The 72,089-nt window shown below is 41.8% G+C and overlaps 1 protein-coding gene across 1 annotated transcript; it reads left to right on the forward strand.

The window, feature by feature from the left end:
* The first annotated feature begins 19,270 nt into the window (after positions 1–19,270).
* TAGAP (T-cell activation RhoGTPase activating protein) lies at positions 19,271–30,326 on the forward strand. Its single transcript, XM_015406790.1, has 9 exons — positions 19,271–19,353; positions 19,463–19,516; positions 21,818–21,884; positions 22,086–22,255; positions 23,715–23,876; positions 23,985–24,094; positions 25,478–25,673; positions 26,945–27,050; positions 28,956–30,326. Exons 1-9 carry the CDS (start codon positions 19,327–19,329, stop codon positions 30,224–30,226), a joined length of 2,163 nt encoding a protein of 720 aa, XP_015262276.1. The 5' UTR covers positions 19,271–19,326; the 3' UTR covers positions 30,227–30,326.
* The last annotated feature ends 41,763 nt before the right edge of the window (positions 30,327–72,089 follow it).

A 72,089-nucleotide genomic window follows, 5' to 3' on the forward strand; every position in this document is an offset into this window, starting at 1 on the left:
AGTTTAACACTCAGATCCCCTCCCATTATTATTTGAGCTTCTGGGTTGTTTATAATAACTTCACACACACAATCTGAGAGGTCTAACCAAATTTGCATTTTTTTCTTTCTTGTCTTAGCTGGAGGAGTGAAGTCTGTCATGTAAAAATAGTCAGCATTTCCTAACTGCAAACCAAGGCACATATGAGACATATGTGGTAATCCCAAAACTGGGGTGAATGGGGAGCTTGGTGTGCATCCTATGAAGTAAAAGTAGTGGGATTTGATCAGGATTGACACACAAGTTTAAACCAACTAGCCATTGTGACCAGTATGGCCCTTTGGCACAAGTACTAGTAGATGGGGGGAAATTATTGATGTCCAGGCTGACTTTCTGCTCATGAAGGCAGATAATGTAGCCTGTGCTCTTCAAGTTTAAAAAAAATGACTAGTTTTCATTTTGCTAGAATGCTGCTGCAACTAGAGGAAAGTGACACAACACCAACGGTTTTGTGCCACAATTGAGACCAAGAGGAAGAAGCTAACATGTGTAAGTCCTACCCTGTGACTTTGGGAATTGACTCCTGACCTTCTCACATGAGTAGCTAAACTAAAGGGAAATTGTGATTTCTTAAGAATTAAGTTATGGCTTCACAGGACTATTGCTGTTGTGACTGTTGTGATTCATGATTACATCAATACTTACAGAGAAATTAGGATTTGACAAATTAATGGAAGGACCTGTCTTTTAAAATCTGAATTTCAGTCTAAACCTGAAGGATGGCAACCCATTAGGAATGCAGTGATGGGGGATGGGCAATTTGGGGGCAATGATCTCCCAAATTATGTCATGCCCCACCTCTGAATTGTTAAAGATGCCCTTTTCATTGCAGAGTTATCACTAATGTCCACACTGATCAGCTTTTTTTCTGGGGGGACGTGCCAGAACAGAGTTCTGGAACCTCATCGACAAAATTCTTTTTAAAATGTTTTAAAATTTATCAATTTTCAGTATTCAGATTGAAAAAATAATTTCCTTCTTGAGAGTTCTGGCACCACTTTTTCAAAAAACAAAACAAAACACCACCTGGTTCTCCATAAACTAGAATAAAAGTTTTACTCTTTTTCAGTAGTCTCCTCTGTTTCCAGTAGGGTATTTTCCTCCAGTGTACATGCAACTAGGAAGGGCAAGATCAGAAAATTGAACATCCCGACCTCATATCATTTATCAATAATTAATTGCAAACAACCTTACTGTATCTTGCTTGAATAATGGAGTATATGCCTCTGAGCATGTGCAGAATACCCAATGAATAACTTCTGTTAAGCTCCTGTCCTCAACGATACTCCCCAAAGCATTAATCTGGTGTATGACACAAATGTATCAAGGGCAAAAATGCATGCATTGCCCCTTTCAGAAGACATGGCAGTCACACATATTGGGAGGATCACAGGTGATGCGTTCATTCAGTACAGGTGGCCACAGCACCAAGAATATAACAACTGAGAAGGTCTTGGGTAACAAGTAATTAACCCCTGCCCCATAGCTGCAAGTCCCTTAAGAATATAGGATTTCCATCATTTTGAAAGTCACATATAATAAAACGATTCCTATCGCCATCTCTTACATTCACATCCAAAAGATTTCCAACATCTACTAACTCCTCGTGCAGCCTTTCTGTCCATGGAGCCAGCTGCATAACACCTTCTGAGAGCCCGACTGCACTTCAGCAGCAGCCAGTCCAAGTGTTTCAATGGGGTCAATGCCAAGCTTTGAATGCTTTCACAAGTCTGAAATAGGGAAACATTGAACAGATGCAAGCTTCAGCTCTGATGCCTAACCATTAAGAACAACAGCGAAGTAAGTGTCCAATATAGCAGTTTTGACCACAGTTTTGCTGGAAACCCTACCACATCATGTTGCATACTGCCTCTTTAAGAGGCGAACACAGAAGATCTCAGCACAAGCAGATTAGGAAAGACACCTGTCAATTTCACACAAGCTGCTGCGCGGCCGCATTTTGCCCCGCAGCTTCATGCGATTTTCCCCGCATCTACTCAATCCTCAAAAAACAGGATTGAGTAGACGCGGGGGAAATCGCACGAAGCTGCGGGGCAAAATGCGGTCGCACAGCAGCTTGTGTGAAATTGGCATGTACCATCGGGCCAAAGAGAAGAGTGAGCGCGGCACAGCGCTTGTGGGAGGAAAGACACCGTTTCACTTTCCTGCTAGTGAACTGCTGGAGTATGGGGCCTACATAAACTGTTCAGAATCAGGCCAGGGCAATCCTGGCCCAAGTGGACAAGAAATATCTCTTTTTTTTCAGACCATGTTATCTGCCCTGAAGTTTTACTGTTTATAAATAAACCATTAAGTTGAAGGAAACTGGGTTCTTGCTCCACTACAAAATAATATCCGCATGTGATGTTGTACGCAGAGTACTGTAATTAATTTATCTACACGTGTTTTGACTGAACTGGAAAAGAATGTATTAGATTATGGTTTGGGATTTGTTTTGACTTCTAAATATAGACCATTGCAAACTAGAATAGATTTATTTTGTCTTATTCATTTACTGAAGTTAAAGGTGCAATTTGGGGAGTCTGGAGATAGCAAGAAGGAATTGTTTCGCCCAAAATCCACTTATTTACCACAAGTATATGACCCTATGATCTCAGCATTTGAAAGAGTTGTGATTAGAGATGTGGAGACTTTAGAAGCAAAACATCAGTATAACAGATACAATTTGAAAAAAGAAGACTATAAATCCCTCATTAGTTTAAAAGAAGATGTAAATAAAACAGGCTGATAAAGGGGGAGCCACTGTTGTTATGAATCCGGCAGATTATATAAGTATGGTCCACAGACTCTTAGATAATTCTGAACATTACTTGAAAATAGATGCTGATCCCACCCAACACATTTTACAAATTATTAAAGTGACAGTACAGGAAGCCTTAGCACTGGGACATATTAGAGAGTCCACAGCAACATTTTTGATTAACAAAACACCAAGGGTGCCAGTGTTTTATGCGCTTCCCAAAGTGCACAAAGGGGGTATGCCACCCCCTGGAAGACCCATAATTTCTGGAAACTCATCTCTTTTGGAACCTATAGCCCAATTTTTTGATAGTTTTATTAAACCTTTTGTTCATAAGACTCCTTCTTATGTAAAAGATACTAAACATCTTATACAAACCTTAGAAGGCATAACAGTACCTGGTTCATCATTATTAGTTACTCTTGATGTTGGAGCCTGATATTCTAACATCCCCCATGATGAAATAAGGATAATTGTTGAGAACTTACTGGAATCAAGAGACGATCTTAGTGTACCCACTTTTTTTCTTATAGAGATTCTTGACATCATCTTAGAAAAAAGCTATTTTAGATTTTGGAGTGATTTCTATTTGCAAATCTGCAGGGTTGCTATGGGGAGGTCATGTGCTCCCAGTTTGGCTAATGTTTTATGATTTTTTTTAATCCAAATATATTTTGAATGAGTCAAACAAGTTTGTGAAGTACATTCATATTTACCACAGATTTATTGATGATTTGTTCATTATTTTTACTGAACCTGCTTTTTTTGAGGATTTTTTGAAGTGGCTTAATAGTCTACATCCTACTATTAAGTTTGAGGGTAAAACCAATGAGACTGAAATCAATTTTTTGGATACCATCATTTATAAGGACCATGTAAACAAATTGGCATTTAAACCTTATAAAAAGCCCACTGATAGAAATACGTATTTACATTTCAAATCACCTATCCACCACAGAAATAACTTACCAATTGGTCAGTTTCTGCACATTAAAAGAAATTCCACCAGTTCTTATGATTATAACAATGAAGCTAGGATTATGGAAGCTAATTTTCTTGAGCGAGGATACCCTGAAGATGTTGTGATTAAGGCTAAGAGAAGAGCAGCACATACTGATAAGAAAACTTTGCTTCAGGATAAAAGTATTCAAAAGGCTATGGATGTGTCCTTTGCTCTTGATTTTTCACCAATAGCTAAACAGATTAGTCACATACTGTATAAACATTGGCATTTAGTGTCAGGAAATGATGCTTGTTCAGGGAGTCCAACAATTGGATACAGAAGGGGTAGAAATATAAGAGACATTATTATTAGATCTGATTTTCAGACAGAAAATAAGATGACCCCAGTCGTATTAGGGCATCATAAGTGTTTTCAGAATTGTGCAGCCTGTAAGTATTCTTTGGACATTAAGGCATATGCACATCCACAGAAAGGATATATGATTCAACTTCCACATTATTCTAATTGTAGAACACGCCAGTGTGTGTACCTCTTGGAATGTGAGTGTAAAATGCAATATATAGGTATTTCTATGCGTATGATTAAAGTTAGAATTTTGGAACATCTTTCTCACATTTTGTCAGCTCCTCTTGTTGAGCATTTTGTTATGACCCACCAGAGAAGTTAAGATTAAAGGCGTATGTTTAACACAATGCATAAATCAAAAACAATACAGGAAATAAACGTTCCAGTTAGCTCCACTAATACTTATGACTAACCACGGAAAGCCTTCCGAGCCAGACACAGTCCATAGATACACTGTGGTCTTAAACCTTATGGTTTAAATAATGAACTTGACTTTTCCTCCTAATCGTACCCTCATACTTTGTGTTAAATACTCTCTGTGACTTTAAATGTACTCTGGCATCAGTAATGACATAGACACAATTAGCCTTAAGTATGCCAGATGAGGCAGCACATGCAAGAACCATTTGTCATTAGGAGTGTATGAGCCCATTTGGGAGAAAGAAGAATGTTTAAACAGTACGGGTAAGTCAGGTGCAAAATTGGAAACATTGATTCTTGAAGAGTTTATTAATATTGTACACTAGATGTTTGCTTGCTTTGTCATTAGTTCCATAAGAATTTGGCTCTGAAGAAGAAACATAGTCAAAACTCTCGCAGCCGACAAGAGAAGTCAGCCAGCCTGTTACAGCCTCCTTGCAGACCTGGAAGTTGACAACTGAGAAAAAATTGAGAAAAAAATCAAGAAGACCACAGTGTATCTATGGACTTATAGCCTATTCATTGGTCTAACTGGGAAGGCTTTCTGTGTATTTTTCTAAGCCTTAGTGTTAAATGTTATAAGCTACAGTGGAGCAGCAGTCTCTTGTTGTTCAGTCGCACAGTCGAGTCTGACTCTTCGCAACCCCATGGACCAGATCACGCCAGGCCTTCCAGTCTTCCGCCGTCCTCTGAAGTTCGGTCAACTTCATGTTCATAGCATCTATGACACTGTCTAACCAGCTCATCCTTTGCCGTCCCTGTCTTCTTTGACCTTCAATCTTTCCCAGCATCAGGGTCTTCTCCAGTGAGTGCGCCCTGGAGAAGACCCTGATGCTGGGAAAGATTGAAGGTCAAAGAAGACGGGGACGGCAAAGAATGAGATGGTTAGACAGTGTCATAGATGCAACAAACATGAAGTTGAGCAAACCCCCTCATCATGGCGAGGGGGCTTGCGTGGTTCGATGAGGCTGTGGGCTATGCCGTGGAGGGCCACCCAAACGGACAGGCCACAGCAGAGAACTCAGACCAAGCGTGATCCCCTGGAGAAGGAAATGGCAACCCAGTATTTGCCAAGAAACTCCAATGGATAGTATCAAAAAGCAGTCTCTTACAGCCTCCATACAGACCTGGAAGTTGGCAACTGGGAAACAGCCAAAGAGACCCAGTGTATTCAGGACTGTGCACAGCCTATTCTTTGGTCTGTCTTTGGAAGGCTCTCTTTGTATTATTAGTCTTTGTAGTTAAATAGTCATAAGTATTAGTGGAGCTAACTGGAACTTTTATTCATGTATTGTTTTTGATTTATGCATTGTGTTAAACATACGCCTTTATAAAAACCTTGAGTGGGAGCATTTCATGGGATATTTAGTGGTTGTTACACTTATCAGAACTACGGCTTGCCCAAGGTCATCCAGCCAGGTGCAAGTGGAGGAGTGGGGAATCAAACTGGGTTAACATAAGAACATAAGAGACGCCAATGTTGGATCAGGCCAAAGGCCCATCCAGTCCAACACTCTGTGTCACACAGTGGCCAGAAATACCAAGTGCCATCAGGAGGTCCACCAGTGGGACCAGGCTAGAGTCCGCACACTTAACCACTAGAGTTAGAGTGGGGTTCTCCCAGATTAGAGTCCGCACACTTAACCACTACACCAAACTGGCTACTTATTGTTTGTTGCAACAGACTAAGGAAGAACAAGGAAGTGCCACAATATTTATTCAGGAACATTTCCCCCCTGAAGTCCCTAAACAGTACAGCCATGCATGCATGATGCTGAATTTGCACCATCGCACTGGGGGCAACTGCCACACAGCCCTGGTAGATACATGCTTTCCTTAGCTCCATAGCTGGAGTTGCTGTGCCTTGTCAAATTCCAAATTGCTAAGCCATGCAAGTTGAGAGATATAAATTGAAACTGACAAGTCCTCTTTGAAATGATTCTCTGTCTTATTTAGAAGAAAAAAGACTTTCTTTCTTGAGGGCTTGGATAACCAACATTTGTGATGAGAAGCTTTAAGCAGACACCAAATAAGGCACAGTTTGTAACAGCAGGACCACATGTTTGCATTGTTTTCAGAAGGGAAAGTCTCAATCTAATTTATTCATCTTGTAAATGAAAGGAAAGTTGAAGCCAAAAGTACCCTGTAAAAGGAAGCATACAATTGGAAAATGTTTTTGAACTGGCAGCATTTGTGTTGTGGTTACCAAGTTAAGTCAAGATTTAATGTGCAGAGGAAGCATGTCAGCAAAACAGGATCTAAAGTCTGCTGATTTTCATTCATGTCATTATCTTTTGTCAGTTTTTGACAGTTCTGAAAGCACATGAGTGAGTTATACACATTGGTTGGCATGTGGTCATGTTTGTAAGTCACTTTGGCCTAAATAGAAAAGGCCGGATATAAATATTTAAATAAACAAATATGCATATGCCCACTAATAAACCAATTATTCAGTTCCTTAACTGGATAAACAAAGGGACAGTGAAGCAGGTGGACTTGGGTTCTCCTCAGTGTTAGTTTTGAAATCCCCAGAAAACAATGTAGGCCCCGGTCACACCGCAGGAAAAGCTGTGGCAGAAGTGCGGCTTTTTAGAGCCACAGCAAAAGAGAAGCACGGCAGCGGGATCAGACAGATCCCCCGAGCTGCCGCGCATATGCTCCCCAGCGTGATCAGATGCCAAGGGGGAAGCCACGGACAGGAGAGCGAGGCGAGTCAGCTGCGCATGTGTGTGCATGCGCAGTTTGGCAGGGGGGCTTGCATGCTGCAGGAGACGGGCGCGTCGGCGATCACATGGCCGCCCGTGCTACGGGTTTTCCAGTAGGTAGTAGTGTTTTGCAGGGTTTTTTTAACTCCACATCTTCAGCCGGAAGGGACAGGTTGGGGGCGGGGGCGCGACGCTTGCCAGATGTTGGCATCTGATCACGCCAGTTTAATCCGCCCTCAATCCATCCATTCCGCGGGCAAATCCTCCCGTGTGACCCGGGCCTAACTTTGCTATTTTACACCCTGGTCCACCTCCAGCACCTTTTCTAAAAAAAGCCCTGCTGCTTACAGAATGCTGTGATATCTAAGCACACAGCACTTCTGGAGTACATTACAAAATGCCTGTCAGAACTGGACCTGACAAATCCTTATCAGAGGATGAGGATACCATGGAGGGGGAAAAACATGACTGAACCCAAGGTGCCTTGGCCCTTTACTCTCCAGGAGGCATCAGGGGACTTGTGATGAGCTGTGGCTATCAGACCAGAACAGGGGGCTCAGGAACAGGAATCAACACCAGAAACTGGGATTGCTGAGGGACCCATGAAGGAGAGTGACCCATTGCCAGGGATCCCAGGACCCCAAAAGCAGAGAAGACAGAAAGCCCAGGCAGAAATACAGCTCAGATGTTGGTGTGAACAACCAGCTGCCCAAGGCCTCTCTGCTGGCCATGAAGCATCTGGAGACCTAGATCCACCATAAGACTTTGCAGGATGCTAGATGAAGTCCAGCTGTGAGTGCTTGCCACCACAGCTGCAGACACTCACTCCCATAAATAGCCTCATTCAGCCTAAAATGCAAAAAGAAGCACCCTTAAGTTCAGTGTTGGTGCTGAAGTGGGTGCCAATGACCTATCCAAACATATTTATTTGCTTTTCCTGCCTCCAACCTCAGCCTACCAAGTAAACACGGAAAAGCAGTGCAGTTTGATGATGCTTACTGACTCCATTATTACAGTTGTCAAATGATAAATAAGCATGTCTGTACCATATGGAAACAAGGAACAAAGACCCTACTGCCTATATACCCAGTTTGCTTCAAGGTATTTGAAAGCTGTTTCATCAGCTATTGAGTTATAATATTCAAGAGGTAATGCTGAATAAAAGATAACCACATCATTTGTTTTTTAGACTGAAAGCAATATGTTCTGTAAATACACAGAATGGAGTATATTCTAGCCAGGTAAAGTAGCCATGCTTCTCAAGTGTTGTGTGGTTTGAGAAAATTGCACACCTAGCACAGAACAAAGTTTGAGTCCAGTGGCACCTTTAATACCAACAAAGTTTTATTCTAGGTATAAGCTTTCATGCGCAAGCACACTACTTCAGCATAGGTCTTTGTGGATGGAACAACTTTGATTGATTAATGAGTGAAGAGAATGCGGAATATTAGGATTAAAGTAGAATGAGGGGAATCCAAAGCAAAAAGACGTCATTAAGAGAAATATACATTGGCATATATTTGTGAGATATCACTAAAAATAGTGATCCTTGTTAGCCACAAATTCAAATACTGAACCTGTGGATCGAATTCAAATTCAAATACTGAACCCAGCGGGTCAAAAGCAAAGTAACATCTAGTGCAAGTAGACGAATGGGTACCTACCCTTAGAAGGGTAGGGGGCACCCACCTCTGACGGAAGAGGCATGATGGCTGTGCGGATGGCGTGGCGGTGCAGAGGATGACGGATGGCGGCGTGGTGGTGGTGGCAGAGAGTGCTGGCGGAGCTGAGGGCGGTGCGGAGCAGAGCGATCCCTGGTGGCTGAAGGAAACACCTAGCGACATCGGGCGGCGACGGCAGTACCCTGGAGGCGCACGACGAATGACGCAGGCAAGGTGGTGCCTGACGGACGAAGCCGGCCGGGAGCGTGCAGGAAGCCGTGCGCCGGTGCGGAGCTGCCGTGGTGACCGGAGAGAGGAAGATCGGGAGCCTGGAAGGGACGCCGCGCCAGCAGCCGAGGATAAAGAACTGGATCGGTCTAGATGTCGAGCCTGCCGATGGAAGTAAGAAGGAAGCACATACACCATCAAGGGTGCCGGTAAGAAGCCCCACCCCCAACTCTAGATGTGGCCCTAGATAGGCAACGCAGTTCTTAGAACGACTAAATGTGAACCGCCCAGAGATCCCTTCGGGGGTTAGGGCGGTATATCAAATCTAAGGTTAAATAAAATAAAATAAAAAAGCTAACCTTTTTAATGTCAAAACAATGTCATTTGATTTTAAAATATTGGTAACAGTACAAAGTTGGATTGTCTGCATGAATCAGGAAAAGAGCAGTAGCAACAGCGCAATACATAGATTTATTTATTTATTTATTTTATTACTTTCAATTTATATCCTGCCTTGCCGGGTGAACTTTATTAAGGATTAGATACTTGTCAGCATGATTTTGATTCATGGTTATAGCTTTGTATCTCAGAACATTTTGTTTTGTATTTTCTCATTGAAAACATGCACATTACACACTGGGTTACAGACAATACATTTCTAATGAAACACACCATAACCCAATATAGATGTAGGTGCATTTATGGCTAACAAAATCAGTGGGTTTAAGCATGCTTAATTCTGTTTTAGATTATGGCTATATTCACCCTGGGTAAATAGCATTTTGGATGATGGAGTTAATCAGGAAACAACTTTTCCTCAGTAACAAACTCCTTTAGTCCATGGAGCAGAGGGAAATTGCCTAGGACCATGGTTCTTCTATTTAAAAATATATAGCATACCAAGTTTTCCTTAGTCATGGGCGCATTTGTATATTCTGTGCTAAGAAACACTGTTTCTGCAAGAAAAATAAATCATGCACCACTGATCACGTTACATTATTTTGAAAATTTTTGGCAAAAGATGAACCCTCTGAAATGTTCCCCCCATATAAACTTTCATGTCCATGCACACAAAATCAAAGTAAATTCATGCCGTAGCTTATATTATTGGTAAAATTCACATATCTCCACCCCTTATATGTGATTAACTCATTTTATACAGATGAAGGTGCATCTCTATTGTGAGATTTAATGTGACTGGGACTGAAGACCAATTAGTTCTGTCCATCTGATTAAAACATCCCAGCTAAAGTATTCTTTGTCACCACTTGAGACTCTGGAGATAGGACACTGAAAGGCACCAAACAGAAGAATTCCCCCAACTCACCCTCAGCCATTGGATATGCAAAGAGGGGCCCTTGAAGCTTCTTTGGTTTCAAGCTTCTTCTGTGGCTTCAGTATGTTCTCAAAATCTGTCCAAGCAGAAGAAGAAGTTTTCTGTAATAAAATACACAATTATTAGGATTCTAAGTAAAATCTATGGACACATCCAAATTCAACTCTTTCCTTTCTAAACTACTGAGAACACTGCATTTTACCATGCTCTACTTTTAGTTAGGAGCTGCGGTGGCTCAAGTGGTTAAGATGCTGTACTGCAAGCTGTGGAAGGTCGGTAGTTCAGCGGTTCGAGACCCGAGTGTGCCGCATGATGGAGTGAGCTCCCATCTCTAGTTCCAGCGTGGTTAGCACAGACTTGAAGAGTTTTCTATAGAAACAATTAGTTGCATGCCATCCCAGATGACTGCTAGATTACTGAGAAGATCACTTTGAAGGACAGATTAGAGGAATAAATTTCTGACTACTTTTATTATTAAAGCCATAAGTGTGATGTAAATGTGACATTTCTCAAATCAAGTATTTCAACAAAGGACCCAGCAACAAGATATCAGTACAAAATTAACATATAGGACCCCTTGAATATGCATTCCAGAGAACAAGTATATGGGCACTTCCGCTGGCATGAAATCTTGTTAGTCTGTTAAAGTACCACAAGGCTCCTACTTATTGCTTGTTGCAACAGACTGTAGTCTGTTGACCTCTGGGGTCAAAACGTGAGAGAGAGAGAGAACACAGTAAGCATTGTTAATACCAATAAAAGATGATACTATAAACCCCAGCAATGCTGCCCATGGAGTTGCATAATGGCACTCTTTAGTTTGGTCATTGTTTTTGTTGTATCCCAGGAGATGTTTATTCTGTCAGTCCTGCTGAAGCTGCAATACTGTCTATATATGCACATTGAAAGGCACGAAAGTAGAACCCAGCCTCTTTTTACTAGATTGTAAACCAGAGTTGGAAGGGACTGGAGCATCCTTTTGTCTGCTGGGCTGTGCTAAACCTTCACAGTGCTCTCATTAGCATGACTCTGAAAGAAACACCAATTTGTCACCCTTTGCTCACATGCAACCCCACTTTGCAAGGGTCACCAGAGTGCCTACTGTCAGTTAAAGCTCTATTGAAACAGACAAATGTTTGCCACGGTTGGGATTTTCCTGTTCGGGGGTTTTACAAAAGAACTAAAACAGATGCCTTTCGTGGAGGGGGAGGGGTGTCACATTGTCAGTTTCACTGCCTTTCCTTCCCCTTTGATTCCCAGGAGTCTCTTAGCTGTGCCTGCTTCGAAATAGGGCTTGATCTTGAGCAACAAAAATTTATGTTAGTTAAGGTCTCTTTATTTGTAACATTAACCAAGTGCTATGCCAGGAGCTGCGATCTGGGGGCACTGCTGAAAAAAAAATTGGACCCATGCAAGGAACTAAAACTATTCCACAATAAGCAAAGGCTAGAGCAGCTGCCATTGTTATGTATTTCTGTTTTAGTTTGATTGAACTTTTGTGTGTGTGTGTGTGAATGTTTTTAAAACTTGTTTGAGAAGGGAGCCCTCACTGGAGAAGACCCTGATGCTGGGAAAGACTGAAGGTCAAAGAAGACGGGGACGGCAAAGGATGAGATGGTTAGACAGTGTCATCGATGCAACGAACATGAAATTGAGCCAACTTCAGAGGACGGCGGAAGACAGGAAGGCCTGGCGTGATCAGGTCCATGGGGTCGCGAAGAGTCGGACTCGACTGTGCGACTGAACAACGGTAAATTTGAGGGACTCCCAGAGTATGCAGAAATCGTCTTGTTAGTGAATGCATTTCTAACCACTTGATTAACTGGCATGGAACCCTGGTTTCTAGTAAAGGAAACAAGTGGGCAGGGAGGGTCTGTGTGACAATGTGAATAAACAAAAAGGGAGCCCTCCCCCCTCCTTCCCTCACTCATAGGACAACATCATGCTGAGCTCTGAGGTGACTACAGGAGGGCTTTGTTTCTCTGACTAAGCTTTCATAGTTCACCTTTCCTCATGGTTCAAGGTTGATTGCAATAACAGTTCAAGACAGTTTCAGCTTAAAACCAGGCCCGTAGCCAACTGAATTCAAAAAAAGTGTTGATAATCACAAAGGTTGTAGACTGAGGTGATTTAGGAGACAAATGCTTCTTTTTTGGCATCCTTATAGTTGTGCTTCTTTTTTGGCATCCTTATAGTTATATCATGTTGCAAGGTTTGAGATTAACATTTAAAAATGAATCTAATCCTAACCAAATTTAGAGGTACGGTATGTGGAGCTTTAGCTTTATTTCCTCATTTTTGAGAACAGAGACATGTCACAGGTTTCTTATAGCCATGAACTGCATAGATACATGCTAACTAGATTAATCTTTAAGTGGCTCCTTTGTGAACGATCTTTGTTTCTTCCAGGCTGATATCAAGAAATGTCAGCTGCTGGCACCATGCGATGGTGAAGATGGGCTATGTCATCCGGTATGTGGATTCATGTCAGATTTGGAAGAGCTAAGTTCAAATCCCTACTCAGTCATGAAGCTGGGCTTTTGTGAGACTCAAATTAGATACTCGCACATATACTGCCAGAAGGGAGAGGGAACATATATGATAGACAAATAAATCCTCTTGAATAAATGGCTCTTAAAACAGCAGTATTTTCATGCAGGAACTGGACCAGGATCTTGTTAAATGTTAATGCTAACTAACTTTTGGCTAAGAAAACAAAGTTTGAGTCCATTGGCGCCTTTAAGACCAACAAAGGCCTATTAAAAGTGTAAGCTGTCATGTGCAAAGCACACTTCTTCAGAAATGAGAATGAGAGACAACGGAGCACACAGAGGTTGCATAGGCAAAGATGAATGAATGGAGTGGTTGGGGCTTCTGGATCATCAGTGAATACTTTTGTGCCAGTCCTTGTTTCCCTTCCAACCCAAAGATAATTCAAAAGTGTACAGATTCCCTCAGATTCTCCCTCTGCCCTTTTGCCTCCCCTTTAATGTCACTCCCCCGCCCGCATTGAGGTCGTTCCACCCACTCTGCACCTTCTGCCATCCTCAACCCTTCATCCGTGTATAAGCTCCATTTTCCCTTGGTTATTAATTATTATTTATTTTACAAGCAGCATGAGTCTAGCAATATGAGACTATTGCTAGTCTCGGATCGCTGAATAAAAAAATGAGGGGAGAAAGTTTAAAAGCAGCTGCATGAGGTTTAGTTCCCTGCTGGTATTGACTTGAAAGGGCTATTGGAGGGGAGGCAAATGGCAGCAAAAAAAAAGGATTTCAGTGCTGCATGCAAACAAAATAAAGGGGGAATCATCAGCATGGAATGAAATTGACATGAGATTTAGAGTAATAGGACAGGAAAACTAAAGTTTTGAATACATTTTTCCCTTTAATTCTTTAGTGAAGAAGTTTTTTTGGGGGGACCATTTTGTCAGTCTCTGGAAGCCTAACATTAAAATGGCGGCTGAGCCACATGGACCTTCTGCAAACTGTCAAATTTAAGAATTACTTGGGATTGATCCATTTGGAGGACAGAGTGCAATCAGCACAGGACAGGCTTTTTAAAACTAAGAATGTACAGAATCAAATTAGAGAATCACAAAGAGAAATCCATACAAATTTGCAAGGAAGGGTAGGAAATTAGCGTTACTATGCAGCTGTACTAGGGCATTGGCAAAAATATGCCCCCATTTTTTTTCAGTGTAGTGTCACCAGACTAAAATGTTCTCCAGAGCTTCTGCCAGAGGACTCCTACACCATGCAAATGGCAGCCCTGTGCAAAGTGTGGTGGAACTGCAGCAGACTTTGCACAGGCACACATGCACACACACGTTGCCAATGCTCACAGCTTCCAATGCTAGTGTCAGTGGATACATTCTGTACACGCAACATGTTCCCCCATATTATGAGACCGTGTGACTCTTACCCATTTTTCACAGTGGCCGATAACACAGCAGTATGGAAAAGGGGGCTTTGTAGCTGCTTGTCAGTTTTAAAAAAAGCCTTGTCAATTTCAACATCAGGTTTTCCTCCTTTGCCTAAATTCCTTTCTGTTCTCTTTCATTCAATGAAATAATGCTAAAATGCATGTCCAAAACCTGAACCAGGAGGATTAAAATGGAAGGTGCTTGCTGGATGCTACTGTGCAGCTGCAATAGGACAATTGTGTAAAAACTTTGGACACCACCCCCACACGTCACAAGTGATGTTCCACCCTGATTTAGAAAAGTGCATTTTTAAAATTGTAGCTGCAGAATAAATACACCAGAGGAAAAAGAAGGGTGCATAAGGTGAGCACAGAATCCGAAGTCAAGCGTAAAGGTTTACGGCTCTGAAAATCTGCAGTAAGAAGTGTGTGTATAATGGGTATAAACTGAAAAGTATGCAGACGGAGAGTGATTTCAGCTAAGCATACCTTTATTTAGTTCAGGACAAAGACGAAGGGACCAGCTCGCAGGCTGGTTATATAGGTTCAGAAAACCCGCCACCAAGTACACCTAAACACACCCCCTACTCCCGATAGGCTATTTACAGTAGCCGGGCGACCATTGGTCTCCCGGCTGAGAAGCTGGCCCTTTGATTGGGCCGGCTAGGATCCTACGGACCCATTGTCTTTGGACATGAAGCTATTTGAAGAGTTGTGCCTGGCCAGCCCGGGCAAGTCCGGGCATGTCAGGCTGAATACATTACATAAACGTTCGGGTCCATGCACACAAAATCAAAGTAAATTCATGCCGTAGCTTATATTATTGGTAAAATTCACATATCTCCACCCCTTATATGTGATTAACTCATTTTATACAGATGAAGGTGCATCTCTATTGTGAGATTTAATGTGACTGGGACTGAAGACCAATTAGTTCTGTCCATCTGATTAAAACATCCCAGCTAAAGTATTCTTTGTCACCACTTGAGACTGGAGAAAACAGTCTTCAAGGAGGAAAGCTTCCCAGTATTCCTGCAGTGGAGAAGAAGATAAAGGCACAATGAACTGTCACATCAGGAAAGAAAAAAAAAGCATAGCACATAAAATGCAGCATATAACAGAATTACTCAATTTATGACAGAAGATGTTAATATGAATTTACCATAAATTAAACCTACTTTAAGAGGTTCACAAACACATATACAGCTATTCAAGGTTTTAAATGGTTAGCATAGACTTTGAGAGTTTTCTATAGAAACAATTAGTTTCATGCCATCCCAGATGACTGCTAGATTATTGAGAAGATCACTTTGAAGGACAGATTAGGGGAATAAATTTCTGACTACTTTGATTATTAATGCCATAAGTGTGATGCAAATGTGACATTTCTCAAATCAATAAATTTGCTTTCCGAGATATTTTTCCTACATTTGAGTTTAGCGGAACTAGACAATGATTATAGACTAACTGCAAGATGTTCACTAGCAGTGATTTGGAAAATACCATCTTTATCGCTTATAAGGAAAAAATGCCATTTACAATTGCCCTAAATTAAACTCATAGCCCCCTCAGTTTTGAGATACGCTATCAGAGGAGAATTGGAATTGGCCAGAGCCCTGTTGTATGGCCATGGTTCCTGCCTCCTTCCCATGAGCTGTGTGAGGGAGGCACTGGCACTTCACATTCTGATTCCACCTCCTTGCAAAGCTTTGGGACACAGCAAGAGCCACCACCCCTCACTGAAATGCATCATTCTCCCCCACACACACACACGGGAAAACGTCTGCTGCATCCCAGAGTAAGGTTGCCAACCTCCAGGTGAGGCCTGGAAATCTCCCAGAATTAGAACTGATCTTCAGATGACAGAGATAATTTCTCCTGGAGAAAATGTTAGCTTCGCTGGGTGGACCCTAAGGCATCACGTCCCTACTGAGTCCCTCCCTGCCCCCAAACAACCTCTCCCCAAGATCCACTCCTAATCTCCAGAAATTTCCTAACCTGGAGTTGGCCAGTGTCTGCCCTACAACACCAGAAATTTCCTGGACGGGGGTGGAACACTGCCTTACAGTTGAGAGAGATGTAGCTTTCTGACCCTCCCCCCCCAGTAAATGTCTGCATTGCATCCAGAGGTCGATTCGGGGGGGATCGCGGGGGATCGCAGTTCTTCCGGGTGAGGTGCGGGGGCGGGGCACATGACGAAGCCCCGCCCCCTGCTTCTGGCCGCCCTGCTTCCAGCCCTCATTCAGCCAGGAGGAGGCAGGAGAAGAGGGAGGGTAAGTTGCTTCCTCCCCGCCTCTCCCCACCCCTGCCTGCCTGGGGCCAGGGAGGGCCTTGGCGGGGCTTCCTCACACTCCCGCCGGCCTTTCAGGTCCACCGCCGGGCTCCTGATGTCAGGGGGTGTGGCATATGCTAGTGAGTTATGCTAATGAGTTCCCCTGGCTCTTTTTTTACGAAACGACCCCTGATTGCATCCCAGAGGCTTATGTTAACAAGGCCTTGTGATATAGCAGAGACATTTCCCATCTGGGGTCAGAACATTCCCTCTCAGCCCAGAAAAGAGTTGAAAGGCTGCCTTCTGACCTGCCTCACATAGGAAATGTTTCCATTGTATCCCAGGGGCATATGGAAGCCCCTGTGATGCAAGGAGAAATTTCTCCTGGAAAGCTTCAGAATGCTGCTCCTCAGCTCACAGAACAGCTAGTATTCTGACCCTCCCTCAGTAACATGGGCCATAATGGGGCCAAGCACCATCATGGGGTGGAGCCAGGTGATGTCACAAGGCAACCCACTTAGCTCCAGTCAAGATCGTTTATGGGCCACAGTCTGAATTCTGCATCCCTGCCTGGTTTGGAACCACTGTCAGCTGAGAATGAAGCACATAGATATGATTATTTATATAGCAGTCTGAAGCATTTTTAATTGAAAGTGGGTCCCAACCCAGTGGCACCTACTCTCCTCTGAGTGTGTGCATAAGACTGCAACCTTGACTTCTCTTGACCAGACAGCATCTACTTCCATGAGGTATGACAACCATCTGGGCAGTTCCTACAGCCTTACAGACACCACGCTTATCCAGTCAGCTGCCATAAACCCCCTAATGCCACTGCTTCTCAAGGCAGCTTAGTCACCCCCTCCCCCCACCATCCACCTGGGTCTGCCTGTCTGCCTGCCACTGTCTCATGTGGCAGCTGCTATCTAGCCTTATGGGCTTATAGGAATGAATAGGAGCCAAGGCTTTGTTTAATGCTGCCTTTTCATGAATGATCGTATCATCTGTCTGCAAAGGCACATGGCAGTGTGAATGAAACTTTTCTATTGGGGACGTCTGCTGTTCAGAAGAAAGTTTCAAGTATAGAAAACTCATCCAAGTTTACAATTTGACAATACAGCCTTGTAGGAAAAGGACCTCTCTGGAAACTGCACATAACAACTGTGGGGGTTTTGCGATTATTTTTTTAGTCTTGTACACTGCATATGGAAGTGTAAGCAAAGATAATGATGTCTCTGAGACATAAATCAATAAATATACATTGATTTTTTTGTCTACAAACCCCTCGGTGCAGTTTGTCTCCCCATCTACTCCCCCCATCCTCCACAGAGATCCATCCAACTGTTTTTTTTTAAATACACTGATATATGTTCACTGATCTTGATTTAAAAAAAAAAAGATGTGATTACTAAGGGGTCAGATTTTACGTCTTTGGATCAATTCAGCACAGTAAGATACTCTCATAGTAGAGCTTTGATATTTAAAACCAGATTGCCCTTTAGAAGAAGGCCTTGAGCCAACCCACACAACAACATCTTTTTCACACATCCCACCTGATTACTCTCGTAACATGGAACCATTACGTGTGGGACGTCTCAACTGTTCCGTCATCTTTCCATCTATGACAGCACTGGGCCTTTTCCTTTAAGAAGAAGAAAAAAGCATTCTCTGTGGCTGCCCTAAAAGGAAAGAGGAAGCCAAAGTATTACAGCATCTGTCAGAGGACTTCTGCATTCAAACCATGACACTCCTTCCTGTCTACTACGCTGTGAATTTCCACCTGCCCCCTCCCACCACCACTCCTCATTTAGAATGCGGCACATGTGGTGCTGAACTGTTCTGTCTCCCCATCTCTGTCTCTAGCACATTAGTCACAGCGGAGCATCATGCTGGTTCTCTTTTTCTCTGCAGTTTGCTGGAGGTGAAAGAACGCTGGCTGGATACCGTTCTCCGGTAAGCCTGCACTTTGAAACTCTGTACCAGAAAGATGTTCAGGACAAGTTGCCCCTTGCCAAACTAAACTGCTCTATACAACTAAACAAGGATGCTGTTTAGTGTTGTCTAGTTACCACTGGTAGACGGTTACCGTCTCATAAACTGCTATATATGCCTTGTATGTAATGCTTACTTTTCTTTGTTGTTTTCAAGTACATGAAGTAGTTGTCTGTTTGATATTATGCATTCCCATGCCTTAAAGTTTACTATGTGTTCTACTTAGTGGTTGAACTATATAGCCATTATTTAATTTGCATAATGATGTTTGTACAGTATGCTGTGGAGAGAACATTTGTATAAGGGATAGTTTTCTCATTCAGATTTTGACTTCTGGTGACAGAAGATTGTTTTCTAGAGAGCTGAAGGTGGTTTGAAAGGGACATTGCCCTCCTTAGTGTATCTTCACTTTTGCCTCTGTTATGTAGTCGTCGTATTTTTCCAGGAGGGCTGTTTGACAGGAGGTGAAGCCAGATCAAACAAATAATTATGTACACAAAAGGAAGTGAAGCCTGGGCTATATCAGTCTTAACTTTTTGCAGATTGACACCTTGGGGTTGCAGCAAGAAGTAGAAATGCTTGGGTGGACATTGCTAATATTTGCCTCTCAATTCTAAACAGGCAAACACGAGAAACCATCAAGGGAGAAAAAAATCAGTAAAGTTCCATCACTAAGTTCCTGATGAAGGTGCTAGGTAGCTCCAACACAGTGAGTGTCCTTTTCCAGATATACTTCTATCTAAACCCTACGATAAATATTTTAACATATATAAGTGAACAGGTTTTCAGTATAACCTGCCTTTGTTTTGTTTTTGTAGCCAAAACCCTTAAATGCAAGTGATATGGAGACATGGATTGCGTGCCAATCAGAGGTAAATAAAGTTCAAATCATTTTCCGATCCTCTCTCTCTCTGAATTTATGCCAAGCTAGCTCTGCCTTTGTAAAATCACAGTCAGGAGTGTTTCTACTGATCTCAGCTGATGGAGGAGCTTGAGCGTGATCATGGTTGTTCTTCCTTGCCATTGTTGTTATGCACCTAACATAGAATGTGTAGTCCTGAGCTTGTTCCTTGATTAGCTACTGTGCTGAAATATTATTTCAAAGTATAGTCATAAATCATGTAAAACCTGAATGCCAAATTTTCAAAAATCAATCATAATCAGGTTTACTCAGAATCTTAGTCAAGTCTGTATACTGGGGCTTACTTTTAGGAAACTGTTCTAAGGACGGTACTACCAGTACCGTAAAGAGTGTCCTATTGCAATCCACACTCCAGCTACTTGGGAATGATTTTGTAAGAGGGTTCTTTTGGAGTGAGCTGCATAGTGCCCTTGCTACCACAGAAGTTCCAGAAAAATGAATGGGATGTGCTGTGGTGAATCATGATTTGCTCAATGGGCTGTATCTTACTAATAGCAGGGCTCTTTTTGTAGAAAAAGCCCAACAGGAACTCATTAGCATAATAGGCCACACCCAACAGCAGAAACTCATTAGCCTATTAGGCCACACCCCTGACAGCACAGCTCATTAGCAGATTAGGCCACACCCCCATGTTATCAGAAGTCTGGTCATCCAGCCACACCCACCTTTAGCTTCTTATTCTGTTTACCTTGTCTGTTGTCAAAACCCAGGGCTTTTTTTGTAGCAGGAACTCCTTTGCATGTTAGGCCACAAACCTCTATTATAGTCAATCCTAAAGAGTTTCTGCTGTTGGATGTGGCCTATCATGCTAATGAGTTCCTGCCGGGCGTGGCCAACTCGGGAGCCAGCCGGAACTCCGCTCCTGTGCGTTCCTGCCCAAAAATAGCCCTGCTAATGATTAATGCCTAAACAGCTTCACTCCAAAGTCTCATTAGTCAATGAGATTCATTTCATAATGTTGTACAGACAGGAAGCTGATCACAGCCTTACATTGATCTGTGGCTAGGATACAAAGAGCTGCAGTGCTGAGGCTTATGTTAGAAGTTTCAGACCCGCAGCCAGGGGAAAAAAATGATGGGGGGGGGATGCGTACAGTGGTGGTCAGCCCATCATTATTTATTTGCTTTTATTATTTATTTATACTTTCATATTTATTTACCAATTTTCTACTTGAGACTCAAGGTAGATTACATGCTATATAGAACATGGTAATCAAACAGCAGGAGAGATCTCATAAACAATGCAATAGGGCTAGGCTTATAAAAATTACAAAAATGCAAAAAAACAGAACAAAGATGCTATGTCAAGCAATGCAGAAAATGGAATTACAAAAAATGAAAACAATGCTACAAGAGCATGATAGAACATACAACAGGATCAGGCTGTGATCTACTTCATTTCTAAGTGAAAAAACATAGGTTCAAGCAACAGTGGCATGATCCCTGAGGTGCTCACAGGTGGGATCCTTTCCCGGCAACTTTCCATCTTCAGAGCAAACACCACAAGCCTCCCCTCTGAATGAGATTCCTGTGGGTTAGCATATCTTAGGAAAAGAAGATTTGTGTTCACTTACCTCTGGACCTAAATTCCTTATTATTTGTCTCCTCGAGGGAGCATTGACTCTCCACCCCAAAAGTCTTGTTGGTCTCTTAAGGTCTTACTGGACTTGAATCTAGCTGTTCTACTGGAGACCAACACGGCTGCCCCCCGAAATATCATCGCCTTTGGCATCTTTGGGGGATACATATAAATAATGGACACAGACCAGGATGTGCCCTAAAATGCTGTTGGTTGTATGGAAAGGAGGCCAACAGGGGCTGGGGGGAGGTCCTGCAGGCATGTAGTTCATATGGGGGAAGGGATATGGTGGGGGACTCACTAATATCCGAGAGTAAATTTTAAAATTATATGAGATATTTAAAAACTGAATTCAAAAAGTGTGTTGATAATCACAAAGGTTGTAGACTGAGGTGATTTAGGAGACAAATGCTTCTTTTTTGGCATCCTTATAGTTGTGCTTCTTTTTTGGCATCCTTACAGTTGTATCATGTTGTAGATTAACATTTAAAAATGAATCTAATCCTAACCCTTTCCACCCAGTTAGGGGTGGAAAGTTAGCTTTAGCTTTATTTCCTCGTTTTTGAGAACAGAGACATGTCACAGGTTTCTTATAGCCATGAACTGCATAGATACATGCTAACTAGATTAATCTTTAAGTGGCTCCTTTGTGAACGATCTTTGTTTCTTCCAGGCTGATATCAAGAAATGTCAGCTGCTGGCACCATGCGATGGTGAAGATGGGCTATGTCATCCGACTGGTGAGTTTTTAATTGTATCATTTAATAAACCTGAGAACCAGGAATTCTGCCTAACAAAATCTGTTTCTTAATTCCATTTTACAAGGTTGTGTTAGCTTAATGTGTGCCTGTAATTTTACTAAACTCTATTGTGCAGTAGCACTCTGATGTTGACATGACCCACTGGTTAGATGCTGTTCTTGCTTCCTTTTTTGATAACAGACAGTAACAAGAAAAGAAAGAAAGTGATATCTTGGCCATTTGTACTAAGACGAACCTTCACTGGATCAGAGACCCTGGGACACCTGGAAGGCAACCTGAAACCTTCTCTGTTTGATCAGCCATTGTCAATGGTCTGCAGTGAAGAGGACATGCTCCCCAAACCAATACTGGTGAGCAAACTGTAGGATGTTGTTGTCACTTTCTACAGGTGCAGTTCTCCCCTTCTTGTTATGAAAATAATCACAAAGCTAAACAACACTGGAATTGAGACTTATTTGTTCCTCACAGTCCACAAGAAGTTCAGTTGGGGATGTTCATATTCTCCGACAAAATCAATCCGGTTTTGTGCCAAAGAAATTCAAGCTCTATTATACATTTCCATATCTTTATGCTGCATAAAACTGGTTCACACTTTCTGATTTACAAACAGATTAAGTATACTTGAGGCAAGATCTGAAAAAGCATTGAGAGAAAGGGAAAAGGAGCGGGAAAATTGAGCATGCTGGTCTGAAAAGCAGCAAGCAAAGAAGACAGGCTCCCAGCCATGGGGCTGGGGGAGCCATTTGTGCTTGGGTGAAAAGGGGGGAGCAAGGATGATCCGGGCCAATTTAACCCAGCACTGGCTGTTAGTCAGATCTCAATCACTTCCTTGTGGCCCGCCCAGAGGTTGGCCCATCACAGAATGGGGCACACAATCCTGTAGGCTTGTCTCTGGCATGCAGCTCAAATTGAAAGGAGCAGGCTGAAGAAGAGCTGGCATTCAGCAACTCTCTCTTTGGTGCAGTGCCAGTGTGGTGTAGTGGTTAAGAATGGCGGACTCAAATCTGGAGAACCAAGTTTGATTCCGCACTCCTCCACATGCAACCAGCTGGGTGACCTTGGGTCAGTCACAGTTCTCTCAGAGCGGTAACCCAGTGCGCTCAGAGCTCTCTCAGCCCCACCTACCACACAGGGTGTCTGTTGTGGGAAGAGGAAGGGAAGGAGGTTGTAAGCCACTCTGAGATGCTGAGAGAAGAGTAGGGTATAAATCCAACTCTCCTCCTCCTCCTCCTGGTATTTTAGATGTAAGGAAATGGGAAAATCAAACATTCTTACTGGAAACAAAATCCAGTAAAGTGGTTCCCAACCTTTCTGGTACAGTGACCCACAAGTTCAAATTTACTAGGTATACTGATCCACTTCTACAAGCAGAGCAAGCCCAAATCGATAAAACTGCAAAAGACTGGGACCCACTTCATAGACTTTGGCTATCCACTTCTGTGACAGGACTTAAAGGGTGGGAAATGCTGGTCTAGTAGTTAGTGTCCTATTTTACAAACATAGTTGAAAGTCAAACAATTAAATTATATTATACTGTGTTAAGTTCTCTGTGTTTCTTTCTAAATTTACAGTTTCACATGGTAGTGTTGGTCTGCTGTAGAAGATTTAGATTGGAGTCCAGTAGCACCTTGGGCAGCAACAAGATTTTGGGGTATAAGCTTTCAAGAGTCAAGACACCATTAATCAGCGAGCTTTGACTCTCAAAACCTTATTCCCTGAAAATCATGGTGGTCTCTAAAGTGCAACCGGACTCAAACGTAGATTTTCTAAAATGTAACCATTCTTTTGTTCTTGTTATATTACTTGCAGGACATCCTTACAATTCTCTACCTGAAAGGGCCTTCTACTGAAGGGATATTCCGAAAAGCTGCCAATGAGAAAGCACGCAAGGAGCTGAAAGAAGAATTAAATACTGGAGGAAAAGTGGTCTTAGAGAATGAACCTGTCCATCTGCTAGCAGTGATTTTTAAGGTATATTCACTGGGTTTCTTGCTATAGCTATCCATTTCCCAAATGATGGGAAGAAATTTTTTGCTTATAATATCCCTACATGCTCATGTTAAGCTTATTCTACTGCAGGATTTCCTCCGAAACATCCCCCAGAAATTGTTATTATCTGAACTTTATGATGAGTGGGTGACAGCACTGGAGAAAACAAGCCATCGTGAAAGAATGGATGCAATGAAAGAGTAAGCACTACACCTTTACATATATTTCTTATTGTTTCTCTCCAGATTATAATAGCACCGTGGGACACCAGTGTTAAACATACTCACTTGTTTAAAAGTCCCACTGATTTTAGTGGAAATCATTTTTAAATGTATGCAGTTAGAATTATAGCCTTCCCACATTTCCTTCACTACCATTTGTAAACTCTACTGGCCTCAGCTGAATTTACTACTAAGTAAGTGTGCTTACAATTGTAACTTAATAGTATCATCCTTCATTTTTACTGAGAAAATCTCAGTTGAGTTCAGTGAGACTTACTCTCTGTTTTCTTTCACCCCTTTGTGAAGAGTGTGAAACTGTTCATAGGGAAGAAGGGCTGCTATTGAGGGAAGAAATATGTCCCCATTACAGCCATTTGATAAGACAGGGCATAGGCAATAAGGATAGACATTCTGTTTTTCCCCCATGCAGAGTAAGGACAAATCTGATTGGCATTGTGGGACAGATAGTTAAAATCACACAGTGAAGATGCCTTTTCAAGTACAAGAAATGGCTGGAGCTTGTGGGACATGATTTGCAAAGGTGTGCTCCAAAAATGTATGGAAGAATGCAAGAGAGAGTTTTTAAAAACATTTTCATATACTATCCCGATGAAAATTTTCAAAACAAAAAGGCAAGCCTAATGAAAAATTAACATAACATTAAGCTGCTCCCCTAAATATACTTATTTGCAAGTTAGACCAACTGAATTCAATGGGACTTAGTGCTGAGTAAACATGATTAGGATCAAGCTGTAAAATAATGTAAAGCCTCTTATTAAGCAGTGGTGCATTTGTCCCCTCATTTCACTGAAATGAACAGATTTGTATTGTTTTGAGTGTGGAATGCCATGGCACATGAATTCAAAAGTTGAGTATTTTTAAACCCCACTGAGGTCAGTGGGTCTTACAATGCACTTAATTTTGGCTGTATTGGTTACTGAAATTCTGAATCACATTTTGAGACTGGGGTGGAGGAAGAAATAGCCAACCATTTAGGATTTCTAATTTATATGGAATAAACAAAAAGTCTGCATAATTGAAGAGAACCAGACACAGGCTACGGGTTGCTTAATTTATCTCCAGTTATATGCTGATATACCTTGTTTTAGGCCATTGATTTTGAAACTGACACATGACACTTGGCGTATGACACTGCTGGGTGCCTGTCAGTAGTCTGTGGTTAACCAGTTTCAAACACATTCATCCATTGCTCAGGGACTTTTGAATGGGAATTCTGTGCAACCGCTTAAAATAAACATTTCTCCATTTTAGAGGCTTGAAAGTTGAAACTCACTAAAAAGGAAAAAAAAAGCAGAACTTTCTGAGGATGATTGTTCCTTTTTCTTTTGTTCACTTTGATAGGGTTGCAGGCAAACTACCTCAGCCTAACCTTGTTTTGCTCAAGCATCTGCTCTGTGTGCTACACCACATTAGCCGAAACTCAGCAGTCAACAAAATGGATTCCAACAATCTTGCAATCTGTGTTGGGCCCAGCATACTGAGTCCAGGCCACAACCGACATCTGCCACTGGAAGCAGAGAAAGAACTAACTGATAAGGTTTGCTTGGTTTTATTCCCTGCTACTCTCACAGAATTGGAAAGAAAATCAGAAAGAAAATATTTTCAGTCAGGGCCTGTAACACATTCAAGCATACAGGGCCTACTCACACAGCCCTTTGAAACTGTGATAGCCACATCAGCCTGAACTGCACAGCCATCCACTAAGTCAGCTGGGTAATGGACTCAGCATAGTTCAGAAGATCACGAAACTGCTTAGGCCCATTGTTTTCACTGCAACAACCAGTTAGATGCCTTTAGATGCTCAAAAGTGGGACATGAAGGTGTCCCAAGAAAAGATTTCTGTCCCATATGGTACATTTTGCCTTAGGTATCAGCTCTCATTTGCCATTATATTCAAACCCACAACCATATGAGCACAAACTTTGCAAAACTGTGAGGCCTAAATCAGTAAGTTGAACCGTTCTAGGAAAAAATTAGCTATTGCACCATGGTGCTTTTTAAAAAAACAGTTGTGATTAATAAGAACATAAGAGAAGCCAATGCTGGATCAGGCCAGTGGCCCATCCAGTCCAACACTGTCACACAATGGCCAAAAATACCAGGTGCCGTCAAGAGGTCCACCAGTGGGGCCAGGACACCAGAAGCCCTCCCACTGATGCCCCCCCCAAAGCACCAAAATTAGGGTTGCCAGGTCCTACCGGGCTGCTGCCGGGGGGACTCCTGATCTTTCCTTGAATTCTTTTGGTGCACGCGCCGCAATGACTTCACCCAGAAGTGACGTCATTGCATTTCCAGTGTTGGAGGTGAAGCTCTAGGTTTCGGGCGAAACTTGATGGCTTTTTAGGCTTCAAAACTACAAAGTTTTGCCCAAAACTTAGGGTGTTTCCCTCAATGTTGGAAACGCGACATTTTGCCTTAGGTATCAGCTCTCATTTGCCATTATATTCACTCCCAGGGGATGTCATCGTGCTGGCGCCATAGGCTCCAGGAGGGGGCTTCCCAGGGTGGAACTTCTCCCGCCAGCCAGCTGGGCCACGGCAGATTCCCCCCCCCAAAAAAATCAGGGGATCCCCTGGCCCCACTGGGGAAATGGCAACCCTAGTTGTAATGCCAGAATCCAGTCCATACTTCTGAAATCAGTACATGAAGCTGGAAATGATAAAACCACTCAGCCTCTGCCAGTGCAGCACAAAAGCAAGGTCATAAACTATAGTAACCACATTCTGTCTATACTAATAATAGTGCTACTGTTATACATCCTGAGACCAATGCCTAAATAACACAAATATACTTGCTTGATTTGCACAGGTGAAGACCCTGGTGGAATTCCTGATTGATAATTGTTCTGATATATTTGGAGAAGACAGCTCTTTGCTATTCAGTATCTCTGATGACGATTCCCTGGACAAGTCAGGTACTGTAGCCTATAGATATACTATATTCATCAAGGGTCTTTTAAGAGTTTAGATCAGTATTTGATTAACCACATTTTTGGAAGAAGAAATGAACAACTGTGCTAGGATTTCTTTGGAAGTCCCTAACTATACCAAAACCTTGATTCAGTCATGCAACGCTAGTTTATTTAGACATATATTAACTGCTCAGGAAGTGACTGTTGATAACTGACAAGCCACAAAGCTGGAACCTTTCCAAATGTTTCACAGATACCTCACAAGCTCACATGAGGAACTCAGATGTTAATCATTGAGGCTCCTCTGATATCAGAGTGAAAAGACAGGGAGGTAACTTAGGTTCCTGAAATCTGCTAATGGGGCTGCAGCTCATGTTTAGTGCTTCCTTTGCTATCCAAGTGAATGCAGAGAAAAGGGGTCCTAGATAAGAGTTGAATGTTATCCAAGAAGCTGATCAAGGAATAATAGAATGGGAAATTGGGGGATTATAGGGGGAAGAAGCCCCAGAATTTGGAAAATCAGAAGTATTCTTGCAGCCTTGTCTCTGTGGTACTGAAACCCCCAATGTAAGCTTTGATGAAAAGTAACACTTGTCTGATCTCAGAAGCTAAGCAGGGTCAGCCCTGGTTACTGTTTGGATGGGAGACCACCAATGAAGTCCAGGGTCACTAAGCAGAGGCAATGGCAAAACACCTCTGAACCTCTCTTGCTTTGAAAGTCCTACAGGGTTGCCATGAATCAGTTGTGACCAGGGCCGGCCTGAGGGGTTTTTGCGCTCTAGGCGGGGCTACCTTCTGGCGCCCCCCCTGCACCCCCCAGTTACAGGGTTGCCAACCTCCCGGAGTGCCCCAGAGAGCCCTTCTTCTGCTGCTTGCGTGCCCTCCCTTTCCGGCCTGAGTAAGAGAGACGCGGCGCTGCTCTGAGGTGCTAACTGGCCAACCCTCTCTCCTCCCTCCCCTCTCCTCCCTCCCTCTCTCCCTTTAAAGGATGACCACCTCCCGGTGCTGGAAACCCCCAAAGCCGGGCCACACCCCCGGGCAAAGGCAAGGTGGCCGGGCGCCTTCAGAGGCCGCTGAAACGGGCCGGGGGAGTTCGGCCTTGCTGCCAATGGGGTTTTTCTCCTGTCTCTGAGGGGAGCTGCTGCGTCGCTTCTTCCACGCTCCTCTGGCCTCCCTTCCTCCCTCTGCCCAGCCGAGCCAGTTTTGTGTGGCAGCCATGAAATTAAAAGACGCCTGCTCCTTGGGAGGAAACTCAGCAGCTGACTGGCTGGTTTGCCTCTTCCTTCCAGCCCCTACGCCTCTCTTGCCTGCCCCGCTGCCTTCAGCCACCGCCACCCCTCCAAAATCCATTCCTGATGTGCTGAGACGCGTCAGCTGCCCGGGAAGCGAAGAAAACGGACCGCGCCTTCATTCAGGCTTTTGGCGGGGGGGGGAGATCAGCACCCCATCCAGGGCCGGCCACCGCCCCATCCAGGGCTTGGCACTCTAAGCGAATGCCTAGTTCGCTTAGATGGTGAGCCGGCCCTGGTTGTGACTTGACAGCCATTTCTACCACAACAATGACAATAAGAATAGCAGTGTTTTCAGACTGGAGAATATGAAGGAAATCCTATTTTAAATTTGCATTTGCTGGTAGTTCTAACCCTATTACATGGCAGTTGATGTAAATCTGTTGAGTATTGTCTTGCAATTTGCAGGAAGGCCATCAGAACTTCAAATTTTGTCTCTCCAGGCTATCTAGAAGTCAGATAGAATTTAGCTGTATCACTCCTCTTCTCTAGTACTATCTATACATAATACACAGGCATTTTAGTGTTGTTTTTAATGATTGGCTTATTTATGCTTATTTATAAAGACTGAGTTTACATGCTCCAAACCAAAGCCTAAGATTTTCTGTTCCTCCCACAGAAATGCTGTCTCCCAGCCAGCAAAATGATTCAGCCTATGACAGCACAGGAGACTGCAGTTCCAGTGATTTCCAGGACAAACATGTACAAGAAGCCAAGGGGCCAGCCAGTAGGCTGAGCAGGACAGAGCTACAGCACCATCACCCACAAAGCCAGACTGCCTCTGCCTCTTCACTGACTCCTTTTAAAAAATCCACAAGTCAACTAAATAGGAGATACTCTGAGCCAGACATGTTTTCTTCTCAGGCCTATCAAGAAGGCAACATGAGAAGCCAGAAGCTAACCAAAAGTGAGGATAACTTTGTTCAACGGAAGGAACTGGGACTGAAGTGTCAAGAGCTCAGAAAGCAAATCACCAAGGAACTATATCTGCCAAACCTTCATAGGGATAAAAAGCCACCAAACCTAACTATAAAAAGCCATTTGTATTCAGAATCGTCAACCAGTTCCTTGTTTAGAACACCCTCCAACAGTTCACTAGATAGTTCCTCACCAGCTTCTGACTCTTCTGTCTTCACCAGCTCACCACTAACATCGCCTTCCATCTCAAAGAAAAATGCTTTTACTCGGCCCCAGTCTTTCTCCACCAAAACGTCTGTTGGAAGTAACACATCCAACCAAGAGCTCAGAAAACATTCAATGTCATTTTCTGTGGCGACCCGCAAGAAGGAACTAACTAAAACCCAAAGTTGCAGCGTAATTGGTTTCCAAAGAGGCAGTTTCAAAAAGGACTCCAAGAGAGAGAGACAGCTTTCCTGTCGAATCATTCAGGGAACCTGTGCAAACAGCTACAACCCAGTGCCTGTGGGATGTCAACTGAGGCCTCGTTTCTTTTCAGCCGATGAGGTGTTTCGATTTGTTGATCAGAAAAATCCTGGAAAGCCGCCATCCTACAAAGAGGCTATCAAAAACTGTTCAGCTGCTAGACTTCCCTCATCCACTAGCTTAACTGTTCAAAATATGAAGTCAACCAGATTGCACTTAGACTCTCAGACTCAATGTCCAAGGCCAAACAGAGATGTTCCAAACAAAGTATATAAGGACACCTTTAATGACAAACTCTCTGTGGTCAGTAATCCTAAAGACAAAACACAAGCCATGGATGTTGTTATTGGAATTCATTCCCGAGCTAATTTACCACTCACTCCTCAAGTCTACCGCCTGAGGACCATGTCTGGGTCTTATCAGAAGAATAAACAAGAATATTTAACACGGCGGTGTAGTCAACCAACCTTCGACCACATACAATGTGCGAAGGAATCTTATGTTTAAACTATCTTTCCCATTTCAACACAGTATATGTTGTGACTTAAACATTAATCTCTTGCCAAATATTACTGCAACTAAAATAAGCTCATCTGTGTAAATCTCCCCCCCCCAAAGATAGTTTTCTTTGTGTCATAAGAAATATGCATTCTACTGTTAATGTATAGTCTTTGTATATAATGGATACATATGTAGTTATCAATGTTTGTGAAGTTTAAAAGTTTCTAAAACTAAGCAACTGACAGTGTTATCCATTTTTGTATACATCCCACATCATGTGATATTTCCCTTTGGAAGTTCTTTAAAATGTAGATATTATCCCCAAAATTAGAGTATCTGAAGACATGGGAGCAGCATGCGTTGGAAACACTTCTAGCCCATCCCAGCCTTAAACTAAAGCAGAATTTTTTTCAGTGCACTGCTTCATCTGCTTTTGCATAATTCATTGACACAATTTCACCCACTTCCTTTTTAATGCAGTTTCTGCTGAAATAAACCTCAGTCAGTCGTACATTATAGGTCTGCACAGAAAGCACAGGGTCCGCTTTCTGTTTCTTCAGATTATTCCTAAACATTCTAGTGATTTACTAATTCCTGCCTGGAACATCTCCTCTTCTGGCCCTGTGGGGTGCAGGTATTAAACATTTGTGTACTAAGCAATTGTTTTTCCAAACTGGGGCTGTTACGTAAGAATTGCCTTCCAGAATTAGACCAAAGTCTAGTCCAGTATTCTATCTTCATATGTTGACTGTCAGATCAATATCTGCTAAAGCTCACAAAGTGAACATGAGGGAAATACCCAGCTTCTGTTCTTTCTCCCCTGCACGTGGTAATCAGAGGTATACTGCTGCTGAATACAAATATTTGCTAATTGCATCCAACTGTTAAACCCTATGGGGAAACTACTAAAAACATGATGCTCTGTCCAAAGGTTTTCACTTCTAAAAACTCTCCTTACATCCTCCCCCTCCATGCACTAAGAAGATTCCATTTATCTAAACTGCCATCCAGTTTCCTAAACTCCCTTAGGCAACTTGTACTGCCACCCAAAGCAGAGTTACACAGATGAACACATGAAGCTCCCTCAGTCCATCAAGGGCAGTATTGTCTACTCAGACTGGCAGTGGCTCTCCAGGGTCTCTGGTAGAGGTTTTTCACATCACTGAATGCCAGTTCCTTTAACTGGAGATGCCGGGGACTGAACCTGGGACCTTCTTCATGCCAAGCAGAGGATCTGCCACTGAACCACGGCCCCTCCTTGAACCCATTTCAATGTACTTAGAAGGGTGTACCTTTGCTTACGGTTGCACTGTCATTGCACATACCTGCCAGGTAGAGGATCCAACTACATTATTTTGATACTGCTATATCCATAATGTAGCTGGATGGGTCTCAATCCAATTTTTGTTTTGCACAACAAACAACTAGTCCCCCTGGATGGATGGATGGATGGATGGATGGATGGATGGATGGATGGATGGATGGATGGATGGGCGGATGGATGGACGGGCAGGCAGGCAGGCAGTGATAGACACACACATACACACATCCCTGTCTGAAGGCATGTTAATGTAATTCATAGGGGTCCATCTGAACAAGGAGGCCTGAATCAGGGCATGGAGTTCTTTTGCTGGATTATGGCAAGTATGTATTTGCCCAACCTGAGAAGGCTGCTGCTCTAAAAAGCATACAACCAAGCACAGCAAATGGTTGCAGGCAGAAAAAGGCAGAGGCTGTCAGTGATTCCTATCTTTGTCAAAGGCTTTTCGTGGCTGCAACAAACTCCAGGAGTTATTTACATTTAGGAGCTGTACAAAATGGAGCATTTGATGAGTGGTCTTCTAAACTTGTAAGATTTTGAAAAAACTACTATATAAACCTCTTTCGGTAGCCTTTGAATATGAATCAAAGTGGTTCTGTAGGCTGGAGATGACATGTGTGAGGGGAATATTTTCAGTTATTTTTAGTTCAAATCTAATTTCACCAGAATAAAGCACTTTTTCTGCCTTAAAATGTAAGCTGATCTTCCTTTACAAATGTTCAGCCAGTGTCTGCAAAAGAAAATATATCCAGGCCATAGAAGAATTAATTTGAAGTCTTCTCTTAAAGTCTCATTAATGTTGCTTACCTACAAGTCTATATGTTTGTGAGACATGAAAAAGATCTGATCACAAAAAGAAAACCCAATAACTTTACAGTTAGGCTATTGGATATGTTGAATAGCACCAAAGGCTACCACACTGATATTTGGTTTATACAGTCAGTCTACATTGCTTTGTCATCACTCTATGCCGTCCACAAAACATTTAGACAATCTATAAAACCTATGTCACACAGTTGTCATGTGCTCTCTGGCCATTTCATGCTTGGGTTTGCCAGCTGTGTACTGGTACACTCAACAGGGACCTGCAGCCAATTGCATCTTCCTGAGAACTGTTCACATAATTGTACATGTTTGTCAGAATCAAATTTTATTGTGTTTGTGAAATGTAAACTTGCACCACCTTACAGGCACACTGAAAAAACAAACAATGTGTAAATCATGGAACTTGAGGAATAAAAGATAGTATAAATAGAACACCACCTAGTTTCTTTTTATCCGACCCAGGCATAATTAGTCATGCTAGAGAACCTCCACTGCTCTATTCCCTTTGGGCCTCTTCAGATACTACAGAGCTCCTTGCACCTCTGGGTCAATGATAGCTCGTCTATATTGACTGAAGGGTGATTGTGCATCTGGAAATACATAGTAAATGTATGCGCACATACACATATATCAGAGTTGTGACTGACTGATGTTGTTCTTGTTTTCCACAGAGTGGAAATCAATTGGAGAAGCAGTCATACAAAACGCTTACCAAGATATGGCATGTCTGTCTGACAGGAGCCTGTTGATTTATTATTTCCCTAAAACAAAGGCATTTCCCCATCCAAATACATGAATCGGTCTCATACTGGCAAGCTGAGCATTCCGTACAATTAACAGAGTTTTGGAGTACTTAGGAACAATTGTTGCTTGAGACAGTTAATCCTCTCAAGTAATCATGACACCTGAGGGGTAATAATGTAGTCTGTGTGGCTGTCTCTGCAGGTGCCTCTAAAAGCATTTCCCCTCTGCTCTAATCAAATCGACTGCAATATGCATTGTGCCTTAGCATCCTTTGCAAGCATTCTTTACAACGCCCCTCCCACTTTCTGACTGGAACAAAAGGACTCGGAGATCTCCGTTCTTACTTGTGTCTGACAAAAGGGAGCTTTGACCTTCAAAAGCTTATTGCCTGAAACTCGTTAGTCTCTAAGGTGCTACTGGACAGATCTTCCTGAAGGGGGCGGAATAGCTTCAGTCTCAATCTGCTTAGTGTGAGGAAAAGCTGTTGCAGGAAGGAAACGAACACCAATCTTGGTCTGGGGTTTCTGTTTTCTCTGAATTCTCTGTTGATACCATCAGCGGTTGTCCCTTGCTTCTACGTTGGTTGAAGCTGAAACGTCAAGGGGCAAGGATTGTTTGCTTATTCTTAAAACAATTTGGATGATAAGTTAACCATATCTCATAGAAGTTCCAGTGTCACAGTTCCATGGATTTGTTCTTTGCGTGAGTGACTGGGAATGTTATTTACTGCCCTTTAGGATGGTGACTCATAAATTCCAGGTCTTGACACTTTCCTCTTTGCTTCACTGTGGTTAAAAGACAAAACAGTTATGGTTGCTATGGTGTGTTCACTGATTCATATCTCCTGTTCAACTTGAGTACAAATTGGTTCTAGACCATTCTTGTTTTCATGCAGAGAGAAAGAATGCTGCTCCCTCCTATGATTATTATATCTATTTTCAGACTAGCAAGACAGTAACTGAAAGGACTTCGATGCACAAAAGAGGCAAAACTATCAAGCATCTGCACAGATTCAGACCCTTAATTTCATACATAGAACCAGGGCTTTTTTTTAAGAAAAAGTCCAGCAGGAACTCATTAGCATAATAGGCCACACCCAGCAGCAGAAACTCATTAGGATGTTAGGCCACACCCCCTGACTTCACCACTCATTAGCATATTAGGCCGCATTCCCATGTTGCCAGAAGTGTGGTCATCCAGCCACACCCCTTTTGCTTCTTATTCTGTTTACCTTGTTTGTTGTCAAAACCCAAGGCTTTTTTTTGTAGCAGGAACTCCTTTGCATGTTAGGCCACACACCCCTAATGTAGCCAATTCTAATGAGTTCCTGCTGTTGGGTGTGGCCTGTTATGCTAATGAGTTCCTGCTGGGTGTGGCCAACTTGGGAGCCAGCCGGAACTCCATTCCTGTGCGTTCCTGCCCAAAAATAGCCCTGCATAGAACTGTATGCATGGAGGAGAGACAAAGCTTTTTTCACACACGTTTAGTATGCCCTTGAGCCCATTTCAACCTCCATGTGATCACATGCAGAAGCTGATGGAGCTGTCAGCAGACTCATGGCCTAGCAGGAATCATGAGAGGGCACCATTTGTATGAACCGGTGATTCTATATAGAGGTTGTTACATGTGACGTCGTATGAAATTTTTCAAGCGACATCCCCACCCGCTCCCTCTTATGCTGGTTGCTATCCAATGGCTGGCAACCCTAATAACCAATGCACCGAGCACACAGTTTCAGACTGAAGCAGACAAAACTTCATTCATGTATTTCTGCACCAAGTCTTTGCAGGAGCAAAACTAGCCACAAAATAACAGCTTTAAAAATCGCCATTGTGAAATATCAGAGGTGGGAAGCCTTCTAAGCCCGGACCAACTGTTAGGCAGGCTGAAGCAGCACTCCTCACAAAGCAACTTTTAAGTACCATTAAAGAACAAAATTTCTCCATCTCTGGCTTAGTTTATTGTGGTATTTGTTACCATTACCATAGGAAGGGGGGGCAAGACATCATTTGCATTTTCTGCCTTTACCATCAAATGTCTTGGGTCATCTCTCATTACTAGCCATTAAACTAAATTAAGGCCTTAGGAAAAGAAACCTCTGCTAGTTGAAATTCAGTAGGCAAGACAGGGACTGAGGCATGCCTGCCTGGAATTCCCAGTAGCCAGCAGAACTGGCTGGCCCATGACTAGTCTACCTTGGCAACTGTTGTTGAGGACAGAACTCCATGTCACATAGCAACAGCTATCAGGAATTCCTAAACAATGCCATTAAGATTGCACTAAACCTCTTAGAACACAAAGTGACTCATGCATAGCATGGCCTCAATCTCACTGCTTCACAGCCAAGATGACACTTCTGGACCTAGTAGAACCTACACCTACAGCAGCCGGCCCCGTGCTGTACCAATCAGACGAAGATACAGGGGTTCCCAAGACACCAATGATCAGTGAGTACTGAAGGCTGACTATCACAGTCTGAGCCTGAATTGCACTCTCAGGCTGTGGTCACACATACTAAATAATCCACTTTCAATGCACTTTCCAACTGGATTTTGCCTGTTCACACAGTAAAATCCAGTTGAAAAGTGCAGTGAAAGTGAATTGAAGATGGATTCTTTAGTGTGTGTGACTGCAGCCTCAGAGACACAGTTTGACATAGAGCCCCCCCACCTCTACTTCTACTTCTATCCCATGCTATATTGTTATGTGCTTCTCACTTCCCCAAACTATTAGAAGTTCTAGGGGTAGTGCTAGACTTGCCATTCCCCCAGGAGGCAGGGGTTTTAGGGCCCCCAATCCGCCAGCCTGGATCCAGCCACTGGGGGGAACCCCACCCCCAAAGTCCTGGGATCATGCCAACGTGCCTGGCATGATGACATCGCCCAGAAGTGATGTCATTGCACCAGGCATGTCGCTAGGGGGACGCTCTAGTACTCGGCCAAAAAGCTCTATGGTACCATAGAGTTTCTGGCTGAATGCTAGAGTGTCCCCTGGCAACATGCCTAGCACAATGATGTCACTTCTGGGTGATGTCATCACAGCATGCGTGCTATGTGCACGTGCCAGAAGATCCCGAAGAGAAGCCAGGAGTCCCCCGCTGGCAGAAGGTAGAAAGAGAAGCCAGGAGTCCCTCCGCTGGCAGAAGGTAGGGACTGGCAACCCTAGGTAGTGCTGTCTGTCGGTTGCCTGAGGATGGGTGACCACTGACAACATAAGGAATTTCTGTTACATTTGGTTTATTCACAAAGTATATCTAAAAGTATAGTGTGAGGTGTGATGAGGGTTGTGATGGACTGTGCTGTAAAAGCTCATAAGTGTTGTGTAAACATGTGAAGGACTGTGAAGGGTTAATGCCTCACAGAGAGAGCCTTGAGTGACAGGCTGCTCAAAGGGATCTGATTGGTTAGCGTCAATTGAGCAGAAAGACCTAGGAACTGACTGCTGAAGAGAACTCAGTCTGAATTTAGCCCTGACTGTGGAAAGTTTAACTCTGACTGAGAAGAGCTCCAAAGCAAACTAATTTATGCAGTACCCAAATTGATCACTCGCAACTTTAATGACATTAGCTCATAAAGTAGAATTTTTCCTCACAAGACTCCATAGCTTAGAGGGAGCATTGGTCACTGGGGGTGTGGGAGGAGTTATTTGCGAATTTCCTGCACTGTGCAGGGGGCTGGACTAGATGACCCTGGATGTCCCTTCCAACTCTATGATTCTATGATTCCAGAGAGTTTAGCTCTGACTGAAAACAATGTCATAATGACTGAGGACTGGGAAAGTTGGCAAAGAGGAATGGATGGATTGGTGAGGACCCCTGTTTGGGCCAGAAAAAGAGATAGATCTTCTAGTGAGAGAAGAAATTCCCTACCCAGTTTATAAGGGCAATAGCTCTAAGGAGTGAAGTGATCCCCGGTCTGGTGTGTTTAGAGAGTACCTGCTGAAATCTGAAGAGTCAGTTAAAATCAAGACAGTATACTGGAGTGAAATGTCCTGGAGTGTTTAGGAAACACTGGAACCAGAGCCTCTCAACTCAAAGATTCTAAGACTGTATGAAAAGCTTTAAAACTCTCATGTGCTGGAAACATGGGAACTAGAGTTTGTGATTATAATAAATTCTCAGTTATATTTGATTCACCTCAGACATATTACCTTTGATTTCACCTGACTTTTTCCCCTCTACGTTAAATAAAAAAAAATATTTTTGAACTTTAAGAGCCTCTAGTGTGCCATTTTCAGAAAATGCCTCTTCCCTCAATTTCCTGGGCTGGGTCAGCATCAACAGTGACAGGTTGGGACAGCTATATATCTTCAGATAAGAGGAAAATAGATAAAGGGGCTGCTCAGTCAGAAAGGAAAGGAAATACCTCTATCTGGTTCCCCATTTTAGAATATCTAGTTTCTCAACAGGAAATTCCCAAGCTGATTGATGAACTTTGTTTGAGGTGAAATTTATATTCTAGTTTTTATATTCTGCAATTTAATGTTTATATATTGCTATAATTTTTCACAGCCTCTTACTTCTCTCAGTACTGCCTTCTTGATTATAAAATCAATTGTATATGTTGAATATTTTCTTACTGATATACTATGTATCATTCACAAAAATTCAATAAAAGATTAATTGGAAAAAAGAAAGGAAGGAAAAAATGGATGGAAAATTGTGCATCTGACTAAGGGAATGGGGCTAGGTTGTCGTAAGAGTCTGCTCTGCACTGGGAAGGGGGAATTGACAAAAATAATCCACTCTTTTGATGGCAGAAGTGCCCTTCCATTCATAGAAGAGGTCTTTGAATCCAGGGCATAGTGACAGGCTCATCCAAAGTTCTCAGACACTTCACAAGCAGTAGGCTCAGATCCTGCATTTATATATGCATTCTGTTATATTTATTTATTTAATTAATTCGAGGCAGGCTCAGGGCGGCTTACGTTAAAAGTTAAAATATTAAGACACTGATGCATTGACACAATGCAACATCATAAAAACTCATAAATATAACAAATCAGAAATACAGGTAAAGTGCTGATGGTGGTAACATCCCAATTGGTCATGTTCAGATGGTAACAAAAGTATGGCCAAAATCGGTGTCCAGAATATCCCTAGCTGTTGATGTTGTTGTTGACATAGAGGGCCTTAACAATTCAGTTGTTATTAGTTGTTGTTGTTCAGTCGCACAGTCGAGTCTGACTCTTCGCGACCCCATGGACCAGATTATGCCAGGCCTTCCTGTCTTCCGCCATCCTCTGAAGTTTGCTTGATTTCATGTTCATCGCATCTATGACACTGTCTAACCATCTCATCCTTTGCCGTCCCTGTCTTCTTTGACCTTCAATCTTTCCCAGCATCAGGGTCTTCTCCAGTGAGTGCTCCCTTCTCATTTGGTGGCCAAAGTATTTGAGCTTCAGTTTCATTATCTGGCCTTCCAGGGAACAGTCAGGGTTGATTTCTTTGAGGATTGACTGATTTGTTCTTCTTGCAGTCCAAGGGACTCTCAAGAGTCTTCTCCAGCACCATAGTTCAAAAGAATCTATTCTTCGACGCTCGGCCTTCCTTATAGTCCAACTCTCGCAGCCATACATGACTACTGGGAATACCATTGCTTTGACCATGCGGACTTTTGTTGGCAGGGTGATGTCTCTACTTTTTATCATGCTGTTTAGGTTCGCCATCGCTTTCCTCCCAAGGAGCAGGCGTCTTTTAATTTCATGGCTGCAGTCACAGTCTGCGGTGATCTGGGATCCCAGGAACGTGAAGTCTGTCACTACTTCCACGACTTCCCCTTCTATTTGCCAAGGAGTGATGGGGCCGGATGCCATGATCTTAGTTTTTTTGATGTTGAGCTTCAAGCCCACTTTTGCGCTCTCCTCTTTTACTCTGAGCAAGAGGCTCTTTAGATCCTCTTCACTTTCAGCCATTAGAGTGGTATCATCTGCATATCTGAGGTTGTTGATCTTTTCCCCAGCAATCTTAATTCCCGCTTGTGATTCATCCAGGCCAGCATTTCGCATGATGTACTCTGCATATATATTAAATAAGCAAGGTGACAATATACATCCTTGTCGTACTCCTTTTCCTATGCTGAACCAATCAGTTGTTCCATATCCGGTTCTAACTGTCGCTTCTTGGCCCTTATACAGGTTTCTCAAGAGACATGTGAGGTGGTCTGGTACTCCCATCTCTTTAAGGACCTGCCATAGTTTGTTGTGATCCACACAGTCAAAGGCTTTAGCATAGTCAATGAAGCAGAAGTAGATATTTTTCTGGTACTCTCTTGCTTTCTCCATAATCCAGCGAATGTTGGCAATATGATCTCTCGTTCCTCTACCTCTTCGAAACCCAGCTTGTACTTCTGGTAGTTCTCTATCCACGTACTGTTGAAGCCTAGCTTGTAGGATCTTGAGCATGACCTTGCTAGCGTGTGATATGAGTGCAATTGTGCGATAGTTTGAACATTCCTTGGCATTGCCCTTCTTTGGGATTGGAATGTATACTGACCTTTTCCAATCCTGTGGCCACTGTTGCGTTTTCCAAATTTGCTGGCAAATGGAGTGCAGAACTTTAACAGCATCATCTTCTAAGACTTTGAATAGCTCAGCTGGAATACCATCACCTCCACTAGCTTTGTTGTTAGCAATGCTTTCTAAGGCCCATTTAACTTCACATTCCAGGATGTCTGGCTCAAGGTCAGTGATTATACCGTCGTGTTTGTCAAGGACATTGAGGTCTTTCTTGTATAGTTCTTCTGTGTATTCTTGCCATCTTTTCCTAATCTCTTCTGCTTCTGTTAGGTCCCTACCGTTTTTGTCCTTTATCATGGCCAGCTTTGCATGGAACGCTCCCTTGATTTCTCCAATTTTCTTGAAGAGATCTCTAGTCCTTCCCATTCTATTGTTTTCTTCTATTACTTTGCACTGTTCATTCAGGAAGGCCTCCTTATCTCTCCTTGCTGTTCTCTGGAAATCTGCGTTCAGTTGGGTAAATCTTTCCTTTTCGCCTTTGCCTTTCGCTTTCCTTCTTTCCTCTGCTATTTGTAAAGCCTCATCAGAAAGCCACTTTGCTTTCTTACATTTCTTTTTCTTTGGGATGGTGGTGATTGCTGCCTCCTGTACGATGTCACGAACCTCTGTCCATAGTTCTTCAGGCACTCTATCTATCAAATCCAGACCCTTGAATCTATTCTTCACCTCTACTGTATATTCATCAGGGATGCGATCTAGGTCAAACCTGAATGGCCTCGTGGTTTTCCCAATTTTCTTCAGTTTAAGTCTGAATTTTGCAATGAGTAGCAGCAAGAGCCCCAGGCCGAGCCACGCAGCTAGAGCCATCCCCATCTTGGATCATCATACAGCCACGTCTCCCTCCAAAACTGCTCTTGAGAAGCCGTCAAAACAAAATTATATAATCTCCTTTTAATCTCTATTTTACTCTGCTATCCTGTGAACAACAGCATGGTTTTACAGTATTAGGAAAACAGTTATTGTTTACTGTTTTGCTAATCTGCTGTGTACTCTTTTCTTCTTCTTATCCTGCAAAGGTATACTGCTGAAAGGAAGCAGACCTCTAGCTTCTTCTGATACCAACTCATTATAGCTGCTTCCATACAGGATTTCTTTTCCTGCTATGGAACCCAGGAAGCGCTCTATTTAAATGGGAACATCTATACAACATTGTGCTCATTTCATCCCATTCATTTTCAGTTGCTAAAGGTCAAACTACATGTTACCTGAGTGTTCAATCAATCACTGTATCTCAAGACATTTTCTTAATCATTAAAAAGCAACTCTGGAGGGTCCTGATTTAGAACAGAGCTCTGATGATGGAGAGAGTTTTAATTTCACACATATACCTACCATTTGCCCAATAGTGTCTTGTGCCTGTCTAACGAGTCTCAGGAAGTAGAGTGAATGCAACAGAGTATCCTACCTCGTACACATCCCAGATAGTGGCTTGGATCCCACAGAGGATTTCTGGGGAAGGAAGAGATTTCAGTCAGCTTCCTGCTGCAGCCCCAGATGACCCCCAAACTCATGATTCTGGAGGAAATAGGTCAGAGGAAGTGAGTTAAGCAGCTGGGGGGGGGGGATCCATAAAAATCCCTACCAGCTGCAGAAATCCTTTGTGGAATCCAACCCAGTAAGCACAACTTTTGGTATCATGAAGCCTAAAATAATATCCAGAGCCGTTGGTACATTTGGTTCTTCTCTGGACTCATGACTGACATAAAGTCTCTCTTTCTACTACCTGCTTGATGATGAATATCATTCTGATGTGATTTATTTTCCTCCCTCAATTTTATGAATTGCAGAGATGGTGGCCCAACTCACTATGAGAACCTTATGTATGACAGGAGAGTGGTTCGGGGCAACACATATGCTCTTAATGAATTACCTTGGGTATGTTCCTTTTACATTAATCATTCACTTTTGTGTATTAGAAGATGATAAATTACTGGAAATATACAGCGATCCTGAAGAAGCACTATTTTATGGGCTGCTTGTACATTCATATTAATTCCTTTATCATTTTAAAAAAAGTTACTATATGCATTCAGCGGACTATCATGAAATTTGCAGTACTGGCCAACCTACTGACTAATATCTTCCTCACAAGGCCTGTTCTCTATGCCCCCACCTTCAGAGGTGAGGCGGCTGGCAAGAAGACACGGAGGAGGGACCTCACCTGGAATGCCCTTCCCCTTGAAGCTCACCTGGTGCCTACACTTCTTTCTTTCAGGTGCCAGGCTAAAATGAATTCTTGATTTTCACATCGTTTGATAGTCTAGTGAACTGTTTCTCTTTTAGAAAGACCTAGAATTCACCCTCTGTGAATATTTTGTGTGAATATTTATGGAATTACATGAATGTCCACATATTCCCTTGAACTATCCCAGTTGTTCAGGCTCACATTCATAAGGTTACAAAGATCACTACAAATTAACAGCTTTACATAAGTGCTTTCACACATCTGTAAAGCCAGGTACTGAAGCCACAGAATAATACTGAAATGGTCAGAGGGATTTTTCCTCAAATGGTGATTATTACTGAGTAGCCAGACTTCTCAAATTGTCATGGAAAACGAAAGAAGAGGATGGAGCATATAAAAGGGGCCAGAATCAGCCCTATCACATTTTTTAGCATATATGGTCATTCTGCCCTGAGAGAGCATACAGGGTGCATGTTTTTGTGGGGGCATATTAAATGGGCTAAAAATGTGATTATTTTATGCATGTTTTAATTTGTTAACCACCTTGACAAGATATAGGTTTTGTAAATAAAAAAATTCTTCCATGTTACATTTACCTTCCAAATAACCCTTTGAATTAGATTAGACAGAGAGAACATCCAGCTTTGTAGAAGAATGGGGACTTGAATATTTCTAAAAAGGTGAGCAGCAATATGGCAGTCCGATAACCTAGAACTACAGAGACAGCCATAATATTGTTTAACCTTTTAAAAAAAAATAGGGCAACATTAGAAAGAGGTAACAGCAGCCATAATGAAAGTAAACTAAGGGCCAGATTTCATATTATGTTCTTTAAAAAGTTTGCTCTGGACAGTACTGGAGATGTTTCTCTTGGGGAAATTGTACAGGCAGAAGCCAGAAGATGTCCCCCCCCCCCCCCAGCAGTGGTGCTGAACCAAATTGAGCCACTGCAGTGCTTGGGGAAAAAGCAGTTCCCAGCAAGTCTATCAACTACAGGGAAAACAAGCTGGGACATGTTAAAAGAAAGTAATGTTTAGTTGCAAAATGTTCACAAAAGATAGAATAGGGGGTGGGGGGGGGGCTACCTAACCTTTTGGTATATACTAGGTTTGATTAATGTTGGAGTGGCATCACACAGGATTGCTCAGCTTCCAAACTATTTTTAAGATAACAAATGAAGGGCAGAAATATGGGAGGAAGAATAGATCACAATATCAACATATATGAAGCTGCCTAATTCTGTATGATCTATTTAGACTGGCAGCCTTTCTTCAAAATATCAAGCAAAGAGTCTCCTGTAAACTACCCCCGCCCCTCCCAAACCTGTTGTTCAGGATAAGGGAATCTTCAGGAACAGAATGGGATATCAGATGGAAGGGGTGCAACAAGGACGAGTCAGTAGAATCCCCCCATACTATTGCACAAGCTCTTGCTCTGTTCACAGAGGAGGGGAAGGAGGAGGATGCTGATTTCTCTTCAACATGTTTGCTACTTTTAAACCTCATTGTGGCCTGAGATCCATGTACATGCAGGACCAACTCTCCTCCCCAGTATCATCCCATGCAGCAGCTCCACACTAATTGGTCCTTCTCTTCTGTGCAGCTGTTAGGTCGAGCACTGCTAGACTTAGAGCTTTCAGTGACTACTCCTATTTTATAAAATAGTCTTCCTGAAGTTGTTCAGAAAGCTTCCACATTGCTGAGATTGCACAAGCTGTGTAAGGAGGAGGAGCAATTCAGAAGGGCTTTTAACTCTGCCATCTTATTGGGGGGGGATAGCTAGATTTCACTGTTTGTTCTGGTAGTTTTAAACTGTATTTTAAAAAATATTATTGTATGCTGATTTGAGTCCAGTTTCAGAGAGAGGTAGGTTAAAATGCCCTAAATAAATAAATTCACGCCGTTAAGATGTGGTAGTGATTAGAATGTCAGACTTGATCAGGAAGATGCAGGTCTGAATCCCCAGTCTGCCATGGAAGCTCACTACCGTAGGTGACCTGGGGCCAGTCACACACCCTCAGCCTGACCTGCCTCACAGAGAGGCTGTGCGGATGAAATGGAGAAGAGACCGGCTTTGGATCTCCATTGGGTTATAAATAAAGTAAATCAATGAGGTTTTTGTTTAAAGTATCTTAAAGGTGCATCTAAAACATATTGTGAGAAAAGCCCCCTTTTTGCATGGTTTACCCACAGTGTTTTGGTATTCCAAATTTAGTAAACAAATTTAGTTCCACTGAAGACAGATAATTTTGAAAAGCTGGATTCTCCACTAGACTTAATCTTTGATGATGCTTGAGTGAGGTATGATGAAGAACTGTGTCTGAATAACATTTTTAAAAACCATGAGCACCTTGACTGTGTTCTGTGTTCATAAACTGGTCAGGTTGTACTGATCTGCAAATAGGGGATGTGATACATAGGATGTTTTAGTCAAATTGTTTTAACAAAGGCTGCAATCCCTAAACACATGTGAATAAGCCTTATTGAATTCCATAGGGTTTACTCCTGAGTAGGATTCACTAGCTTCTGTCCACAGTCTTTCACTCCAAAACAGTCAGGTTTACAGAACAATTCATGAAAAACCCTCTAGTTTTGTTTTTTACATTACTTCTGTCCAAATCGAACTACTTTGAAACAGTTATTATCCCACACACATGATTTCCAGAGTACTGAACCTGATCCTGCTGAGATCGTGAAGCAAAGAGAAGCCCACAGAAAAATGCTTGCCAGAAAACGAGCAAAGGAAGCATTTGAGGCAAAGACCCCTGAAATTACAGATACTGGAAGCCGTATCAATGTGCAGACAGGTAGGCCTTTCACTGTTATAAGTCAACAACTCTTGCTTAATATCACTGGTTTAAACAGGCAGGCTTCTGAAGTCAAACCAAGCCAATCTAGTATGCTATGATTCTAGAAGCAATAAATCATACACTGACTTTAGTTTTATTTTCAACTAAAACAAATGTGTTCATTTTTAAAAAATCTTGCCCTTTTACTATTGCGTTATAAACAAAGATGTTATATAGGGAGGTTGTCTTGCTGTGATTTGCATCACTTTTTTGAGGTTTCACCTTCATGATAAAGTTAAAGCTATCTTAGAGCAATTTTGGTCTCATGCTCCCCAGATCTTTGCAATCAGATGTATGTTACAAAATCTGAGCTTAATTCCCAGGTGTGTGAAGGCCAATTCAGATTGTGACAATGGTGTGTAGGAAAAGGGGGCATAAGTCTTCCTCCAACCATTTTCCTAACCTGAAACGTCCCTGTGGGGGTGCTATTTGCCCCATTTGGGAAACCACATGTATACTTTCCAGATTGGTGAGAGGTTCCAGGGACAGGACAGCACTACACAAGTTTGGTTTCCTTTGGGTGAGAGGCCACTAGTGTGACTTTGTAACATGGTACTTCTATAATATTTGATTTACAAATGCATAAGTAGAAGCCCAGGTGGCGATAAAGAGGTGCTCCTTACAAGACAGTAGATCTACTATCCCACATCAGATTCCCAAAGAGAAACCTCAACACCACATACTCTGTCTTCTCCAATGCACAGCTCTATTTCTCTTCTTTTTTCATCTCTCTGATTCTCTCTGTGTTTCAAATATGAAACTCTACTGTCTTTTCCCCAAAACAAATGGAGAGATGATTCCTTCTACAAGATCCGATGAAGCCTTAAACAATATGAGAGAGGGGGCAGGAAGGGCTACATCAGTGCTTAGTTCTTGTGGCCCTTTCTTACACACCCAGGGAAATGCTGATCGCCACTTTGGGGTGAGGAAGCAATTTTTCTCCAGGCCACCTTGGCTGGAGATCCTGGAGGTTTTCTGTCATCTTCGGGGTGTGGAGTCACTGGAGGTGTGGGGGGAGGTATTTGTGAATATCCTGCATTGTGCAGTGGGTTGGACTAGATAACCCTGGAGGTCCCTTCCAACTCTATGATTCTGTGATTCTAAACAAGAGGATGTGCAAAACAGATGTGGTAAAAGACCACTGATCTCCATCCCTCCTTAACAGGTAAATTGCACGCATGGACATTCAAGGCTACACAGGAAAATGGGTTTAACCCTTCAGATCCCACTCAGTTTCACTAATCAGAGCGGAGTTTCCTGTGCTGTTATTAATGTCTTAAAAGAGCCCATGGTTTGATTAGCAAAACCAAGATGGGGCTGAAGAGTTAGATTGTCTTTCCCTTTACCACATAGGCCATATCAGACTTGGACATGGATGTTCCCACAACTTATATTTTAAAAAGTGATGGACAGTGGTGTTCTTTGTCCCAGTTTTATTATTGTTGTTGGAGTGATTGAGGATAACAGCCCCCTAAAATTAGTCATCATCATGTCACTGTTTTAGAACTGTACCTGGAAGAGATTGCTGACCGCATTATTGAGGTTGATATAGAGTGTCAAACAGATGATTTTCTGAACAGACCAGAGACTCCACTCTACATCCCAACCAAGACTGGGCGTGATGCATCCACCCAGATAGAAGAAGGAGAGGTACTGAGATTGTGATGTCACGCTGCATCATCACAGGATAACCAATCACACTTTGCCATTTATTTTGAAATTTCCATTGCTAAGGAAACACTGAAAAATTTGGAAACTATTTGAATTCAGTACATAATAAAATTCCATACATAGGGCTCCGGGAAAGGAGTTCTTGGCAGATGGAGGATAGCGGATAAGTGACAGATTTGTATAAGGCAACAGGAACATTCTAGGCTCCTGCCATAGACAAGTGGGTGGAGTGCTTCACAGATATAATCTCAAAGAGTGTTATAGTAGCCATACAAATTCAGAAAACCACAGTAATGTAATACTTTTTATAATTTTTTATATTCAGACCAACCAAAATATTACAAAACAGTAACAGCAAGAAAATTATTATATAACCGCTGTCTTTTAAGATTCTAGTCACACTGCAGGTGTGGAGCTCTCTTCCATCATGCTCTGAAACATCACTTGTTCCCCTCCCCTTAATTTTTTTATACTGAATCCCCAACCTGAGGAAGTGTTCTAAGGAACTTCAAAGTTTGCACATGGCTTTGTGATAGCATAACTGTGCTTTTTGAAGTGTGCTATCTCAGTATTCTGTACAGTAGCCCTGCAAGGTGGGTCAATATTATCATTCCTGTGTTACTGAAAAGGGGATGACCTGTCATCTCATCAACTATTTCATAAATAAAATTTTCTGCTGCCTTTCATAAAACATGGTATCGAGGAAAAGAGACAAACTGCATGTGCTTTTTCTTCTTCAGCTCTTTCACTTTGACCTTGAAGTCAAACCAATACTTGAAGTTTTGGTTGGTAAAACTATAGAGCAAGCTTTACTGGAAGTAACAGAAGAAGAAGAGATAGCCAATCTACGGGCACATCAGTCTGCATTTCTTGAACTGCGTAATGCAGAAAAAGCTGAAGTGCAACGCCTTGAAGAACAAGAGAGACGACGTAGAGAGGAAAAGGTATCCGTGATGCAAACATTCATTCCGAAGATATTCATTTATTTATGAATGTGTGCCCTTAAACACGTCCAGATAACTATATAAAAACATTCATTATAGAACAAGCACTCCTTTCAGTAACAAACCTGGCAGTCCTATGACTATTAGTAGGGCAGCAAAACAGAGCCAACTCACAGAAGAGATGGGGGTTGAGTTCAGACGGGCAGTTTGAAGTGGGAGGGAGTTGTGGCAAAAAAGTTTTTCCGTTCACACTGCAGCGACTGATGCAGGACCATAATGGGAGGAGGCACAAGGGAGCATTCACACTGTTGGCCTGGAGGCGCGGCTGTAAGGCGCGGCTTTCTTTTTTTGTAATTTGGAGGTATGCACTTATGTGCATAAGCGCATGAGCACATAAGCACATAAGAAAAATGCGGCCTTTGGTGTTCACACTTTGTTGGTGCGGGATGGATGCAGGATAATCGCACTTTCCAGGGTTTGCTACGACTTTCACCAGGTATCTTTCAAATTCGGGAGCAAAGCATTACAAGACGGGTTGAGTACGGGTGGGGAAAGCCGGACAGATGTGCCTCTGTGAACGGGCCATTTAATCTGGTTGTGAAACGTTCCTCACGTGCGCCTATATCGGGGCAAACTGTCTGTCTGAACTCAGCCGGGGTTTCTGCATTCCAGAGACTCCCCAAACGTACTCCCCAAACGTACAGAAAAGCATTCATTTGTAAATGTAAAAGAAACCCAGAGTGTCTCATTGAGTACAGAGTATGCTCATGCCCTCCTAGAACCAAGGAAAGCTGAGTGCATTTGAGTGTCAACGAAAGGGCAGAGGTGGAGAAAACTGAAGAAACTGGCCCATTTCAGGATCTAACTGCTTTCAGTGTTCTGGAAGTAGGGGGTAAGGCGTTCAGCCACACACACACACACCCCTAATACTACTCCCTCCTCCAGGATACTATAAACCTATAAACCTGGAAGGTTAATTAGCGTTGCAGGCAAAATGTTTCCTCCAGTCCTAATTTCTTACCCCTACTCAGGACTGTTTAAACTGTGAAGGCGGCAAAATTTACAGTGCATAGCACATTGAGATCAGTGGTGACAAATTAGGATAGGAGTAGGCAGGGGTCTTGTTGTAGAAAAAGAGCTGCCGGAGCTCATTAGCATAACTCATTAGCATAACTTTTTTGCATATGCCACGCCCCCTGACATCACCGGAAGTGACAGAAGGCCACACCCCCTGACATCACCGGAAGTGTGTCAGAAGGCCCGGCTACTTACCCTCCTGCTTCATCCTCATTCCCAAACGGAATGAGGATCGAAGCAGAGGGCGGGGTAAAGAAGGGGGCGGGGCTTCACCACGTGACCGCCCCGCCCCCTAGAGGTTCTCTTCCAGAGCTCCGTACCTGAGAGCTAGCGGTGACAAATTAGGATAGGAGTAGGTATGCCAGTTAGGTTTGTCCAGAACCTGTCCTAGAGTGCACAGGGAGGGAGAGACAAAATATTTCTACGTCCGACATTGAAGTGTCCAAGTTAAGCACTAATGGCTTCATCACCCCCCCACACACACACACACACACACTTATGCATTTGTAAATAAAGCAAACATTCCGATCTGTCCCCAGGGCAGGCAGGGACTGTGTTTGGCTGGGGGGGGGGCGTAAATCCTGGACATCTGCTTCGGTATCCCCCCTCCCATGTCCACAGCCTTAATTGCCTCCCAGGTCATAAAAGTGAATCACTTCCCTCTATCTCCTGCATACCATCATTTTAGGATGGCTGGCATTGCCTATTTATAATGGCAGGGGGGTACAGCCTGTCTTTCTATTCCATAGTTTGTCCTATGATATAGCAGGCACAAGCAGAGTATTCCCCCCTTCTGACTTGCTCAAGGTCAAACTAGACAAATGTTTTGCCATGAGGCAGGTTGGGGTTCCCACATGGCAGCTACAGGGAACTCACCCAAGCGCTGCAAGGCCCAGTGTGGATTGGGACCATGATGCCAGGCGAGGTGCTGCAGACATCCCCCTCCATGAACCTTTTCTTCCAAACTGAAAGAGCCCCAGAGGTGATTTTTGCCCTGTTGCAGGGCTGCATGTTCTGCATCCACTGCAATGGGCAGACCTCGTTTATAACACATTTATAACCAGAACATAGCGCAAGTGAAATCTTCATCACTGCATTTCTGCCTGGTGATCCCTAAAAGGAGCTGCCTTCTGCTTGCCAATTGACCCCTGCAAGTGCCCCCCCTATTAGAATCATGAGGGAAGTCTGGCACTGGCTTTCCCAGGCTAGGAATGTAAATTCCCAGATTCAAATCAAGCTGTCTTCATTGATATGAAGCCAAATGCTATTTTGTGTGAATCATGTCAGCACACAGCTGCTCTTGTCACACATAAAACATGGTAATGATATTGATCCATCTGGCATCCCTTTACAAATGTCATTGTTAAGGCAAGCAGCTCCCTTCACGCGGAAGGAGATTTGTGGTAGTACCCTCATACTGTTCTCGTGACATCTGAAGCCAGCTAAATTGTGAAAATATAGACCTGTGCTGTAATAGACCAAAAGGGGTAAAGCAGTGTGTGAGGGAAGCAGCAGCGTAGCATGTGGATAAGTGCACTATGTCCAACTCCTTGGAAACAATTGTTACTCACCACAGGTAACCAGGCAACCACATAATTACAAAAATTCCTTTTCCCACCAAAAGATAGGCCTCATCAGCAGGATCAGCTGTCATGATGGAAAGGCATGATGATGAAATATTGTGAATTAGGATACAGGATCAGAAAATAAAAGATAGCTCCTTTATAGATTTGTCAAGCAAAAGAAAAGGAAGCTTTAGAGAATTTGGTTTGAAGAAGTGCATGTGACTGACTATGCTTTGTTATCCTGAGTTGTTTTCATTTCTGGTAACCAGTTTTCTTTTTCAAACTATTTAGTCATAAAAACAGTCGGCCACACTAATAATGTGATCTACTTTAGTAACTAAATGATCACATTTAGGAATGATGTGATTATTACTGTTGCTTTCCCAGGATTTAACAAACTTCTCAGCATTTAAAGAAGGCTTAACCTATTTTAAGAGTCCCAACATTCTGCGTGGACTATAAGGAAATATCTATGTTACTCACAGTTACAGCTACTCTTTTTTTAAAAAAAAACCCCACCAAAACAGGCCCGTCGTATGGACCAGCAGGCAGAAGTGCAGCTACAACAAAATAAAGTCAAGGAAAAAGTTGCAGCACAGGCATTTGCTCTGCACTGCCTGATAGATATGATTCCTTCAGTCTTCAGTAGCCTTCGGGATCACGGGTACTTCTATGATACAGCAGAAAGAGGTATGTATTATTCTTTATTAGTTTTTAAAGCATTTAATTGGTTCATACAAATAATAATTCTAACTCAGTATCACCTGGTATCTGAGAAAAGTCACCATGTGGTACAAGGGCCACTGAGGTGACCCACAAGGTAGGCACTATCAGTACCCCTCAGTCTTGGGGTCTGAATGTTACATCAGCATGGATGGATCCCATCAGAAGGTGATAATATTACTTTGCCTCTGGCTAAATAGTTAAAACTTGTGCTCAGCATTCACTCCTAACACATTCTGATGCCCATCCATTGGCTCCTGGCTTGTTTCCAGGCCCAAATCAAAGTGCTGGTTGGGGGTTTTAAAGACCTAAATGTGCCATATGGACTACTCTCTCTAAAATGAGTCTACTATATACATGGCCTTTTTGGTGGCAGCATTAAGGTTTTACAACTCCCTTTTCTGTGAGGGCCAGTGAGCACCACCTCAGTTTATCTTTCAGAAATTGGTCATGCCATTTTGCTGTTGTTGACATTAATTTAGATTTGACCTTTTTAATCCTTCTAAGTTAATTGGCTGTTTAAAAAGTTTTGTTTGGCTTGCTGGGCTTTTTGTTTTTCAAGTTTTAATGGTATTCTGGATTGCTATATTTATGGTTTGGTTTTTTATTTTAGTAAACTGATGTGACAGTCCTTGTAAACAAAAAATAGAGACATATTTTGATTCATAGTCTTATTATCATATATTTCTGATTATCTTATAATTATCTATTATTGTTTATCATATTTATAATTTTAAAAATGCCAACAATGTGACTCACTGAAAATGGGAACCCAAGTTTCCATATTTCATCATTAATTTTTTAAAAAATTGTTTTTGTCTCTCTTATATAGATATTGAGAAAGGATTCCTTCCATATTTGCTGAGAAACACAAAAATAAACATGGAGAGGAGAATGCTAGGAAGAATAATGACTGACAGTAAGTTAGAAAAAAGAGTAATTAAGACTCTATTTCTATATACTCAATAAGAACATCACATGGCTGTGATCAAATGTGGTGTCAGGAAATTACTAACAAATATTTATGCAGTAAAATAATTTTCTTTTGCTGTGGCTATTTTAAACATAGTTACTGTTAAAATCAACTTGTAATTTCCCAACGCATTTATGAGAAAAGGATGAGAGACTAATTCAAAGTAAAAAATAGGGGGGGAAATTTATGCCATCAGACAAAAGAGAAAAGAAAAGGGGAGTTGCGTTATTTGTAAAAGAAAGCTTATTTCCAGAAAAGGTGTTTGCATCAGAAGATGGAAGAATTCTTATGGTAGAAATTCAAAACCAGGACAAGAAAATATAGATGGTAAATATTTACGCATCAAATCAAGAACAAGAAATTTTTTACAAGAAACTGCATGAAGCCATTGCAGAATAAGATTATCAAAATTTATGTATTATGGGAGATTTTAATGCAATTAGCGACAAAGATAAAGATAAACGAACAGGAGATAAGAGAAGAAGAAAGAAAACAGGAATGCTGAAAGCCTTGACTCAAATGTTGTTAGACCTGAATTTAGTGGATGCAGGGAGAATAAGAAACTTCTCCTCTAAACAATTTACTTACTACTCAGCAAGACATGATACATGGTCCAGAATAGACATGATTTGGATATCGATACTTTTAGTAAAAGATTTGAAGGAGGCAGGGATACAGGCAGGAACATTTGCGGATCATAAACCGATGTATATGGAATTTCTAACTACAAGAAAGAGAACTAGATGGACCATGAATACAAGATTACTGAGAAATGATAAGTTTGTGAATGAAATGAGGGAGGAATTGAAGCAATTTTTAATTGAAAATAAAAAGCAAGAAGCATCTCGAGGCATGTTAATACAAGAAGCATCCAAAGTTAACAAGCAAAGGAGAAAAGAATATGAGGACTTGAAGGAAAATATAAAACAACAGAAAGATATAATGATGCTTAAAGTGGACAAAGAAGGTGAGAGTAAAAGACTTAAAATATTACAACATCAAATGAACTGTTTACTAAAAGAAGAACTTGCAAAGAAGCTGTTTTTTGCTAAGCAAAATTATTTTGAAAATGCAAATAAGCCTACAAAATGGTTGGCCTACAAAATTAATCAGCAAAGAGAAAAAACATTCATCAAAGTTTTGAAGAAAGGAGGGAAGGAGATATATAGAAATGAAGAAATCAAAAAAGCAATGGAAGATTACTATAAAATTCTATATAGAGGAACAGAGGTTGATAAAGGAAAAATTAAAGATTATCTGAAAACTCACCAACTACCAAAAATTACAGAAAGTCAAAGAAAGACTTTAAACCAGCAGTTCACAATGATGGAAGTGGTAGAAGCAATTAAGAGACAGAATAGAGGTAAATCCCCAGGACCAGATGGACTTCCAATTGAACTCTATTTAATTTTCGAAGAGCAATTGGCTTTAATTTTTAAAGATATTTGTAACTTAGCAAGAGAACAAGGTGAGGTACTGGACTCATGGAAAGAGGCATATATCTCATTGATACATAAACAAAACACCGATGAAAAAGAGATGAAAAATTATAGACATATCTTTATTGAATGTGGACTATAAAATATTTGCCTCTATATTGGCACAGAGACTTTAAAAAATCATGGTGAAAATTATAAATATAGATCAATCGGGATTCCTTCCCAAAAGACAAATGAAAAATAATTTGAGAATCTTGATGAATGTATTAGAATATTATGAAGCTCATTGTGAAAAACAGATGGCGGTAATATTTTTGGATGCAGAGAAGGCGTTTGATAATGTTAACTGGACTTTCATGACAGAAGTACTTCAGATGCTAGAGATGGGAGAACATTTTACTAACATGATCCATTCAATATATAAAGAGCAAAAGGCAAAAGTGATTGTAAATGGAGAACTATCAAGCTACACTGAAATACAGAAAGGCACAAGACAAGGCTGCCCATTATCTCCATTTCTATTCATTATGGTTTTAGAAGTGTTAAATGAAACTATTAGAAAATAAAATAAAATAAGAGGTCTACAGTTAAAGAAAGAACATTTTAAGCTTTTAGCATTTGCAGATGATGTGGCATATATTTTAGACAATCCAACGGAAACGGCAAAGGTTCTGATGGAGAAAATAAAAAAATTTGGAGAACTGGCGGGTTTTAAGATAAATACGGATAAGACTAAAATAATAGTAAAGAATATTGATGAAAGTTTAAAGCAAAGATTGCAGGAAATTACTAAATGCCAGATAGTTAAGAAAACGAAATACCTGGGAATAACAGTGACTAACAAATGCAGCTCACTGTATGAAGATAATTATAAAGAATTATTTCAAAAAATTAAGCAAGATCTGGAAAAATGGAAGGAGTTAAAACTATCAATGATGGGAAGAATGGCTATTATAAAGATGAATATTTTACCCAGGTGGATGTTTTTATTCCAAAATATACCAATTTTACAAAACCAAGGATTGTTTAAAGAGTTGGATAAAATTACAACAAGGTTTATCTGACAAGGGAAAAAAGCACGCATAAGATTAAAGATGCTACAAGAGGCGAAGGAAAGAGGGGGCTTTGCGGTTCCGAATTGGATGTTATACTATAGAGCTGCGGCATTGACTTGGATTAAAGAATGGATTACTTTGGAAGATAAAAGACTATTAAAATTGGAAGGACATGATTTACTGATGGGCTGGAATGCGTTTTTGTGGTACGAAAAAACTACCTCTCAACAATATTTCAGGCAATATTGGCTGAGAGCCTCTCTATGGAAAGTATGGGATGCAATACACAAAAACTTTTATATAAAAAGATCAAGATTGATTATGCCTCTGGAAGCATTTACTTTGCCTACGGCGTATGCAGAAGAAGATTCATTAAGATATCAGGATATATTGGATAAAAAAGATAACCTTAAGCTACCAGAACATCTAACCTGGTGGCAGAAGGCACAACTGGAGTCGATATACCTTTAAAAATTGGGTTTAAATAATAATAAAATAACAGAATTAGATAATGTTTTGTTGCATACGGGAGAAAAAATGATAAAGAAAATTTATAAGATCTTATTGCAGGATGTTATGATAGATGAGATTATTAAGAAAAATATGATTGCATGGATCCAGAATTTAGGTTATGTTGTGAATTTAGAAGATTGGGAGCAAATATGGTTGAAAAATTGGGTTTTAATAATAAAATTATTTATGACTAATGCTGTCGCTTATAAAGAAAATATGTATAAGATGTTTTATAGATGGTATGTTACTCCAGATAGAACAGCCTCCCCCCCCCCAGTACTGCAGTACCACAGTCTAGATCCCAATTGGGGGGCACTGTTTTTAAAGGAAATTAAAAGTGTCTGGAAATCCAGATATGGCTCTCCAGTGCCATGTCTAGTTGAAGCCTTAGAATTTCAAGAATGCAAAGATCATAGAGAAGGCTACCACATAATGGTCACAGAGCATACTCTAGAGCTGGCACATGACCAGTGGGACTTCTGATGCTTTTTTTCCTTGGGTCAACAACCCCTGATGTTGTGCTGCGATTTGGGGGGGGGGAAATGGATGTTGTATCATAAGAGTATGTGTGTGTGTGTATGGCTGTTCAAGAAACACAAACTGAAAGCCCAGCTCAGCATGCAAAAGCTAATTATGGCAGTCTCTGTACAGTACACTGTAAGTTACTAGTGAACCTTAAAAAAGGACAAGACAGCCAAATAATGCTAGTGGGCTAATGGAGTCACTTGAAGTTGCTCCATCTGCTTCTCTGCACACTTAATTCTCAGTTTCTGCAATCTGCCATTCTTGGTGCATTTGTTCTGTGATCTATGTACAGTTTGCATTGTTGTTGTTTTTAACGAATGTTGTTCCCTACCACAAGCTTTTGTGGATGAAACAGAGTCTGTATCAAAGGCACATGATAGCTGAAGCTAAGCAGGTCCAGATCTGCCTGGATGGGACCCTTCTTGAGTTTCATGATGGACTAAAATGCCATAAAACAAATCAATAAATTAATTTTTAGGAGGAATTACATAAAGATTTCACAGATTAAACTTTAACTCCAAGTAAATAACTTTCCAGGTTTAATTGATGAAGTCGTTGAAAACAGATTGAAAAACCATGCTGAAAACCAAAATCCTGGTTTGAGAAAAAGGTATCTAAAGGAAGACCAAAGCCACCTGCATGCTTCTCAGATTCCCATATGATCCTCACAACCAAAAGAACCAGGTAATGTGAAAGAAAGAGATGGCTCCATCGATTACCTACTAACACATCATAGTTATCATACAGAAAGGTGTTAAAAGTGTTTAGGCTGCAGTCCTAAGCATGCACAAGATTTCTACAGCAGTGGAGCTATCTGGAAGCATCCATATCATGTTCAGTCCAATCTATATTTTCCTCTCCGGGTTGATGATGCTCTGAAAGAAACTACACAGGAGAGTTGCACCTGCTGTAGGTGGCACTGCACTGATTGATTAAAACATGTTCTTGCACGTCAGGCTTTCCTTTTTGCTCCTCTTCTGTAACTCAGCTATGCAGTGAGGATTTCTTACTCTCTTATACCATATGCCTCCAGGATTTCTACCTTACCCATTTTTCTAGAGGCTGCTCTTATAGAGAGCTTGGAAGTTGCCACAGGAAGCATATGTGTCTTTCTAGTCAAGCTGTTTCACATAGATACCCAGGAATAAACATAAACCATATAAACAAAATAAAAATAAAAAGGTTGCCACAACCTCTTTTGTTATTTTGTTTTTAGGGTTCGTTATAGGTTTAGTTTCCGCCCTTTCTTTTTATAAATGAAGCATAACAGCACCATCTAATTTATACCACCACCTTAGACACACACCCCCAGGAGCAGCATTGGGGGGCTTTTTGGACCACTGCAGGAGGGAAGAGGCCACGAGGTCATGCTCCATGAGCAGAAATCCTTTTGCCTGTGGAAACACTTGACTAAACAGTCCTGTCTTCTAAACCGTATGCTTTCAAGCATCATTGCCAGTTAAACAAAGACAGACCATTGATTTAATTTGCCTGTTTGGCATTCTGCTTGTTTGTGGTTGTATGTGTTTGTAGCATGGTATTTCCCTCAAACAATAAGCTATCAGAATGTAATTAGATAATCCATGTTTCATATTCAAATACTACCTCAACCTCACACTTACTTGATGTGTGTGAGAGTGTAGAATGAAAATGTATTGCAATGTGATGTTTCCCTTCAAAAATTAAACAAAATTTTGTCAGTGCAAAACATCAGAAAGAGCAGTAAAATGCCCAGAATCTCATACTGTCTATAGGCGCGCCATTTAATTCTGTTTGCTGGAGAAGACAAAACATCACACAGCTTTCTTTAAAGTGGATAGCTCAATTGCTTTATCTGACAACAAAAAAATATGATGTAGGAAAAAATAAGCACATTTAACTTGCAGTTATTATAAATTAAGAATACATGTGTTTAACTTTCCTTAGATTTGAAAATGTGTAACATAAACTGGATCTGTGGCACCCCAGATTTGGGATACTTATGTTTTAAAACTTTAACACTTCTAAATACCTTCACTATTTTACCAGTAGGTGTCAGTAATGCCATAAGAAGAACCAAAATTGTAGCGCACACAATAAATGTTACACAAACTGTTGCCGTGGCTATTGCTACAGAGTTGTGGGAGTCCCGTGGACATACACTGTGCCATCCTAAGCAGAATGAGATCCTTCCAGTCCATTGAAGTCAATGGGCTTAGAAGGGTGGCACTTGGCTTAGGATGGCACCATTAACCTCCTTTATTTGTAGTCAATTTCAGGATACTTGTCATGAGTCTAGAGACAATTCTGGCTGCACCAGCATGCCTATTTTGTTTGCTTGTTTGTTTGTTTCAAAATCACTTTGGGTGGCTGTTTAACATCAAAATGAAGACCAGATTACATGCTGGGATGTAACTCAGGCTACAGCTCCCACCACAAATTCCACAGCCAAGAGGATTTTGATTATTTTTTTTAAGTCAAGGGGAGAACTGACATAATTCTATGCACAATCTCCTTATTTTATTCAGGAGGTGTCTCAAACTACTGTTCACCTTTCAATTGTATCATCTCAATTAATACGCATATTTTGAGCACATGGCATAAGAACAGTAGAGAAGCCATGCTGGATCAGGTCAATGGCCCATCCAGTCCAACACTGTGCCACACAGTGGCCAAAACCCAGGTACCATCAGGAGGGGACAGAACTCCAAAAACCCTCCCACTCTTGCCCCCCCAAGCATGAAGAATACAGAGCATCACTGCCACAGACATAGTCTTCCATCTATACATTGTAGCTCATAGCCACTGGTGGGCCCCTGCAGCACACATCTATCCAATCCCCTCTTGAAGCTGTCTATGCTTGCAGCTGCCACCAATTCCTGCAACAGTTAATTCCATGTGTTAATTACTCTTTAGACCCTAACTTCTTTAACCTTTGTTTATAGGGGAGGTGTTCCATCTCCTTATTAATTTTAGTTGCCCTTTTCTGCACCTTTTCAAATGCTGTAGTATCTTTTTTGAGGTGTGATGACCAGAACTGTATACAGTATTCCAAATTAGGTCTCGCCATAGATTTATGTGGGGGCATTACGATACAGACTGATTTGTTTTCAATCCCCTTCCTAATATGTGGCATACTTGAGACAGCCCAGTCACTAGACAGCACTAGGTGACTGCCTAGGATTCTGGAAGGACAGGAGGTGCCAGGAGCAGCAAGCAGCACCCTGGCTCCAGAGCTTCCACCAAGGGCCTGCTCACCTGGGCTCCTCGCCCATCAAACTCACAGCACAGCGGCGTCTCATCCTTTTCCACCCAATTTCTCTCCCACTGAAGATTTTTGACAGTTCCCCCCCACTCCTGCTGCAGACTCCCTGTTTGCTCCCCACACCATTCCTCAGTCCACAGAAGGCTGCAGTGAGAATGGGATGGGTAAGCTGATGTCATCTAAATGCAACTCCACTTACAATCAATGCTCCCTCTAAGCTGTGGAGTCTTGTGAGCAGAAATTCTACTTTGTGAGCTACTGGCATTAAAGTTGTGAGCGATTTGGCTACTGCATAAATTAGTTTGCTCTGGAGCCATCCTTCTTGAGCGAAGACAAAAATGTGTGAGCCAGAGGCTAAAAAACTGTGAGCTAGCTCCCACTAACTCAGCTTGGAGGGAACACTGCTTACAATGCTTAGAATCCAAGCCCAAAAAATCCACAGGCACAAATTGATGCTTAGAAAGCAAAATCCATTTCCATCTCTGTTTGTAAAGACCGGCATATTAATATTCCTGTTAAACAGCTCTTTGTAGTAACGTTCTTGCTTAGGATGCATCTGTGGTCGATTAGAAGGTGCTGGAATCAATATTGACTGATGAGTCAGCTTTGTCAACAAATGCACTGTCATGGAGGAATGTTAAATTGCATTCACAGAATATTTCACAAGAGCTTATGTGATATATACCAACGCTTCCAATCCCATATAGCATCTAAAAACATCCCTCACCTCTTTTATAGTCCCTAGATGTTTCTGATACGCAGAAGAGCAAGTTCGTGTTAATTCCACTGAAACAGAAACTGATGGTAGAATTTGATGCAGTCAACTAATTGTTCTGTATATTCCAGACATGGCATTGTGCGTCTCTTTTGGCATAGCTGCCCTTCATCTAATTGCAAAGGGTTGACAGAGGCTTAATTTGGGGAAAGGTTTTGGATTTTTTGTTTCACCATTTTTGGTCTGAGTGTGCCAGGCTAGGGTTGCCAGGTCTGGGTTGGAAAATACCTGGAGACTTTGGGGGTGGATCCAGGAGAGGGTGGGGCTTGGGGAGGGGAGGGGAGGGGAGGGGCCCCAGCCTGGTCCAATGCCCTAGAGCCCACTCTTCAAAGCAGCCCTTTTCTCCAGGGGAGCTGATTTCTGTCAGCTGGAGACCAGTTGTAAAAGCAGGAGATCTTCAGGCCCCACCTGGAGGCTTGCAACCCTATGTCAGGCCCATATAACACTGAAGAATGCACTCAACCTCTTCTACCTCATGTATCTAGTACAGAGTTACTGCAGTGCCAAATGTTTGAGTGGAACATTGCCACTTAAAAGAAAACTGCTGCATTCCACTGTAGCAAATCAGTTTAATGGTTAACTCTACACATGAAAATAGCCCCACCTTATCAAAACTATTCACTGGGCTCTCTACAGAACAATATGTAATTGTTAGTTAAAGCCACAGTATAAAACAAACTTTGAAAATGAAACACTAAGACTATTCTTTATCACATATTCTAAATATTCTAAAGGTTCATTTCTCAGGTTTCTTAGCCATGTGTATAGCAAGTCTGCATGCACAGATATCTAGGTCTCACAATCACAATTTTTTTCTTTTTCCTGTTCATTATTCTAATATGTTCTTGGGTAATTTGTGCTTGGGTGGAAAAATCAGGTCCAGCCTTATCATTTCAGGGAGGTAAAACAAGCACTAGTCAACTGATTCCAATGGTAGACACCTCAACAAAGGAAGCCTGAGCAAATTTAGCAGTCCTGGGATAAGAAGATAGGTCCTTGTGTGGATTAGTAACTAGTTAAACAACAGGAAGCAGAGGATAAGAATAATGGGTAGTTCTTGCAGTGAAGGTAAGCAGGTTTCTAAGTCTCAGGGATCTATATTAGAGCCTGTGCAATTTAACTCATTCATAAATTATTAGGAGTTAACTCTGAGAAGTGAAGTGGCCACACCTGCTGATGAAACCAGTGAGGCAGAAACCAAAGCTGGCCTTGAAGAATTCCAGAAGGATCTCTCCAAACTGGGTGTAAGGGAAACAACATGGTAAATTAGGTTCAAGATAAGTAAATATAAACTACTATGCATTGTGGTAATCCCAACCCCCCAATTTCACATATTAACCATTTGTTATTGTTGAATGCAGCAGTATTTCTTTAATTGGCATATCACAATTATGGAAGATGAACTGGTGGTAATTAACCAGGAACAATACCTTGGGGCCTTGGTGGACAGCTCAGTGAAAATATCTACACAGTATCAGATAAGGGTGCAAAAAAAAAAGACAAACTTCAATGTTAGAGATAGTCAGGAAGAGGACTGAAAATAAAATATCTAGTACACTAATGACCTTATAGTGTGGCCAGGTACATGTATATTTACAGTCACCCTACTTAAAAAGGAAATCATAGAACTGGGCTAAACATGCTTTGAAAAGAAAGTCTTCTTTCCATTCACAGGTTCCTTGCCTCTGCTCATTAGCGGTTAGCACTCTATTGGATTTGATGGTACCTTTCCTACTCTGTGGGATACATTCTATCTGAGCATCCAGTTGTGGTGGTTTTAAATAATTTCCAGGAATCCTGAAGAGAGATAACCATCTTTATTATTATCCCTTTCAACCTCCTTTAGAGGAATCCATCTGTCTTTCAAAAACCTCTTTATTATTTAATTTGAATTTGCTAGCTACTCAAAGTTATGGATTGCAATATAAAATTTACACCACACTTATTTTACATTTCAAAGAATATATATTGTAGTAAAAGGCCCCAATCAATTCATATTCATATTCATCTCTGATAATAAGATATTACTATCATAAAAGAAAGCCAACAACGAAAAACCTGGGCCTCTCTGCTTTCTTCCCTTTTCAATCTACACGTATTCCATAACTGTCAATATTTTTGCTACTTTAAGATATACCAAAATCCTTTCTTTTTCAAATATTTTCTCTTCTGAAATCAAATATGGCCATATTAAACTTTGAGGAATGGAGATCCAAAGCAGGCTTACATTGTTCTCTTCTCCATGTTATCCTCACAAAAAAAACCTTGTGAAGTAAGTTAGGCTAAGAGTGTAGGGATTCCAGTCCCGATTTTTCAGGCTCCTCCCAGATGCTGACCAGCTGGCCAGTGGGGGAAAGCCCCACCCCCAACAGTCATCTGTGACCCCACTTGAAAAGAGTGGGCGCCGTGCATGCCTGCCCCACAAGCCGCGAATTCACGGCTTGCGGTGCAGGAGCTGCAGCACCCACTCTTTTCAAGCAGGGGCTGCCCACCTCTTCTCAGGTGGCAGCCATTTGCCCCTACCCTGCAAGTGGTGAAGTCACTGCTTGCAGGGCAGGCACACATGGCACCTGCTTTCCCCCCAACCATTTAAAGGAAAGGGGAAAGCGGAGGGGCATGCATGCATGGTGCTCTGGCCCTGATATGATGGTGACACTGCATTGGGAACAGCCCCTCTGCCTCCGGGCATGCCCCCTAAATCCCCCTGCCAGGGAGAAGATTGGAACTGGCAATCCTATAAACGTGTGAGACTGATCCAAGACTACCCTGAAGATGTCTATGGAAGAGTGGGGACTGAAACTTGAGTATCAGATCCTAATCTGATATTCTAATGACTACACCACACTAGCTATCTGTGACAGTAGTTGAAACCATGCATTATTACAGCACGTTTCCTTTTATTGCCCCCTTGATACCTTTCTCCACCTAAAGATCACCCTCAGAATTTTGGTAATATTGGTGAGAATGTATCTCCAGTACTGGTATAATGATTCTGGCCATAGCAGTTCTGTGATGGACTCTGTTCCTCTGAGATTTTTCTATTTTATTGAACTCAATATCTGTCTGACGTATCATGGAGCCTGATACATCTTTCCTTGACTTTTTGTTTTGTTTGATTGTTAAAAGTGTTTTATCAATACACACCTTGGCATTTGGCCTATGGAGTTCCCCAAGCTTCCATTTTGCCATCATATTTTTCAGCATCCAATTTAAAACTGCCATGAGAGGCTGTCTGTCTAGAGGTTTGGGCTGAGCTGCCACCAATATGCAGATTGGTGGGCAGATTGGTAGACACAGCTCTAGGGATGGGCATGAACCAGCAAACAACCAAAATTCGGCACAAGCTTGGGCCAGTTTGTAGCTCAGGAACCGATGTTTGGGGATGGTGCCTTCCCCAAACATTTACCCAACTTTTGGCTGTTTTCGTTTGGCTGTTCAGGGCCAGCCATTTAAACCTAACAACGGAGCAGCACAGGGTCCACTGCTCCGCTGTTAGGTTTAAATGGCTGCCTGGCAGCCACTTATCGCTAACAGTTCAGTGGGTCCACTACTCAGCTGTTAGGTTTAAATGGCTTCAAGCCATTTAACACTTCAGTTTTGCTCCCACCCTTCAAGGGGGAAGCAAACCCAAAGGGCTAAATGGCTCAGAGCCATTTAAACCTAACAGCTCCATGGCAGACCTGCTGAGCTGTTAGATTTAAATGGCTGCTAGTCATTTAACCCTTCCCAGGCAATCCCTGCAACCTTTCTCCTGGCCACAGATTGCTGTGGCCAGGAGAACAAGGGAAAGGAAAGGAGAACAAGGGAAAGGAAACCCTTTTCCAGGCAATCTCCCCCTTTCTCCTGGCCCCAGCAAGTGGCAGCCGGGAGAAAAGTGGAAGTCCCTTTCAGGGCGGTCCCCACACCCTTTCTTCTGGCTGCAGAGAAAGGAGGAACTGAACCTGTCGGACCACTTCAAGTTTGGGTGGGACCCGTTTGGGTCCATTCACTTCAAGGTTCAGTTCGTGGGCTGCTGGAACCAAACCACACTTTTTAGGTTCATGCCCATCCCTACTCAGCTCTATCTCATGCTACCAGCAGATCCCAGAGTAAAGAATGGGTTCATGAAAGGTCATATTGTCTCCTGGGATATAAAGTAATTCAGTATTGCCCCCCTATTTTAAATGTGAGGTTGAGAGACAGTGACCCAGAATTCTTAAGCAGAAATAGAATTTGGTTGTCTTGTACAAAGGCAAAAAATATTGGTCATCAGTGGTGCATGAAAAAAAGTTTAAATCTAAAATTCCCTTATATTCCAGAGGTTATTTGGTAAATTACATGCCTATGTGTTTTTTTTAAAGCAGCATAATATAATTCTACACTTAATAGCAGCTAGAATAGCCTAGGTACAGCACTAGAAAAAATAGCCCTATTATAGCAGAATGGATCATGAAATGCAATGAAACTTTTATGGCTGTTAGACTGACCACTCTAAAAAAAAAAAAAAAAAGGAAAAGATCTATCCCAGTTAGCTAAGACTGGGCAATCCTTTTTTCCCAAAAATAGCTAGACATGTATAGAATATGGGTTTTGTGTATAAGTGCCAGTCTGCCCTCTCAATAGTTTATAACAAGGTTATTATCTTTTTAAAGTTTTGTAATTAATATATACAATAGCTTTAATGAAATTTTAAAAACTAAAAAATGCCTTTCCTTCACCCACAGAACAACTGATGTTTCCTCTCCCTCTATACACTTAAAACTATGGGCATAATTACATGTTGGGTCTCAGGTGCACAAGCAGACTCACAGTCAGATGTACACCAGGAGAACTCACCTTTAAAAAGTGCTCATTAACTCAGCGCTGTGAGGGAGTACTGCAAGTGGGAAGGAGTTTGCCATTTCCTTTCCACTCCGATTTTGCCAGTAGAAAGGGTGGTGGGAGACTTTTTGCCAATTTTCTCTGGCTCCACATGTCCTCTATTGAAAAAAAACTCCCCCCCCGCTGCTTTTACATAGAAATTTCCCCCCCACAGGGGCAGCAGAAAGAACCTGCAGGAGAAGACAGGAGCAGCCAGATTATATTACGCCAAATCCAGGCACATCTGGCTCCCATTTTGCCCCTCTGAGTCAGAGAAAATAAAAATCTCATTTGGAGAGGGAGCAGAGCTAAGCTCCACTTTCAAAATGGCACAGGGCAGCATCTTTCCACAGTCCCACCCTTTAGCCCTTTAATGGTTTGTCTTTTTCCTTCCCCTGCTGAGTCATGCTATAGCTTTACAGCACAGCTCAGTAAGGAAGGGGGCATTACAGGCTGTAGGGGCCTACCATACACCTTTGCTCAGGTGTGGCGGAAAACTGCAAATGCAACAGGAATAGTTGCATGCAGATTTTCTCCCTCCCACTTGCTGCTTATTTTCATGTCCTCCTGTAGATGTAGCTTTTGTCTCTTCGAACTATTTTTTGCTGCCTCTCTTTCCCCCCCCCCCCCCCCCCCGGGGGGTTCTCCTGGCTCTGAAGGATCTCTCTACAAACTCTGATAGTTTCCCAACTATCAGAAAAGTATCTCTTGTCACTATTGACACATTAGCTGCTACTCTAAACTACTAAGCAACAGCAGTTCACCAAACAAAGCAAGAGTGGACTGGCCATTAACTCACAGAGAAAGTTCCCAGTGCAACACTAGCCGCTTTGCTTCTGATGAGGTGGAATACAAATGTTTTAAATTAAATAAAGAAGCTGCGGTGGCTCAAGTGGTTAAGACGCTGAACTGCAGGCTGTGGAAGGTCGGTAGTTCAGCAGTTCGAAACCCAAGTTGCCGCATGACGGAGTGAGCTCCCGTCTCTGGCCCCAGCTCCTGCCAACCTAGCAGTTCGAAAGCAAGAAATTGCAAGTAGATAAATAGGTATTGATTCGGTGGGAAGGTAACAGCGTTCCATGCGCCTTGGTGTTTTGTCATGCCAGCCACATGACCACGAAAACGTCTTCGGACAGCGCTGGCTCTTCGGCTTTGAAACGGAGATGAGCACCGCAACCCTAGAGTCGGATTCAACTGGCTTTCGAGCAAGGGAAACCTTTACCTTTACTAAATTAAATAAAGTGAAATGAAATAAATACCCTGGTGGGCAGCTGACAACCAGGGATAAGTAGAGCCACGTCCCAGTTCCTCTGCCAGTACCACAGGGGCTGCTCAGCCCAGTCCCAGACAGCAGCACCAGGGGCCGTGCAGGAGGAGGCAACGCTGAGTTGACACCCTTCCTTGGTGCCGCTTCAGTGGCCATCCATCCTGGCTTTGGGCTTGGGCCATTTTAACTTCTCAGTCCACCCCTGTGACAAAGGATGCATCGGCTAGCATCCATCACAATCAATGCTCCCTCCAAGCTGCGGAGTCTTGTGAGCAAAAATTCTACTTTGTGAGCTGCTGGCATTAAAGTTGTGAGCGAGGCATTTGGATACTGCATAAATCAGTTTGCTCTGGAGCCCTCCTTCCTGAGCTAAGACAAAAATGTGTGAGCCGGAGGCTAAAAAACTGTGAGCTAGCTCACACTAACTCAGCTTAGAGGGAACACTGATCACAATGTGTGTAAAGTGTCACCAAGTCACAGCCAACTTATGGCAACTCCACAGGGTTTTCAAGGCAAAAGATGTTTGACTATTTGCCGTTGCCTGCCCGTCTTAGCAACTCTGGGCTTCCTTGGTGGTCCGACTCCCATCCAAGTGCTAGCCAGGGCTGACGCTGCTTCGCTTCTGAGATCGGATGAGATCAAGCCACCCTGAGCCTGCCTCGGTGGGGAGGGCAGGGGTATGGCTAGTTCTGATTTGTGTTACTGTCTAAACTGAAATTTGTAAAAATGACAAGTTTATAAAGAACGCCTAAAACATGATACAGCCTTGTCCTCTGAATCCTTTCCCGATCGTCAGTATTCTTTCTGAGCCGTGGGCAACAGAACACTAAAAGAAGAGTCCAGCTGCACCTAAAAGACTAACTAGATTTATCCTCCATAAATTGTATTCTCAATGACTTCTCATGAAAAATTTATAAAGCCTCTCTAAAGTTTTTGATGGAAGTTTTGATGCTTAGTCATTAAAACAATTTTGCTGTGTCTTTGCAGGTAACTTAGCATATACAAGAAGATTTCACACTTTCATCTGAAAAATCTGAAACCTGAATTTACCCCGTTATAATAAAACTGTTGCCAAGAGAAGCAATAAATGAACCACTAGTGTTTTTCAAATGTAAGCAGGCTCTGTGCTTTTTATTTAAGCACCATACAGAAATAAATGACTGCTATATGTATATATTGTCCAATATGTACCCTTCATTTCTACTTCTTGTAACATTTGTTTTATTGTATAAGTTTTTTAAAATGTATTAGAAATATTTTGTAAAATGTTTTAATAGCCATCTTGGGATATAATAAATTACATATTCCCCCTTTATAAACGTTTACCCTCTTTTGAATTGTAGGACCTATGTATATACTTGGTTTGCTGAAAATATAAGATAATTCTATTTTCACTCTTATTTATTTCTAACTGGGAAGACAAAATTGAAATAGACACTACTGGGGACACAGTAACTAATAAAAGAAATGTGTCATATGACACAATTTCTCCACCCTCTGAAAGCAGTATTCAATGAGGTGAAACTTGACTTGGTGTCTGAAATATTCCTATTAAGTATGATTCCAGATAATTTAAACTATAATGAAAAATATTTAGTATTGTATATAATTACAACTGCAAGGATATTATGGGCGAAATATTGGAAACAAGAAAATAACTCAAAACAGGACGAACTAATAGTGAAACTGATGGGAATTGCGGAAATGGATAAACTGAGCCTAATATTACAGGGGAAAGACGATGAAATATTTACGAAAAGATGGTCGGGACTGTACAAATGGCTAGAAAAATAGAGGTGAGACTCTAAACTGTATAGATACAAATGAATTAAGATGTTTGAAAAACAATAAATAAATATTTTAAAAAATGAAAGCAGTATCCAATGAACTGGAATGGGGAGTAGAGAAATGCTGAGCATGCTGATGTCATATCACCAATTTCTTTTATTAAGCATTACCTGGAAGACATGGGTTTGTGGCAGCCATGCATTGCCCTTTAATGACTAGTTATGCCCTAAAATTATCCTTTCACTGGTATAAAACTAACTATTGACCTAACAATGAGAAAGGAAACAAATTGCTGATGTAATTTCCTCATATTCAATTTTGTATATTTTTCTTTGGAAACTTTATCCTACTCTCGGTTACTAGAAGGTCATTTAATTGATACTGAGACATTTCTGTTGAGTTTCTCTTTGCAAATACAATAAGCTTACAATCATATCTATACTTTTCAGATTACTTTGGTGAAAGCAAATATGATGTGACGATAGTTCTGTTATAAACTTTCTCCGATGATAAAGGTCCCATGAGGGGTTCCCGGACTTCAGAGCATGTTGTTTTATGATCTGCTAATTGTTCTACACTGTAAAAAATCCAATATTGTTTTCCCCTATTTCCATTATTTTTAACACACTCTTCCTTGATTCTTATACCTTAGGGGCATAGCACAAAAATGTATATACTTTTTTCTTTATTGCACCCATTACTTTTCAATTTGTATATTGTGTTCTACTCCACAAAATTACCACCCAAAATGGCCTACAATTTAAGCCTATCACACAGATATCCATTAAAATAAAGACAAAGATAATTAAAACAAAAGATAATGAGAAAGATAATGAAATAAAAGATAGCGAAAATATAAATGTAAAAGATGGCAGAGTAAAAGGAAAGGGAGTAAACACATGCAACTAATTCCAGAAAAATGTCAGTAGCATCAGTGCCAAATTAGAGTGATGCCCTAAAATTGTAAGGGATTACAAGTTAAAAGACAGACAGAGAGAAGTTTTCCATAGGAGACTGGCAATTTCTTTTTTATCCCTCTGCTTGTTTAAGATGAATCCACAGCAAATTATGTTAAGGCAAAGTAAACCTTTCAGGTGAGGGAAAAAAGAGTGTGTTTATGTCCTTAAAAATGGCACAAGAACATCACATCACAGTGAAAATTAATACTGCCAGTATAATAGTTTACCTGGAATCAGCATTAGAAAAAGCAGTTGCAAAAGACAAATTTTTCTGGGTAGAGGGACTGGCTGATGTGCAGAACTTAGTTTGGAAAATGATTTCATAGTTATTTCCAGCTTAGTATCCAGGTCTGGAATACAGCACCCTCTGTATCGTTTGATATTTACATGACTGGGTTTGGAAACCATTAAAATTGGGGGGGGGGAGTAATAGAATTCTTTTAAAAGTTATCCTTGACATGTGGAAACACAGAAAGCAGAACTTCTGAAGGTCAAATGAAGAGGTCTGTCAATTGCATTAAATATTTCTGAAGCTTTACAGCAGCATCTAGAATTAATGGTTTTTCCACTTTGTTTCTGCACAGAGAAATTAGTACTTTGGCTTTGTAAGTCAGAATTTTATTACCTCTAAAATACTTACAGCCCCTCGTAGGGTTTGCAAAGAAGCCCAAAGGAACTGCATGGAACACTTGCCACATAATCAACATGGGACCCAATCTAGTTAAAATGAGTCATGACTACAGCTACAGTCCTATGCACAAACACAGCAGTAAGTCCTATTGACCTCACTGGAACTTACTTCTGAGTAAACAAACATGGTATTGAGCTGAACATCCCATGGACAGAAACGGAACTTAAGCTAGATGCAAAAAACTTGTTCTACTGGTTACAATTGCACATATATGGCAATTAAGTTTCGTTCCACTGGAGCCTTAAAGGAAGATGCTACAATAAACTAATTACCCGACTTAAAATTACTCTGAAATTGTGCCCTTATCGAGGACTTCTGTGAAACTTTCTGATCCTATTTTGGAATTTAAGCCCCATTGTAGACAATTGGAGAAGTTGTTCAGCTTTGATATGCAATGGAATAGCTATACCACCTCAACATACTTTGTACATTGTAAAACGGGATGTCACATTTTTAGGAAGAAGACTAGGTCACAAGCCTAGTCAGTTATGGTTAGTTGATACTCTTTTCTAGAAAAATAGTTCCAAATTCCTCTAGACATTTTTCCCCACCCTGTACTTTGTAAACTGCCTCTATAGATTATCACTGTTGCCTTTTCGGTACACTATACTGAGCAGGGAGCTGCGGTGGCCCAAGTGATTAAGATGCTGAACTGCAGGCTGTGGAAGGTCAGTAGTTCAGCAGTTCAAGACCCGAGTGTGCCGCATGATGGAGTGAGCTCCCGTCTCTAGTTCTAGCTCCTGCCAACCTAGCAGTTCGAAAGCAAGAAATTGCAAGTAGATAAATAGGTACCACTTCGGTGGGAAGGTAACAGCATTCCGTGCGCCTTGGTGTTTAGTCATGCTGGCCACATGACCACAGAAACGTCTTCGGACAGCGCTGGCTCTTCGGCTTTGAAACGGAGATGAGCACCGCAACCCTAGAGTCGGACTCGACTGGCTTTCGAGCAAGGGAACCTTTACCTTTACTATACTGAGCAGACCCTAACTCTTAGCATGATTGAAAAGGTGACAGAGTTTGCTATTTTAAATGGTAAGGAAATGAGCTCAAAAAATACAAAAGGCAGGCTACATTCACACATGCTTGTTTATCACAGTGACTCTGACAGCATTAAGTGGTGACATCATGCATGTGCAAATAAGCCAGTGTGCCAGATCAAACAGCAATAGAAATTGAATGTCACCTTACACCCTCTCAGACACAATGCTTTTCAACAGAATCAGTTCACAAATTTAATTAAAGATCACCAAGTGTAAGGTGAATTCATTTATTTGAATTTTTGTTTGGTTGTTTTGGCAGCAGTGTATGATTACAACTTTGCTATTCACCATTACTTTTACTGTTTCCTACAACTGTTTCCTACAACTGGACCGAGATTGAGCTTTAATGTCTCTGTTGCTTGCTTGGTAGACTTTTGTAAACCAGCTTGAGCCATCATACATGCTGGAAAACGCAAGACACGGATATTTTAATAAATAGAATACTCAAGAGCCAAAATGATTTGACAGCAGTACGAGTGGTTGACTTTAAAATATCACAACCAAATTATGGCAATCCCATAAGCTTTTCAAGGCAAAAGACATTCAGGCATGGTTTCCCATTGCCTGACTCTGTGTGACAACCCTAGACTTTTTGGTGGTCTCCCAGCCAAGTACTGACCACAGCTGACCCTGCTTAGTTTCTGAGAGCTGACGAGATTGAGCTAGCCTGGGTTATCCATATGGTTGCCCGCTCTGGGTTGGAAAACACCTGGAGATTTGGGGGGAGTGGAGCTTGAGGAGGGTGGGATTTGGGGGGAGGGCTCATCAGGGTATAATGCCGTGGAGTCCACCCTCCAAAGCAGCCATTTTCTCCAGGGGAGCAAATTTCTATTGTCTGGAGATCGGTTGTAATAGCGGGAGATCTTCAGGCCCCACCTGGAAGCTAGCAACCCAAGCTATCCAACACTTGTGAAGTACTGGGTGTCAACCAATGTTCCCTCTAAGCTGTGGAGTCCTGTGAGCAGAAATTCTACTTTGTGGGCTCCTGGCATTCAAGTTGTGAGTGAGCAATTTGGCTGCTGCATAAATTAGTCTGCTCTGGAGCCCTCCTTCCTGAGCTAAGACAGAAATGTGTGAGCTGGAGGCTAAAAGACTGTGAGCTGGCTCACACCAACTCAGCTTAGAGGGAACACTGGTGTCAACAGTTGTGAAGTTAGTTGACTACATGGACTGTTCTGGAAAAACGATTCCTTCAAATACTTGGAGAAATACTAGCTACAGTTTTCTAAAACAGAACATTGGGATAGACTCACAAAACTATTTGACAATCCAGCAGGGGATTGTCATAATGTGGCTCAGTGACAGAGCACATGATTGCATGCATAAGTTCCAGGTCCAATCACTGGCATCTCCTGTTGCAAGATGTTGAAAAGACCTTTCTCTGTCTGAGACTCTGGCAAGATGTTGTCAGTCAAAGCAGAACAGGGGTAGCCAAACAATAGCATGTGGCCCAAATCTGGCCCATCTCAGATTTTCATCCAAACCCCAAGCTGCCTAAGAATTTGTCAAGAGGCACCAGAAAACAGGTAAGGGGATGGCATCACATTCCAACCAGAAATGCTGCCAAGAGCCTGCCTGAACCCTCAAACAAAGAACCCTCTGAACCTTTTCACATTCAGAATAATACATACAAGTTTTATTAGGATTGCAATGTGGCTGCTTTCCACCAGTAGTATCTTCCTGGAAACCCAGGCCCTTTGGAGTTTTGTACCCCTAGTCTCCACTCTGAGTGACCCTGTTGATTAGCTGGTAAAATGGAAGTAATGCAAAGCCACACTGGTAATGCTGGAAGATACAAGAAGCTCTAACTGGCTAACAGGAGGGCAGAGTAGAAAGCCTGGAGCCGGCCTCCTCTCCATGAGATTCTAAGTAACAAGACTTAAGTGGCTTCCTATCCATGATGATGATGATGATGATGATGATGATGATGATGATGATGATGATGATGATGATGATGATGATGATGATGATGATGATGAAGAAGAAGAAGAAGAAGAAGAAGAAGAAGAAGAAGAAGAAGAAGAAGAAGAAGAAGAAGAAGAAGAAGAAGAAGACGAATTGCAGGTGTGGGAATTATAGCCTGCATCTGTCAAAAAGCCAATTCCTATACTGGTTTAAAGTTTGTAAGCCAGCTAAAGTTGGTTTAATCACTACAGATGTTCTACTTTTTGTGAAATTTTTGTTTGAATTAAGTGCAGAATGTGTTAGCCAAATTGCCATAAATTATTAATAACTATGGGGAATTATGATATCATGCAAGGCAATAGGCAAATAAGGGAGCAATCACCTATATATACAGGGGTCCCGCTTCTTCCAGACACACCAGAAATAGACTCAAGGCTGGC

This window comes from Gekko japonicus, unplaced genomic scaffold (assembly GCF_001447785.1).
Source record: "Gekko japonicus isolate JY-2015 unplaced genomic scaffold, Gekko_japonicus_V1.1 scaffold655, whole genome shotgun sequence".
Taxonomy (NCBI): domain Eukaryota; kingdom Metazoa; phylum Chordata; class Lepidosauria; order Squamata; family Gekkonidae; genus Gekko; species Gekko japonicus.

Coding starts and splice junctions, on each gene's coding strand:
- TAGAP (XM_015406790.1), top strand. CDS start 19,327: ATGAAGGTGCTAGGTAGCTCCAACACA. Junction 23,877..23,984: donor TGCTAGCAGTGATTTTTAAG/GTATATTCACTG, acceptor ATTCTACTGCAG/GATTTCCTCCGAAACATCCC. Junction 25,674..26,944: donor AGAAAGAACTAACTGATAAG/GTTTGCTTGGTT, acceptor TGATTTGCACAG/GTGAAGACCCTGGTGGAATT.